Source organism: Pelophylax lessonae (assembly GCF_965119305.1).
Source record: "Pelophylax lessonae genome assembly, chromosome: 2".
Lineage (NCBI taxonomy): Eukaryota > Metazoa > Chordata > Amphibia > Anura > Ranidae > Pelophylax > Pelophylax lessonae.
The window spans coordinates 1660415-1732503 of record NC_138769.1 but is presented as its reverse complement, the minus strand read 5'-3'; the positions used below and the strand labels follow the sequence as shown (position 1 = coordinate 1732503).

General features: G+C 48.7%; 1 protein-coding gene across 3 annotated transcripts; it reads right to left on the bottom strand.

Moving 5' to 3' along the window:
* Positions 1–11543: 11543 nt before the first annotated feature.
* On the bottom strand, positions 11544–59559 carry MAB21L3 (mab-21 like 3). 3 transcript variants are annotated; one of them, XM_082244348.1, is made up of 7 exons: positions 59488–59559; positions 36897–37037; positions 34744–34815; positions 32834–33125; positions 21724–21905; positions 20549–20743; positions 11544–11821 (listed from the first exon to the last, which is right to left on the bottom strand). In XM_082244348.1, exons 1-7 carry the CDS (start codon positions 59542–59544, stop codon positions 11561–11563), a joined length of 1200 nt encoding a protein of 399 aa, XP_082100474.1. In that variant the 5' UTR covers positions 59545–59559; the 3' UTR covers positions 11544–11560. The 3 variants fall into 3 exon arrangements, with proteins under 3 accessions (XP_082100474.1, XP_082100475.1, XP_082100476.1); XM_082244349.1 differs by lacking the exon at positions 34744–34815; XM_082244350.1 differs by lacking the exons at positions 34744–34815; positions 36897–37037.
* Positions 59560–72089: the final 12530 nt, after the last annotated feature.

The window sequence follows — 72089 nt, the reverse complement described above, 5'->3', positions numbered from 1 at the left end:
AAGTACTGTATAGAACCAGGAAAATTATCACATACATTATCAATCTCCTATGATTTACTGATGAACCCAGAGGAGCAATTCAAACCCCCGTGGGTGGGAAAATGGGAGAGAGACTTGGAGTGTGAACTAATTGAGGAGCAGGTACAGAGGATAGTAAGGTTAGCCTTTAAGCCAGCTAGATGTACCAAGACTCAAGAGATGAACTATAAGTTTATGACGAGATGGTACATCACACCCGAGAAATGACATAATTGGTATCCAAGAGAGACCAGTGAATGCTGGAGATGTAAAAAAGAAATAGGCACGCTGATCCATATCCTCTGGACCTGTACAGAAGTAAAACCTTTTTGGGGAAGAGTAAAAGATATAATTCAGAAATTTACGGAAAGCAGAATAGAGGAAAAGCCAGCCTTTTTTTTGTTACATCTATCGGATATCCCGATAAAGAGATATGAAAACTCGATTGTACCATACCTGGTAAATGCGGCTAAGGCATGTATCCCGAGTAACTGGAAAAAAGTACAACCCCCCTCGATAAGAGAATGGGTAAATAGAGTAGAGGAAATAAGGAGAATGGAAGAGTTGATTGCAACTTCTCAGAATAGGAAGGGAAAATACAAGAAAATATGGGATGTGTGGGGTCAGTTTATAGTCTCTGAAGAAGGGAAGCAACTTATAATAGGATAAAAGCAACCCGGAAGAGCTTACTGACTTATTCGGTCATTCGCCGTGGATAAATGAGTAATTTAAGGAAGGGGGGAGAGGGGGAGGGGTTTTTTTTTTTTTTTTTTGGGTGGGAGAGGAGGAGGGAGGGAAGGGGGGGAAAAGAAAGGGAAGGGGAAAAAAAGAGAAGGAATATAAGAGGGTAAAAGTGGAAGATGAAGATTAAATTAAGTGTTAAAAAGTGATGTAAACTCCACATGGAATGTAGATGTATGTTTTTTCTGTTATGAAGATTCCTGAATAAAACTTATATTTGAAAAAAAAAAAAAAAAGATTGCTAAGTGTCAGAAGTAACCATATATAACTATCAAGACTTACAGTATCCCATTTTATAAGACTTGCTTTAAAATTTAAATTTTTTGCAGTAATCATGATTATCTCTAACAGAACCCAATAATTATAAGCAAACAAGAATTTACCTTTTCCATAATTAATGACACGAGTTGCATAAATTCAAACCGTCAATCATAAAGAAAAATATACTTAAAAACAGATATCTGTTATGTGTGAAACCCAAGTTGGAATCTCTAATTCAGTGTAACCCTTTCTGTTCCTGTACTGTGCACATCCCGTGGATTCTGTTTTCCAAAACGCTTGCGCACTCCAATAGTGCTTCTGCCTTACAGACCACTGCAATGATTATGATAGAACATACATAAGTAGACGCTGCCATAATTAAACAAAACACACACACAGGAAAGGACAATACAGAAAAATATAAAATCAAAATTAATTAGTCACTCTATATACAACCAGTTGTAAAAAAAAAAAACTATTATTGTATTCATATAAAACAAAGATGATGCAAGTTGTCAATGGATTCTGTAACCTTCTTTAGTTTTTGGACATTAAACCTTATCTGTCAGGCGGACTGAGACTGCTCAGTACCATCTAGAAACTTAAGCAAAATTAAAGGTCATAATAGGTTACCATTAAATTTCTCACCTAGAAATAATCAAATAGTTAGTAACAAACATCTATCAATCACATGTCATATGGCCATATTGTTTAATGAGAGTGCACTCTATTCTTCCCATATATAATGAGCTCAGAATAATTAATTATTTTAATTTTCACCACGTGGATTTTCATAAAAGGACGTCCATGAAAAGTTGTCAATAATTTACCTTGGTTAAAACTCATTCACAATAACCTTCATAGTGTGTTCATTACATTATATATCAATTATATATCACCAATCATACTGAGTAACGATCACCATCTCTCAAACCCAACTTACAGATCTAGGAACAGATCTGGTTCCTTCTGCGTTAACAAAAACCCATAAGCATTAAAAGACAAAACAAGAGAGACATACATTTTCAGTGAGCATTCATTATTGTCCTATCTTTTCCTTGATACTTGGTCACATATTTAGCATGTTATACAGAACCAGTCTGGTCAACTTACTTCGTTCAAACTACTTCCATTTCAAAAGAATGCACAGTTTTTATCAGTGGGCGGGGCTGTCTCCCTTTCCACGCCCAGTGGGCTGGAATGGAAAGACTAAAGGTTTTAAATAATTATAATAGTAATGGCTGCTTTTTGAAATCTAAAGGGCTTTAGCTTCAGTCAATTATTTTGTCCCTTTGTTTCCAATTAATCTTAAAGTTACACAAGACAAAAAAACAATTTTAACTAGGATTTTATATCTGTCAATATTTAAAACTTCCCTTACTTTCCAAAGCATTTGAACATCACATATTACATTATATTACTCATTTCTCATGTTCAAAACTCTCCTACTTTCACAATCAGACATTTAAAAGAGTGGAATTTCTTCCATCGGTCCTCCATCTCTCCCTCCCTCCTTTTCTAAAGGGAGGGGGAGGATTCTGCAGACGGCTTTCTCCTAACATTAAACTCTCACACACAAGTAGTAAAGCTTGTTACCAATCAGCAATGCTTACATACACATATACCATACACACGTTACCTCTCTGTCTGAATTCAGATAACATTTTACAACAGAAACCTCAAAATGCATTCAATCATCTGCAACAAACAACATTTTCTCATCAGGGACCAAAATATTTACCATGCTCCCTCTTAATAAAAGACTAACTTAACTTTATTACTTTCAAAAAGAACCTTCGGCATCCTTCTCTAAAACAACCGTTCCCAATCCTCCCGCTGTCATGGTTAGACAGAAATCACCTGCTTGACCATTAATTCACATTCTATCTGCAGATTTGTCATAAAGGTTTGGATAAAAAGTGAGTTCATAGCATCATTAGTATCCAATCCAGCTGCCTTCTTCTAGACCTTCATGAATCCCCTTGTTGTAGAAATTCAGCTACCTCTTTTAGCTTGTCTGCTACAAACATTTACCGTGGGGAGAAAAGACTTGTCTATAAACACTCTACTCTATCCCTGTCCCTAGTTCCGCTCACATGTGTTTTCATCATTGCATTCAGGATCCTTGCTTAGACAACAATTTATATTTCCCATTCCTAAACTTTCAAATATTTAACGTGCACGGAAAGGATTTATTATACGGTCAGTCCTTACCCTGACCGGTCACTACATACCTCATGGTCACAACAACCTACCAAGATAGAGTATGCAAGACTAATAGCCAGTCACAAAACATATCTCCTGGTCACTTTGTCCTACCAATATACCTCTTGGTCACAACAACCTACCAAGATACGGATATTTGGTCACCTTTTCCTACCAGAATACAACATATTCTTGTCACTGAACTATCCCAATGGGAAATATAAATTTAGTCACTTACCGAATTCCCTTGTTCTTCCTCACCGGTCTTCCTTGAAACAGACTCCGGACGATTTTTGTCCCTTTGGAGACGACTGGCCTCTTTTAACAGTCAACACAGGACTGGAGGTCTTCTAAGACGATCCTTGGCATCTCACCTCAGATCTTTTGCAGTCGTCCCAGCAGAACTTCTATCGCCCAGCAGTGGTTAACCGGGCGGAAACACCGAAATGTAGGAACAACTCAGATCCGGTGATTTTGGAAAACAAGAGGAATTCGTTTATTTACATGCGCATGGAGATATATACAGAGTTCAGTCACAGCAGCCTGTCTCGTGTATAAAAATCTACCCAGACAATGGGGTTTGCACTTTTTATAGTGATGAATATTTATGAGGTATAGGTGTGTTCTGGGCTGGTCCAAGGTGTAACAGTACATTTCCATCCAATCAATGTCCTCTCTTTCATCCGGCAAAGTAACGGTTACTTCAACTGTCCCATCCTTTAGCTGTTATCTCTCCGGTCAGAGCTGGTTCTGGAAGTTGGTCTTGGAAATGTAAGCATCCTGCTTCCTTATCTCTCAAGGTTTTCTCTGTAGGAACAAGAGACATACAGACTCCCCTTTTATTACAGGAGAGGGGGAAGGGAGGATGGAAACCTTCAACATGAGTACACATAGAATTAAGTTATCCTAAAGCATCACTCTAACTACTGTGCTTTATATAAAGTCTACCTCTACCTACATTTATAGGTTCACACATATATATATATATCTACATCTACATTTAGTGAAAGATTCCTGACTCAGCCCATTCTTCCAACACTATCATACTGGGTTGTTACCCCCCCCGGAGTCCAGAGGAGCTTTTACCTGTCCACAGGACCGCTTAAGGGGGAACCTTTTGGCCTAGGAGGCCACCAAAGCTTGAATGGTCTTAATGTCATACGACATATAAGACCCACTACATCTGGAAAGTGACCCAATTCATTCATTCACTCGGGACAAGGAATCGACACCATAGCCAATCAAGTCACAGCACTTGCACCTTCCAATTGTGAAGAATTACCCTCACTAAGGACATTATTTTGAGCACAAAGTCACCATTAAATACTGGACTGTTTTTTATTATTGAATTTTAATACAGTAACGTATACTGCTGATTGCAACATCAAGGACTATAATGTGAGCACAAAATCACTTTTCACTTTTTATTGTTTTTTTTATTGTGGATTTTATATTTATATGTCATATATCTAGTCATCTATGCATTCTATGATATAGGTCGAACTAATATTGGGAATCTCCATACATATAATTTATTCAAATCTATTTTAAAGATCGGCATTTGATGATGCCATCTAACTAGTTATCCAGCTAGCAAGCGCTGTATTTGGCCTTTTTTCGACAAAGACCATTCTCTTACAATATAGGGAACGGCCACTAGATGACGTCATTGTACCACACATTGTGCTATACAGATGATGTAATATAGGGAATGGCCACTAGATGGCGTCATTGTACCACACATTGTGCTATACAGATGATGTAATATAGGGAACGGCCACTAGATGACATCATTGTACCACACATTGTGCTATAAAGATGATGTAATATAGGGAACGGCCACTAGATGACGTCATTGTACCACACATTGTGATATACAGATGATGTAATATAGGGAACGGCCACTAGATGACGTCATTGTACCACACATTGTGATATACAGATGATGCAATATAGGGAACGGCCACTAGATGACGCCATTGTACCACACATTGTGCTATACAGATGATGTAATATAGGGAACGGCCACTAGATGACGTCATTGTACCACACATTGTGCTATACAGATGATGTAATATAGGGAATGGCCACTAGATGGCGTCATTGTACCACACATTGTGCTATACAGATGATGTAATATAGGGAACGGCCACTAGATGACATCATTGTACCACACATTGTGCTATAAAGATGATGTAATATAGGGAACGGCCACTAGATGACGTCATTGTACCACACATTGTGATATACAGATGATGTAATATAGGGAACGGCCACTAGATGACGTCATTGTACCACACATTGTGATATACAGATGATGCAATATAGGGAACGGCCACTAGATGACGCCATTGTACCACACATTGTGCTATACAGATGATGTAATATAGGGAACGGCCACTAGATGACGTCATTGTACCACACATTGTGCTATACAGATGATGTAATATAGGGAACGGCCACTAGATGACATCATTGTACCACACATTGTGCTATACAGATGATGTAATATAGGGAACGGCCACTAGATGACATCATTGTACCACACATTGTGCTATACAGATGATGTAATATAGGGAACGGCCACTAGATGACGTCATTGTACCACACATTGTGATATACAGATGATGTAATATAGGGAACGGTCACTAGATGATGTCATTGTACCACACATTGTGCTATACCGATGATGTAATATAGGGAACGGCCACTAGATGGCGTCATTGTACCACACATTGTGCTATACAGATGATGTAATATAGGGAACGGCCACTAGATGACATCATTGTACCACACATTGTGCTATACCGATGATGTAATATAGGGAACGGCCACTAGATGGCGTCATTGTACCACACATTGTGCTATACAGATGATGCAATATAGGGAACGGCCACTAGACGACGTCATTGTACCACACATTGTGCTATACCGATGATGCAATATAGGGAACGGCCACTAGATGATGTCATTGTACCACACATTGTGCTATACAGATGATGTAATATAGGGAACGGCCACTAGATGACGTCATTCTACCACACATTGTGCTATACAGATGATGCAATATAGTGGAACGGCCACTAGATGACGTCATTGTACCACACATTGTGCTATACAAATGATGTAATATAGGAAACGGCCACTAGATGGCGTCATTGTACCACACATTGTGCTATACAGATGATGCAATATAGGGAACGGCCACTAGACGACGTCATTGTACCACACATTGTGCTATACAGATGATGCAATATAGGGAACGGCCACTAGACGACGTCATTGTACCACACATTGTGCAATACAGATGATGTAATATAGGGAACGGCCACTAGATGACGTCATTGTACCACACATTGTGATATACCGATGATGTAATATAGGGAGCGGCCACTAGATGACGCCATTGTACCACACATTGTGCTATACAGATGATGTAATATAGGGAATGGCCACTAGATGACGTCATTGTACCACACATTGTGCAATACAGATGATGTAATATAGGGAACGGCCACAAGATGACGTCATTGTACCACACTTTGTGCTATACAGATGATGTAATATAGGGAACGGCCACTAGATGACGCCATTATACCACACATTGTGCTATACAGATGATGTAATATAGGGAACGGCCACTAGATGACGTCATTGTACCACACATTGTGATATACAGATTATGCAATATAGGGAACGGCCACTAGATGACGCCATTGTACCACACATTGTGCTATACAGACGACGTAATATAGGGAACGGCCACTAGATGACGTCATTGTACCACACATTGTGCTATACAGATGGCGTAATATAGGGAACGGCCACTAGATGACGTCATTGTACCACACATTGTGCTATACCGATAATGCAATATAGGGAAAGGCCACTAGATGATGTCATTGTACCACACATTGTGCTATATAGATGATGTAATATAGGGAACGACCACTAGATGACGCCATTGTACCACACATTGTGCTATACAGATGATGCAATATAGGGAACGGCCACTAGATGACACCATTGTACCACACATTGGGCTATACAGATGATGTAATATAGGGAACGGCCACAAGACGACGTCATTGTATCCCACATTGTGCTTTACTGATGATGTAATATAGGGAACGGCCACTAGATGACGTCATTGTACCACACATTGTGCTATACAGATGATGTAATATAGGGAACGGCCACTAGATGACGTCATTGTACCACACATTGGGCTATACAGATGACGTAATATAGGGAATGGCCACTAGATGACGTCATTGTACCACACATTGTGCTATAACGATGATGCAATATAGGGAACGGCCACTAGATGACGTCATTGTACCACACATTGTGCTATACAGATGATGCAATATAGGGAACGGCCACTAGATGACGTCATTCTACCACACATTGTGCTATACAGATGATGTAATATAGGGAACGGCCACTAGATGATGTCATTGTGCCACACATTGTGCTATACAGATGATGTAATATTGGGAACGACCACTAGATGACGTCATTGTACCACACATTGTGCTATACAGATGATGTAATATAGGGAACGGCCACAAGACGACGTCATTGTATCCCACATTGTGCTTTACCGATGATGTAATATAGGGAACGGCCACTAGATGACGTCATAGTACCACACATTGTGCTATACAGATGATGCAATATAGGGAACGGCCACTAGATGACGTCATTCTACCACACATTGTGCTATACAGATGATGTAATATAGGGAACGGCCACTAGATGAGGTAATTGTGCCACACATTGTGCTATACAGATGATGTAATATAGGGAACGACCACTAGATGACGCCATTGTACCACACATTGTGCTATACAGATGATGTAATATAGGGAACGACCCCTAGATGACGCCATTGTACCACACATTGTGCTATACAGATGATGTAATAGAGGGAACGGCCACTAGATGACGTTATTGTGCCATACATTGTGCTATATATATATATAGATGATGCAATAATGAGGAACGGCCACTAGATGATGTCATTGTACCATACATTGTGCTATATATATATATATATATATATATAGATGATGCAATAATGAGGAACGGCCACTAGATGACGTCATTGTACCACACATTGTGCTATACAGATGAAGTGTGTCCCTGGTCTCTATAGACTTTTCCTGAAATGCGTCCCCCATCTCTGGGCATCTCCCGAAGTGTGTTCCCTGTCTCTCAGCGCCCTTCAAAGCACATCCCCAGTATCACATTCCCAGTCTCTGGGCATCTTCCGAAGCATGTTCCTGCCTCTAAGCATCTCCCAAAGTGTGTTCCCAATCTATGGGCATCTCCTGTCTCTCAGTGTCCCCCAAAGCAAATCCCCAGAAGCACATTTCCAGTCTCTGGGCATCTCCTGAAGCATGCCACCACCTCTGAACGTCCACCAAAGATCATGCCCAATCTCTTGGCATCTCCTGAGGCATTACCCTAGTCTTCGTGTGTCTCCCAAGGCCCGTTCTCATCTCTACGCATCTCCCATAGTGCACCCCCAATCTCTGGACATCTCCTGAGATGCGTCCCCAGTCTCTGGGTATCTCCTGAACTGCATCCCCCATCTCTGGGCATCTCCCAAACCATGTCCACCACCTCCTGTCATCTCCCAAAGTTCATCGCCAATCTTGAAATGTCTCCCAAGGTGCGTCCCAAGTCTCTGGGCGTCTCCTGAACTGCCCCCCCCCATCTCTGGGAATCTCCCTAGGTGTGCCCACCACCTTTGGTCATCCCCAATCTCTGAGTGTGTCCCGAGGTCTGCGTGTCCCCAGACTCTGATGCCTTCTGTAGTATTTCTGCCGTCTTTCTTTGACCATGGGATGCTCCCAGGTACATATAACATTTTACAATATAAAGACTTTTTTTTTTAACATAAATGATTTTATTTACAGATTACTGACCTCATTTACATACACTTCTGAAAAGTTTGTAGATACCCTTTAAGGGGAATTCGGGGGATGGGGGGAATATCACTCTAGTGAGGGCTAACATTTTCAGGTTGGTTTCTACGTCTGGGGGGCTGTCGGAGGTCTGAGGTTGGTGAAGGTAATGAACAGATTGGGGTTATATTATACTTTAGAGATCTCTTAGTTTGGTTGAGCTTATTTCTCATATCATGACAATGGCATCAGCAGAAACATGAAGGCAACTATATGAAGAGGCCCCCGTTGGCTTTGTTGAGCAGTCGGTGAGATACAACCCCACCCTGCCATACAGCCTCACCATCCAGGCCAAATCACCAGCAGGTCTGTCCCTGGCCTGGCAGCCATGGGGAAATATCTCTTTATTATGGAAGCCTGGTGTTCAATCTATGGGCCATCATTCCTTGGTCTGGAGACATTGCCGGTTGCCTCCAAAGAGCAGTGCTTCAGATATGACCCTGACCCCATTACAGCCTCACCATCAATGCTAAATTAGCAGCAGGCCTGTCTTTGCCATGGCAGCCAAGGGGAAATATCTCATTATTTAGGAAGGCTGGTGTCCAGTCCATGGGCTATCGTTCCTCTGTCCATAAACATCACCTGTTTGCTCCGTAGAGCAGTCAGTAAAATAGACTCCACCCCACAGATACAGCCTCCCCCTAAATTACCAGCATCCCAACTATCCCAGCCATGGCAGCCATGTGAGAAACATCTCTTTATTAGGGAAGCCCGGTGCCCAGTCCATGGGCCATTGTTCCTCAGTCCAGAGACATCACCTGTTGATCAGTAAGATACACCCATTACAGCCCCACCATCCAGGCTAAATTACCAGCATCCCAACTATCCCAGCCATGGCAGGCATGTGGGAAACATCTCTTTATTAGGGAAGCCCGGTGACAAGTCCATGGGCCATTGTTCCTCAGTTCAGAGACATCACCTGTTGATCAGTAAGATACACCCATTACAGCCCCACCATCCAGGCTAAATTACCAGCATCCCAACTATCCCAGCCATGGCAGCCATGTGGGAAACATCTCTTTATTAGGGAAGCCCGGTGCCCAGTCCATGGGCCATTGTTCCTCAGTCCAGAGACATCACCTGTTGATCAGTAAGATACACCCATTACAGCCCCACCATCCAGGCTAAATTACCAGCATCCCAACTATCCCAGCCATGGCAGCCATGTGGGAAATATCTCTTTATTAGGGAAGCCCGGTGCCCAGTCCATGGGCCATTGTTCCTCAGTCCAGAGACATCACCTGTTGATCAGTAAGATACACCCATTACAGCCCCACCATCCAGGCTAAATTACCAGCATCCCAACTATCCCAGCCATGGCAGCCATGTGGGAAATATCTCTTTATTAGGGAAGCCCGGTGCCCAGTCCATGGGCCATTGTTCCTCAGTCCAGAGACATCACCTGTTGATCAGTAAGATACAACCCTAACCACCCATTACAGCCCTATCATCCAGGCTAAATTACCAGCAGGTTTGTCCCTGTCATGGCAGCCATGGTTCAAATATGTCTTTATTTGGGAAGCCCCGTGTCCAGTCCATGGGCCATTGTTCCTTGGTCCAGAAACAACTCCTCCTTGAAGGGCCATGTTGACTCAGTAGAGCAGTGAGATACGATGGAGAGATATCCCACATACACATACAACTTCAGCATCCTGGTTTATTTAATGATGAAGGAAGAGATACCCCTTTACTAAGGGAGTCTAGTGTAGAGTCCATGGTCCATTGTTCTGGGGTCCATGTTCCTCAATAACGCTTCCCTTAATCAGTCAGAGAGGGGACAAGGACCATATGATGCCATAACTCCAAATTATATGATAATATCCAACCAGTTTGGCGTTCTGAGCAGAGGAGGTCACATGACCGTATTCTCTAGTAAGCAATGTAGTTCCCGATCTGACCATCGGAAGGCATCATAGAGCACATTTTTATTATTTATGGCCAAGTGCCCCACAATCCACAGACTTGAGTTACAGATCCATCCAGAGCCACAGTGCTCCTCTTTTATTTTATACTTCCTCCTACACATATCTGCAGGGGCTGGAAGATAATCCCTCCCGAAAGAATAACCTTGGCACACTCTTGACCATTGCAATCCATCTCAACATTTAATACATAATGGTTCCTCTGTATGCTGAAATGGAGAGCATTTGGACAAACCATCCACTGAGGATCCTAAGAGACCGCTGGAACAGGTTGGGAATGTAGACTGGAGGAGTCCATGGACAATTCAATGTCTACTGCTCCTCTTTACACTGTGTCCTCCATGTACTGGGCTGGAAGGGCCATTTTGGGGGGCTCTTTATATCCTGAGTTGAGGGGGAGGGGCTATCATTGATGTCTTTACTCCGTAGGGGCCTTCTTTAACAAGTAGTAGAGTGGCCCTCAAATGAAGCCATGTTCAGGGAAGGGCTTTGCAGGAAGCGGGCCAGTTTGTCAGCGAGGTTGTCCAACTGGTTGGCATCGGCATTTTTCAGCAGATTCGCCCGTCGGACAAAGTAATGGCGCAGGAAGCGTTGTCTGGAACATTTCAGAAGTCTGCGGACCAGACGAAGGAAACAGGATCCAAAATTCAGCCAGGACTTCGAGGATGGGTTGTGTTCACACTCCCAGAGGAGGATCATCTGCCAAGAACAAAGAGAGATGGTGACACAGATATTGAGTTTGCCTCCACCCACTATATGGAGTCTGCCGCCTCCCACTATTTGGGGTCTGCCCCCACCCACTATATGGAGTCTGTCTCCTCCCACTATATAGTCTGTCTCCACCCACTATATGGAGTTTGCCTCCACCCACTATATGGAGTCTGCCGCCTCCCACTATTTGGAGTCTGCCTCCTCCCACTATATGGGGTCTGCCTCCACCCACTATATGGGGTCTGCCTCCACCCACTATATGGGGTCTGCCTCCACCCACGATATGAAGTCTGCCTTCACCCATCAATATAGAGTCTGTCTCCTCCTACTATATGGAGTCTGTCTCCTCCTACTATATGGAGTCTGCCTCCTCCCTCATGATGGATGGAGTATGTCTCCTCACACAATATAGAGTGTCTCCTTCCACTGTATGGAGTCTGTCTTCTCCCACTATATGGAGTCTGCCTCCACCCATACATATGGAGTCTGCCTCCTCCTACTATATGGAGTCTGCCTCCTCCTTCTATATGGAGTCTGCCTCCTCCCACTATATGGAGTCTGCCTCCTCCCACTATATGGAGTCTGCCTCCTCCCACTATATGGAGTCTGTCTCCTCCCACTATATGGAGTCTGTCTCCTCCCACTATATGGAGTCTGTCTCCTCCTACTATATAGAGTCTTTCTCCTCCTACTATATGGAGTCTGTCTCCTCCTACTATATGGAGTCTGTCTCCTCCTACTATATGGAGTCTGTCTCCTCCTACTATATGGAGTCTGTCTCCTCCCTCATGATGGAGTATGTCTCCTCCCACTATATGGAGTCTGTCTCCTCCCACTATGTGGAGTCTGTCTCCTCCCATTATATGGAGTCTGTCTCCTCCCATTATATAGAGTCTGTCTCCTCCCACTATATGGAGTCTGCCTCCACCCAACAATAGAGTATGTCTCCTCCCTCATGATGGAGTATGTCTCCTCACACAATATAGAGTGTCTTCTCCCACTATATGGAGTCTGCCTCCTCCTACTATATGGAGTCTGTCTCCTCCTACTATATGGAGTCTGTCTCCTCCTACTATATGGAGTCTGTCTCCTCCTACTATATGGAGTCTGTCTCCTCCTACTATATGGAGTCTGTCTCCTCCTACTATATGGAGACTGTCTCCTCCTACTATATGGAGTCTGTCTCCTCCCACTATATGGAGTCTGTCTCCTCCCACTATATGGAGTCTGTCTCCTCCTACTATATGGAGTCTGTCTCCTCCTACTATATGGAGACTGTCTCCTCCTACTATATGGAGTCTGTCTCCTCCCACTATATGGAGTCTGTCTCCTCCTACTATATGGAGTCTGTCTCCTCCCTCTTGATGGAATAGGTCTCCTCCCACTATATAGTCTTTCTCTACCCAACAATATAGAGTTTGTCTCCTCCTACTATATGGAGTCTGTCTCCTCCCCCTTGGTGGAGTATGTCTCCTCCCACTATACAGTGTCTGCCTTCACCCAACAACATTGAGTCTGTCTCCTCCCTCTTGATGGAGTCAGTCCCCTCCTTTTAAAGGAGTCTGTCTCCTTCCACTATATGGAGTCTGTCTCCTCCCACGATATGGAGTCTGTCTCCTCCCACTACAGGGTCACCCACATCACATTTACCGATAGGGTCCCTATAGACATTTGTTATTAAAAAGGACATTATTTTATAGGGTTTGATAAGGAACTCAATGTTTTAGGAGACCAAACCAATAAAGTAAAGCCTGAAGTAAGGAAAAGAAACTTAGGCGGACATGACCGGGTTAAAAGGGGGCTTGGATTTCATGAGGGTTTAAAGTAAATAGTAAGGGGACACCTACTGGATTGGTGGAGTGGAGGGAACAGGTTGGGCTTTAGGGGTCGACCAGTAGGAGGATCCCAGCGAGGTCTTCACTCAGGAGAGACAACATCTGAAGAACTTCTACTTCTAAGGCACCTGGATCCCTCTCTCCTGGGGCCTGGGAAGGCTCACTATGTTGTCAGCCATGGTGCTCTGGAAGGCCTGCTTTTCACCTGCGGGTTGCTGCCACTCGTCAGGTCCAGGCATGGCTGCGGACGCAGGTCTGTCAGCTGGTGGAGGGAGGCAGGCTGCAGGCTTCTGATAGAGCCCACGTGTGTGGAGTCTGACTCTCTTGGGTCTAGGAGCCACATTAGGGACCCTCCAAGTCTCTCTCCTAGACATTGATCTGATCTGCTTAGGTGCGGGAACTGCCCAAGAGGAATCCTTGGCAGAACCTGCAGGGGGTGTGTCCTGTGTTTCCAGCCCCTTTTGTCTCCCCTGCTCAGCACATAGCAGGAACAGCAGGTGGCTCGGCATGGGCCTTGCATGTTACCTTGGGCGGCCGGTGTCCCTACCTTGCATGTGGAGCTCAGAAGAGCAGCTGCTTGGGCAGAATTCAACCAGTGCTTCCAGGCTCAGCACCACGAGCTCTGCGGAGGACTGAACGAGAGAGCGTCGATAATGACATCAAGAAGGGGCAGGTTGCAAGTCCTGCTCCAAAGCTGGCAACAGATTGGTCAGTGCCTCAGGTGAGGGCACTGTGGAAGAGGGAGGAGACATCCCTGTGGAAGGGGGGGGGGTCGATTAGTGACTTTGGAGCGGAGGACCCGTGCTGTCAGCTTTGGATTCAGGACCAGCGGCTGGAAGGGCTAGGTGTCCTGGGCAGTCTGGTGAGTATGCTTTCTCTCCTCTTTCATCTACAGGGGATTTAGTTCAAGCTGCTGGGGGTGTAGGTGGGGGATTGCATGTACTGTGGGGGTTGTAGTATTATTCAGGAAGCCGCATGGGCGAGACATTTGTATCAGTTTGGGCGGTGCCATGTCTTCCGCGGGGTTTAGTATTCCGGCTTCTGCAGGGTATTCCCTGTTGGCCAAAGTTCCCACTCCCATTTCCAGCCACACCCCTGTGGCAGACCCAGCGCCGGGCCACCTGGGGCAGCTAGCTGGTGCCAAATTGGACCACAAACAGTAAGGTGGGTGATAGGATGATCCATTTGGCAGATTCAGTGAGATGTGAAGTGTTCGTGTGCTTCTTGGGGACCCATCTCAAGCAGGAGGTAAAAGATAGGATAGGGAAAGGTAAGTATGTGGAATTTTTCCGTTGCTCCCGCTGGAACAGTTCAACCTGGACCAAGGTAAGTCCGATGGGATCAAGTAGGAAGACAGGGAAATGTAAATATTGGTTGATCCCCGCCATTGCCATCTTAGCCAGTGTTATTCGGGAGAAGAACCCTGAACACTGCCCTACGGGGTTTTTGTTTTTGGGCGCTCGTGGAGAAGCTCACTGGGTTTATAGTGGCTTAGCAGGGTTGCAATACGTCGGGGCGGCGCTGCCTTCTTTACACTGGGATCATAAAAAAAAACACCAATTTTGGATGAAGCTCATGTTGCCAAAGAGTAGCGGCAGAGGCCGGCGGTCTCACTGCCTCTGGACAATTGGCAAGTTATGATGACGGGCAGTGGTGTATTTTGGTTTTGTGCTGCCCTAGGCAAGACTAAAATTGGGCGCCCCTTCCTATGTGAATTTGCCCCACTCCTTCCTTTTTAACGGATGTGACTCCCTCCAAAATTGAAGGACTCCAAGTGCCAGCATGAACCCCTGAGATCTCACGAGATGGGGGGGGGGGGGCGTGAGAGGGGGTGGGAGAGAGAGTGGGGGGTGGGTGAGGAAGAAAGAGAGAGGGGAAATGAGAGAGAGAGAGAGAGAGAGAGGGTGGGTGAGGAAGGGAGGGAGGGAAAGAGGGGGGTGAGAGAGAGAGAGAGAGAGAGAGGATGAGAGAGAGAGAGAGAGAGAGAGGGGGTGGTGAGATAGAGAGATAGAGAGAGAGAGGATGAGAGGGGGATGAAAGGGAGAGAGAGAGAGAGAGAGAGAGAGAGAGAGGATGAGAGAGAGGGGGTGGTGAGATAGAGAGATAGAGAGAGAGAGGATGAGAGGGGGATGAAAGGGAGAGAGAGAGAGAGAGAGAGAGAGAGAGAGAGAGAGAGGATGAGAGAGAGGGGGTGGTGAGATAGAGAGATAGAGAGAGAGAGGATGAGAGGGGGATGAAAGGGAGAGAGAGGATGAGAGAGAGAGAGAGAGGGGGATGAAAGGGAGAGAGAGGATGAGAGAGAGAGAGAGAGAGAGGGGGTGGTGAGATAGAGAGAGAGAGGATGAGAGGGGGGATGAGAGAAGAGGGGTTGATAGGGGGGTGAGAGAGAAAGAGAGAGGGGGGGAGAGAGAGAGAGAGAGGTGAGAGAGAGAGAGGGAGGCGAGTGAGAGAGGAGGGGGGTGAGAGAGAGAGAGAGAAGGGGGGGTGAGAGAGAGAGGTGGGAGAGGCGGCTCTAGCAACCAGTGGCCAAAAGAGTCTCAGGTGGAGGGGGGGGGGTGGCTTTTTTGCTGCCCCCCTGCAAAGTGCCGCCCTAGGCCTGGGCCTTTTCGGCCTAGGCCAAAATACAGCACTGATGATGGGAGTACAGCCTGTGAGTTTGGGATGCCCTGCTTCTTGTGACATGAGTGCTTCGGCTGCGGGGGCTCCTATCTCGTCAGTCAGTGTTCACCAGAAGAAAGGGCTATGTGGGGGAGTCTGTTAGACAATAGGGAGCGGTCTGATGCACGCGGAAAGGATGCTTCCTTTGCTAAGTGGAGATCTGGATCACTGTGCAGCCCTTTCTGTGGGTGAAAGGTTTAGCTGAGGGTTTGGTTAATCCATGTAATATTCTTTCTTTTCCTCCCCTGCACCCCTGCAGGCTCTTGACGTTCAGCAGTTATACCCAGGGGCTGTTTTTGGCTGAGCTGTCAGAAGAAAATGCACTTGAGTCGCATGGATGGTCCATTTTGGGAGCCTCCTTTGGACAGTTTGGAGGTTTCCCCCTTGGGTGTCATCCCCAGGAGGGTATCAAATAAAAATTCCATCATTTGTCTTGCTCGAGAGATGGATCAGTTTTTAAGCGTTTGCCCCTGGGTGGTGTTCTGTGCCGTACGTGTCTTTTGTTGATGGGGGTCGGGCCCCCTAGCTTTAGCAATGGCGGATATTTCATCCACAATTTTGGTATTATCTGTTCATCCAGGGAGTTTCCATTTGTGGGGTCAGATATCAGGGGTCTTAGTTGGTAGCTCAGTCTTTCCCATGAGGTGTGGTTTCTTGTTAAAACGTTAGGTTCCTTTTAGGAATGGCTTGTTCCCCCACTGTATCCGGGACCCTTTCGGTTATCCTTTGTGGGGAAGACTTTCTTTGTATAGGTCCGGCATGTTGCCATTACACGCAGGGGGTGATGATTTGGGTCTTATATCCATGAGGGAGCTGATGGGGGGCATCAAAGTTGATTTTCTGCGTCTTCATTTCTCCTTCCCTGATCCCTTACTGGTGTGGTCAGAACTGGTAGGACGTAATCAATGAAGAATGGCTCGCTCAGTTGATAGTTACATAGGGTGCAGCTAAAAGTCCATTCGGAGTCTGTTTTTCATGGTGTGAAAGGGTGGTTTGGGGGGGTCAGACCCCGGAGAGTTGAAATAGGACACCTAACCGTTATTAGGTATAGATGGTGTTCACATATTTACAGTGTGAATTTATAGGTGGTGTCTGGGGTTGGAGGATGGTGGGAAGAGGGCCCTGAGGGTGTGGTAGACCCCTCAAACATGGGGTGCTGTGTTTGTGCACCTGTGGTGGGGTACAAGGTCCTTGTATGTGCTTTATATGATAAATGTAAATTGGTAGGGACCCGTCTTGGGTACGGCTCCCGGTGATTTGCCGGGGTTGTATCTGCTAATAGTGGCGTTGTCTCCGAGACGGTGTTTTGCGGCTGGAGGCCTGAGTTTGGTTAAGCAGGTAAAAGGGGGGGGGGAGGGGGAAAGAGAGAAAACCACACAAATGAGTGGGGTCTCTCACCCCCTCAAATGTTTTGGGACTTTATAGGCAACTAGCACTTGCTGATCTCAGTGAGAAGAAATGTAACAATCATTTGATAAAAAATATCGTTTTAATTAACACAAACATACAAAGATACAACAATAGACATGTGTTCAGTAAAACATAATCAATACATGCATATAAATCGTAGGACAAACTCCTACACCACTGGAACCCCAATGCCTCTGAAACCAAGGCAATTTATATAAATACATAGTAAGTCATGATAAATTATTATATTTGTAAAATGTAGGGTTCACTCGTAGTAGGTATGGAATCGCGACGCGTTTCGCTTAGTCGCTGCCTCAGACGATTCCTAAAGAGTGGTCTCAAAAACGATCAATTTAAGTTACCCCATCAGTCAGAGTAAGGTGTCCAGTTTAAATGCACACGTGTCTTGTATGGCTCCACCAATATATCTTTTATTGAGCCCCCAAATAGATGACTGATGATCCCAAAACTTGGTCATAGGAATCATCTACTTATTACAAAGGGGTCGGGTTGTCCACGGCTCCCTTCACTTTCAAGCGAATGCCTAGAGAGCATGAAAAAGAAAAGGTTCCGGTCCTGTGTGGAAAACCATCAGCCTCTCCTCGGGAAGCTCACCCTGTCTGACCGTCAGTAATAAGTAGATGATTCCTATGACCAAGTTTTGGGATCATCAGTCATCTATTTGGGGGCTCAATAAAAGACATATTGGTGGAGCCATACAAGACACATGTGCATGTAAACTGGACACCTTACTCTGACTGATGGGGTAACTTAAATTGATCGTTTTTGAGACAACTCTTTAGGAATCGTCTGAGGCAGCGACTAAGCGAAACGCGTCGCTATTCCATATCTACCACGAGTGAACCCTACATTTTACAAATATAATAATTTATCATGACTTACTATGTATTTATATAAATTGCCTTGGTTTCAGAAGCATTGGGGTTCCAGTGGTGTAGGAGTTTGTCCTACGATTTATATGCATGTATTGATTATGTTTTACTGAACGCATGTCTATTGTTGTATCTTTGTATGTTTGTGTTAATTAAAACGATATTTTTTATCAAATGATTGTTACATTTCTTCTCACTGAGATCAGCAAGTGCTAGTTGCCTATAAAGTCCCAAAACATTTGAGGGGGTGAGAGACCCCACTCATTTGTGTGGTTTTCTCTCTTCCCCCCCCCCCCCTTTTTTCGGGATGTGACAATAGCATGCTATAGAGAGAGTGTGTGTCTCACTCATTTTTTTCCCTCATTTTTTTCTTGGTTAAGCAGTAAATGAAGCAGTGGTGCCTACAAGGACTTTGGAGCCCCAAATTTCAGAATGTACTGACGGTTGCTTGTTATTTATACAATTTGGTTTAATAAAAGGCTGCTTTGGCCAATAAACTCCAGGTATGGTGTCTTGTGGTAAAGAAATAAGGGGGAGTGTTAGTCAAGCAGTCAAAGAGACAAAATCATCTTTTATACCCTAGTCAAGAAAGGCCCGGGTAAGGAAAGGAAACCTAGACAAAGGGCGGACATGACAGGGTAATAGGGGGCTTGGAGTAATAGGCGTTTCAGGAGGGTTCAAAGTAAATAGTAAGGGGACATTTACTGGATTGGTGTCCAGGGAACAGGTGGGGCTTTAGGGGTCGACCAGTTGGAGGACCCTGGTGAGGTCTTCACTCAGGAGAGAGACGATGTCGGAACAACTTCCCACCCTCCCCCTTTTTGGTGGTAAAGTTCTTGGGTAGCTTTGGGCTATTTCCCTTGGTGACATGTCATGGCAGCTGGCGGGGTACAAGGTCCTTGTATGTGCTTTATATGATAAATATAAAATTGGTAGGGACCCGTCTTGGGTACGGCTCCCTGTGGTTTGTCTGGGTTGTATCTGCTAATAGTGGTGTTTTCTCCGAGTCGGTGTTTTGTGGCTGGAGGCCTAAGTTTGGTTAAGCAGGTACATGAAGCAGTGGTGCCTACAAGGACTTTGGGGCCCCAAATTTCAGAATGTACTGACTGTTGCTTGTATGATTTGGTGGGGCTTTAGGGGTTGACCAGTAGGAGGACCCTGGTGAGGTCTTCACTCAGGAGAGAGACAATGTCGGAACAACTTCCCGCCCTCCCTCTCTCCCCCTTTTTGGTGGTTAAGTTCTTGGGTAGCTTTGGGCTATTTCCCTTGGTGACATGTCATGGCAGCTGGTGGGGTACAGGGTCCTTGTATGTGCTTTATATATGATAAATGTAAATTGGTAGGGACCGTCTTGGGTACGGCTCCCCGTGGTTTGTCTGGGTTGTATCTGCTAATAGTGGTGTTGTCTCCGAGACGGTGTTTTGTGGCTGGAGGCCTAAGTTTGGTTAAGCAGTACGTGAAGTAGTGGTGCCTACAAGGACTTTGGGGCCCCAAATTTCAGAATGTACTCACGGTTGCTTGTTATTTATACAATTTGGTTTAATAAAAGACTGCTTTGGCCAATAAACTCCAGGTATGGTGTCTTGTGGTAAAGAAATAAGGGGGAGTGTTAGTCAAGCAGTCATAGAGACAAAATCATCTTTTATACCCTAGTCATGAGACCCATGAGAAAAGTACTGATAGCCGGGCACCAATGGCAGAGCACTTCAGTCACTGGGAGAAAGAGTGGGGAGTCTGCCCCTCTGTCCTCAGGATGCCCCATGTTACTGCAAGACCCCTGCCCAACCTCAGGATGTACAAAGAACTACCCCCCAGTTTCCAGGCGTCACGTAGTAAAAATATCCCATGATTGGATGGAACCCACCATAGATACAATATGAAAACCATTCTTTTCCTTTTCTAGAAGAAAATGTTCTCACCTGGAGATGTTGCGATGTGATGACGGGGCGATTTCCAGGACACCACACGTCCTCCTTCAACTGCCGAACAACCCGCAGACATTTCATCCGGCACCCTCCATCCTCGTCCATCCCCTCCAGCAGGAGGCGCTCAGCACGTAGGAAGGACAACTGCCAGTGGTAATTGGTCCGGGCGATGAAGTCAAAGCCAAAGGACTGGAAGATGGAGGAAGGGATCACACGTTAGGTTTTTGGACCTCTAATCTTTGGTGTCACAGCGGATATTTATGACACCGTCTGGGCAGAATGAATAAATGAGATGAAATGTCAAGGGGGAAATTCTCAGAGTTTTTATCATCTCTGATGGGGAACATCTGGTGTGGAGATGGTTGGACAGACAAAACCTTTGCACTGAAGAGAAAATACACCATATTACCAAAAGTATTGGGACGCCTGCCTTTACACACACATGACCTTTAATGGCTTCCCAGTCTTAGTCCGCAGGGTTCAATATTGGGTTGGCCCACCCTTTGCAGCTTAACACCTTCAACTCTTCTGGGAAGGCCGTCCACAAGGTTTAGGATTGGGTCTATGGGAAGGTTGGACCATTCTTCCAGAAGCACATTTGTGAGGTCAGTCATGTTGGAACAGGAAGGGGCCATCCCAAAACTGTTCCCACAAAATTGGGAGCATGAAATTGTCCAAAATTTCTTGGTATGCTGACACCTTAAGAGTTCCCTTCACTGGAACTAAGGGGCCGTGCCCAACCCCTGAAAAACAACCCCACACCGTAATTCCCCCTCCACCAAATGATTTGGACCAATGCACAGAGCAAGGTCCATAAAGACATGGATGAGCGAGTTTGGGGTGGAGGAACTTGACTGTCCTGACCTCAACCCGATAGAACTTCTTTGGGATAAATTAGGGCGGAGACTGCGAGCCAGGCCTTCTCATCCAACATGCCTGACCCCACAAATGCGCTTCTGAAAGAATGGTCAAAGATTCCGGAACCTTGTGGACAGCCTTCCCAGAAGAGTTGAAGCTGTTATAGCTGCAAAGGGTGGGCAAACTCAATATTGAACCCTACGGACTAAGACTGGGATGCCATTAAAGGTCATGTGTGTGTAAAGGCAGGCGTCCCAATACTTTTGACAACATAGTGTATCTCCTGTTTTTGCTTTCATTTGTCCTCGTACCTTAACACATCGCGCCTTGTCTTTGGAGGGCCATCGCTTGAAGAACCGCGGCCAGCGGGCTGACCTGGGCCAACTGCCAGGAACTTCTACCACAGGAACCAACTCCACATCCACCGTCTGAATAGAAGTCTCCACATACACTCTGATGATTGGGCCAATGGACTCTATCACACTCACCTTGTCTGTAGGAGAGATGGCACAAAACATGGAGATTGGTAACTGCTGGGCAAATAAAACAAAAATGAGTGTTACACTCACCTCTCTATGGTTCCAGCATCAGTTCTTCTATCCTTCACCCAGAGTGCTGGCGCTGCGGCCACCAGGAGGCAACTTTCCTGAGTGGTGCCCGCTGAAAGGGCCAGCAAAGTATTGCTCAACATTCAAGCAACACAACACTATGCCCAAGTTAAGTCCCCTGCTGAAGTCCTCTGTGCCTACATCCAGTGACTCCTGTGCACCGTGTCTCCAGTGACCCCTGTGTCCCCAGTGACCCCTGTGTGCTCCTATCTCACCAGTGACCTCTGTGTCCCCAGTGACTCCCATGTGCTCCTATCTCAACAGTGAGTCCTGTGTGCTCCTATCTCACCAGTGACCCCTGTGTCCCCAGTGACTCCCATGTGCTCCTTTGTCTCCAGGAACCCCTGTGTCTCCAGTGACTCCTGTGTGTTCCTATCTCACCAGTGACTCCTGTGTCTCCAGTGACCCCCGTGTGCTCCGGTGTCTCCAGAAACCCCTGTGTCTCCAGTGACTCCTGTGTGCTCCTATCTCACCATTGACTCCTGTGTCTCCAGTGACTCCTGTGCGCTCCTATCTCACCATTGACTCCTGTGTCTCCAGTGACCCCTGTGTGCTCCTATCTCACCAGTGACCCCTGTGTCTCCAGTGACTCCTGTGTGCTCCTATCTCACCATCGACTCCTGTGTCTCCAGTGACCCCTGTGTGCTCCTATCTCACCAGTGACCCCTGTGTGTTCCTATATCACCAGTGACCCCTTTGTGCTCCTATCTCATCGGTGACTCCTGTGTTCCTAGTGACTCCTGTGTGCCCATGTGTCTCCAGTGACCCCTGTGTCTCCAGTGACCCCTGTGTCTCCAGTTAACCCTATGTGCTCCTGTGTCTCCAGTGACCCCTGTGTCTCCAGTAACCCCTGTGTCTCCAGTGAACCCTGTGTGCTCCTGTGTCTCCAGTGACCACTGTGTCTCCAGTAATCCCTGTGTCTCCAGTGACCCGTGTGTGCTCCTGTGTCTCCAGTGACCCCTGTGTCTCCATTAAACCCTGCGTGCTCCTGTGTCTCCAGTGATCCCAGTGTGCTCCTGTGTCTCCAGTGACCCCAGTGTGCTCCTGTGTCTCCAGTGATCCTTGTGTCTCCAGTGATCCTTTTGTCTCCAGTGACCCCTGCATTTCTAGTGACCCCTGTGTGCTCCTATCTCACCAGTGATCCCTATGTCTCCAGTGACCCCTGTGTACTCCTATCTCACCAGTGACTGCTGTGTCCCTAGGAACTCCTGTGTACTCATATCTCACCATTGACTCCTGAGTCTCCAGTGGCCCCTGTGTTCTCCTATCTCACCAGTGACCCCTGTGTACTCCTATCACACCAGTGACCCCTGTGTACTCCTATCACACCAGTGACTCCTGTGTCTCCTGTATCCCCAGTGACTCCTGTGTCTCCTGTATCCCCAGTGACTCCTGTGTCTCCTGTATCCCCAGTGACTCCTGTGTCTCCAGTGACCCCTGTGTGCTCTTGTGTCACCAGTGATTTCAGTGTCTCCAGTGATTACTGTGTGCTCCTGTTGCTCCAGCGACCCCTGTGTCCCCAGGGATCCCCGTTTTTTTCCAGTGTACTCCTATCTCACCAGGTGAATCCTGTGTGCTCCTGCGACCCTTGTGTCTCCAGTGATCCCTGTGACTCTTGTGTGCTCCTATCTCACCAGTGACCCCTGTGTCTCCAGTGACCCCTGTGTGCTTCTATCTCACCAGTGACCCCTGTGTCTCCAGTGACTCCTGTGTCTCAAGTAACCCCTGTGTGCTCCTGTCTCACAAGTGACCCCTGTGTCTCCCGTTACCCCTGTGACCCCTGTGTGCTTCTATCCTGACTGGTGCTCACTTAAAGGGACAAGAAAAGTATTGCTCATCATTCAAGCAACACACCACTATGCCCAAGTCAAGCCTGTGTGCTCCTATCTTACCAGAGACCCCTGTGTCCCCAGTGACCCCTGTGTGCTCCTATCTCACCAGTGACCCCTGTGTCCCTAGTGACTCCCATGTGCTCCTATCTCACCAGTGACTCATGTGTGTTCCTATCTCACCAGTGACGCCTGTGTCTCCAGTGACCCCCGTGTGCTCCGGTGTCTCCAGAAACCCCTGTGTCTCCTGTGACTCCTGTGTGCTCCTATCTCACCATTGACTCCTGTGTCTCCAGTGACTCCTGTGTGCTCCTATCTCACCATTGACTTCTGTGTCTCCAGTGACTCCTGTGTGCTCCTATCTCACCATTGACTCCTGTGTCTCCAGTGACTCCTGTGTGCTCCTGTCTCACCAGTGACTCCTGTGTCTCCAGTGACTCCTGTGTGCTCCTATCTCACCATTGACTTCTGTGTCTCCAGTGACCCATGTGTGCTCCTATCTCACCAGTGACCCCTGTGTGTTCCTATCTCACCAGTGACCCCTTTGTGCTTCTATCTCATCAGTGACTCCTGTGTCCCTAGTGACTCCTGTGTGCCCATGTGTCTCCAGTAACCCCTGTGTCTCCAATTAACCCTGTGTGCCACTGTGTCTCCAGTGACCCCTGTGTCTCCAGTTAACCATATGTGCTCCTGTGTCTCCAGTGACCCCTGTGTCTCCAGTAACCCCTGTGTCTCCAGTTAACCCTGTGTGCTCCTGTGTCTCCAGTGAACCCTGAGTGCTCCTGTGTCTCCAGTGAACCCTGTGTGCTCCTGTGTCTCCAGTGACCCCTGTGTCTCCAGTAATCCCTGTGTCTCCAGTGACCCCTGTGTCTCCATTAAACCCTGCGTGCTCCTGTGTCTCCAGTGATCCCAGTGTGCTCCTGTGTCTCCAGTGACCCCAGTGTGCTCCTGTGTCTCCAGTGATCCTTGTGTCTCCAGTGATCCTTTTGTCTCCAGTGACCCCTGTGTTTCTAGTGACCCCTGTGTGCTCCTATCTCACCAGTGATCCCTATGTCTCCAGTGACCCCTGTGTACTCCTATCTCACCAGTGACTGCTGTGCCCCTAGGAACTCCTGTGTACTCATATCTCACCATTGACTCCTGAGTCTCCAGTGGCCCCTGTGTGCTCCTATCTCACCAGTGACCCCTGTGTACTCCTATCGCACCAGTGACTCCTGTGTCTCCTGTATCTCCAGTGACCCCTGTGTGCTTCTATCTCTCCAGTGACTCCTGTGTCTCCTGTGTCTCCAGTGACCCCTGTGTGCTCCTGTGACCCTTGTGTCTCCAGTGATCCCTGTGACTCTTGTGTGCTCCTATCTCACCAGTGACCCCTGTGACTCCAGTGACCCCTGTGTGCTTCTATCTCACCAGTGACCCCCTGTGTCTCCAGTGACTCCTGTGTCTCCTGTATCTCCAGTGACTCCTGTGTCTCCAGTATCTCCAGTGACTCATGTGTCTCCAGTGACCCATGTGTGCTCCTATCTCACCAGTGACCCCTGTGTGTTCCTATCTCACCAGTGACCCCTTTGTGCTTCTATCTCATCAGTGACTCCTGTGTCCCTAGTGACTCCTGTGTGCCCATGTGTCTCCAGTAACCCCTGTGTCTCCAATTAACCCTGTGTGCCACTGTGTCTCCAGTGACCCCTGTGTCTCCAGTTAACCATATGTGCTCCTGTGTCTCCAGTGACCCCTGTGTCTCCAGTAACCCCTGTGTCTCCAGTTAACCCTGTGTGCTCCTGTGTCTCCAGTGAACCCTGTGTGCTCCTGTGTCTCCAGTGACCCCTGTGTCTCCAGTAATCCCTGTGTCTCCAGTGACCCCTGTGTCTCCATTAAACCCTGCGTGCTCCTGTGTCTCCAGTGATCCCAGTGTGCTCCTGTGTCTCCAGTGACCCCAGTGTGCTCCTGTGTCTCCAGTGATCCTTGTGTCTCCAGTGATCCTTTTGTCTCCAGTGACCCCTGTGTTTCTAGTGACCCCTGTGTGCTCCTATCTCACCAGTGATCCCTATGTCTCCAGTGACCCCTGTGTACTCCTATCTCACCAGTGACTGCTGTGCCCCTAGGAACTCCTGTGTACTCATATCTCACCATTGACTCCTGAGTCTCCAGTGGCCCCTGTGTGCTCCTATCTCACCAGTGACCCCTGTGTACTCCTATCGCACCAGTGACTCCTGTGTCTCCTGTATCTCCAGTGACCCCTGTGTGCTTCTATCTCTCCAGTGACTCCTGTGTCTCCTGTGTCTCCAGTGACCCCTGTGTGCTCCTGTGACCCTTGTGTCTCCAGTGATCCCTGTGACTCTTGTGTGCTCCTATCTCACCAGTGACCCCTGTGACTCCAGTGACCCCTGTGTGCTTCTATCTCACCAGTGACCCCCTGTGTCTCCAGTGACTCCTGTGTCTCCTGTATCTCCAGTGACTCCTGTGTCTCCAGTATCTCCAGTGACTCATGTGTCTCCAGTGACCCCTGTGTGCTCTTGTGTCACCAGTGATTTCAGTGTCTCCAGTGATTACTGTGTGCTCCTGTTTCTCCAGCGACCCCTGTGTCCCCAGGGATCCCTGTGTCTCCAGTGTACTCCTATCTCACCAGGTGAATCCTGTGTGCTCCTGTGACCCTTGTGTCTCCAGTGATCCCTGTGACTCTTGTGTGCTCCTATCTCACCAGTGACCCCTGTGTCTCCAGTGACCCCTGTGTGCTTCTATCTCACCAGTGACCCCCTGTGTCTCCAGTGACTCCTGTGTCTCCTGTATCTCCAGTGACTCCTGTGTCTCCAGTGACCCCTGTGTGCTCTTGTGTCACCAGTGATTTCAGTGTCTCCAGTGATTACTGTGTGCTCCTGTTGCTCCAGCGACCCCTGTGTCCCCAGGGATCCCTGTGTCTCCAGTGTACTCCTATCTCACCAGGTGAATCCTGTGTGCTCCTGTGACCCTTGTGTCTCCAGTGATCCCTGTGACTCTTGTGTGCTCCTATCTCACCAGTGACCCCTGTGACTCCAGTGACCCCTGTGTGCTTCTATCTCACCAGTGACCCCTGTGACTCCAGTGACCCCTGTGTGCTTCTATCTCACCAGTGACCCCTGTGTCTCCAGTGACTCCTGTGTCTCAAGTAACCCCTGTGTGCTCCTGTCTCACAAGTGACCCCTGTGTCTCCCGTTACCCCTGTGACCCCTGTGTGCTTCTATCCTGACTGGTGCTCACTTAAAGGGACAAGAAAAGTATTGCTCATCATTCAAGCAACACACCACTATGCCCAAGTCAAATCCCCTGCTGAAGTCCTCTGTGCCTGCCTCCAGTGACCCCTGTGCACTGCTGTGTCTCTTGTGACTCCTGTGTCTCCAGTGATCCCTGTGTGCTCCTGTCTCATCAGTGCCTCCTGTGTGCTCCTGTGTCACCAGTGATTTTTATGTCTCCTGTGACCCCTGTATCTCCAGTGACTCCTGTAGGCTCCTGTGTCTCCAGTGAGTCCTGTGTGCTCCTATCCCACCAGTAACTCTTGTGTCTCCAGTGACTCCTGTGTCTCCAGTGACCCCTGTGTGTGCCTATCTCATCAGTGACTCCTGTGTGTCCAGTGACTTCTGTGTCTCCAATGACTCCTGTGTCTCCTGTGCCCCTTTCTGCTCCCATCTCACTAGTGACCACTGTGTCTCCAGTGATTCCTGTGTTTTCCTATCTCTCCAGTGACCCCTGTGTCTCCAGTAATCCCTGTGTGCTCCTATCTCACCAGTGACCCCTGTGTCTCCATTGACCCCTGTGTGCTCCTATCTCACCAGTGACCCCTGTGTCCCCATTGACCCTTTGTGCTCTTATCTCACTAGTGACCCCTGTGTGCTCCTATCTTACCAGTGACCCCTGTGTCTCCAGTGACCCCTGTGTGCTCCTATCTCACCAGTGACCCCTGTGTCTCCATTGACCCCTGTGTGCTCCTATCTCACCAGTTACCCCTGTGTATCCAGTGACCCCTGTGTACTCCTATCTCACCAGTTACCCCTGTGTATCCAGTGACCCCTGTGTGCTCCTATCTCACCAGTGACCCCTGTGTCTCCATTGACCCCTGTGTGCTCCTATCTTACCAGTGACCCCTGTGTCTCCAGTGACCCCTGTGTGCTCCTATCTCACCAGTGACCCCTGTGTCTCCATTGACCCCTGTGTGCTCCTATCTCACCAGTTACCCCTGTGTATCCAGTGACCCCTGTGTGCTCCTATCTCACCAGTGACCCCTGTGTCTCCATTGACCCCTGTGTGCTCCTATCTCACCAGTTACCCCTGTGTATCCAGTGACCCCTGTGTACTCCTATCTCACCTGTGACTTCTGTGTCTCCCATGACTCCCCTTTTTCCCATCACCCCTGTTTGCTTCTATCCTGAGTGGTGCTCATTTAAAGGGCCAGCAAAGTATTGCTCAACATTCAAGCAACACACCACTATGCCCAAGTCAAGTCCCCTGCTGAAGTCCTCTGTGCCTGCTTCCAGTGACCCCTGTGCACTGCTGTGTGTCCAGTGACCCCTGAGTTCTCCTATATCAGCAGTGACTCCTATGTGTCCTGTGACTCCTGTTTGCTCCTATCTTACCAGTGACCCCTGTGTGCTCCTATCTCACCAGTGACCCCTGTGTCTCCATTGACCCCTGTGTGCTCCTATCTCACCAGTTACCCCTGTGTATCCAGTGACCCCTGTGTACTCCTATCTCACCTGTGACTTCTGTGTCTCCCATGACTCCTGTGTCTCCCCTTTTTCCCGTTACCCCTGTGTGCTTCTATCCTGAGTGGTGCTCATTTAAAGGGCCAGCAAAGTATTGCTCAACATGCAAGCAACACACCACTATGCCCAAGTCAATACCCTGCTGAAGCCCTCTGTGCCTGCCTCCAGTGACCCCTGTGCACTGCTGTGTGTGCAGTGACCCCTGTGTACTCCTATCTCACCAGTGACTTCTCCAGTGACCCCTGAGTGCTCCTATATCAGCAGTGACTCCTATGTGTCCAGTGACCCCTGTGTGCTCCTATCTCACCAGTGACTTCTGTGTCTCCTGTGTCTCCAATGACCCCTTTCTGCACCCATCTCACTAGTGACCCCTGTGTCTCCATTGACCCCTGTGTGCTCCTATCTCACCAGTGACCCCCGTGTCTCCATTGACCCCTGTGTGCTCCTATCTCTCCAGTGACTCCTGTGTCTCCAGTGACCCCCTGTGTACTCCTATCTCACCTGTGACTTCTGTGTCTCCCCTTTTTCCCATCACCCCTGTGTGCTTCTATCCTGAGCGGTGCTCATTTAAAGGGCCAGCAAAGTATTGCTCAACATTCAAGCAACACACACCTATGCCCAAGTCAAGTCCCCTGCTGAAGTCCTCTGTGCCTGCTTCCAGTGACCCCTGTTCACTGTTGTGTGTCCAGTGACCCCTGAGGGCTCCTATATCAGCAGTGACTCCTATGTGTCCTGTAACTCCTGTTTGCTCCTATCTCACCAGTGACTTCTGTGCCTCAAGTGACTCCTGTGTGCTCCTAAACAGTGACCCCTGTGTCTCCAATGACTCTTGTGTCTCTAATGACCCCTTTGTGCTCCTATCTCACCAGTGACCCCTGTGTCTCTAGTGACCTGTGTGCTCCTATCTCACTATTGACCACTGTGTCTCCAGTGACCCCTGTGTGCTCCTATCTCACCAGTGACCCTGTGTCTCCAGTAACCCCTGTGTGCTCCTATCTCGACCAGTGACCCTGTGTCTCCAGTAACCCCTGTGTGCTCCTATCTCACCAGTGACCCTGTGTCTCCAGTAACCCCTGTGTGCTCCTATCTCGACCAGTGACCCCTGTGTCTCTATTGACCACTGTGTGATCCTATTTCACCAGTGACCCCTGTGTCTCCATTGACCACTGTGTGCTCCTATCTCACCAGTGACCCCTGTGTCTCCAGTGACTCCCGTGTCTCCAGTGACTTCTGTGTGCTCCTATCTCTCCAGTAACCCTTGTGTCTTCAGTGACTCCTGTGTCTCCAGTGACCCCTGAGTGCTCCTATATCACCACTGACTCCTATGTGTCTAGTGACTCCTGTGTGCTCCTATCTAAACAGTGACCCCTGTGTCTCCAATGACCCCTTTGTGCTCCTATCTCTCCAGTGACCCATGTGACTCCTGTGTCTCCAGTGACCCCTGTGACTCCTGTATCTCCAATGACTTCTGTGTGCTCCTATCTCTCGTGTGAGCCCTGCGTGCTCCTATCTCACCACTGACCCCTGTGTGTTCCTATCTCACCAGTGACCCCTGTGTGCTCCTATCTCACCAGTGACCCCTGTGTGCTCCTATCTCACCAGTGACCCCTGTGTGCTCCTATCTCACTAGTGACCCCTGTGTGCTCCTATCTCACCAGTGACCACTGTGTGCTCCTATCTCACCAGTGACTCCTGTGTCTCCGGTGTCTCCAGTGACCCCTGTGTCTCCAATAACTCCTGTGTCTCCAGTGACTCCTGTGTGCTCCTATCTCACCAGTGACCCCTGTGTCTCCAGTGACTCCTGTGTCTCTAGTGACTCCTGTTTCTCCAGTGTCTCCAGTGACCCCTGTGTCTCCAGTGGCTCCTGTGTCTCCAGTAAACCCTGTGTGCTCCTGTCTCACCAGTGACTCGTGTATCTCCAGTGACTCCTGTATCTCTTGTGTACTACTATCTCACCATTGACCTCTGTGTCTCCAGTGATCCCGGTGTACTCTTATCTTACCAGTGACTCTTGTGTCTCCAGTGACTCCTTTGTACTCTTTTCTCACCAGTGACTCCTGTATCTCCAGTGACTCCTGTATCTCTTGTGTACTCCTATCTCACCAGTGACTCCTGTGTCTTCAGTGACTCCCGTGTCCCCAGTGACTCCTGTATTTCCAGTGTACTCCTATCTTACCAGTGACTCCCATGTTTTAAGTGACCCCAGTTCCCTTCTGTGTCTTCAATGAGCCAGGTGACTCCTGTGCGTCGCTCTATGTCCATTGACCCCAGTGACCCCTGTTCACTCCTGTGTCTTCAATGACCCCTGTTCAGTCCTATTTGAAGTGTGGCACTGTGGGCCCCTGTGCCTCCACACAGCCTGCAGTACATCCAGCCACTGGTTGGCCAGCTACACTCCACCTTCAGGTACTCTCTTGGACTATCTTCCTCCTCATGGATATGGATCCCTTTTTGTGTCAATGAGCCAAGTCACCCAGCGAAGAAACCTGACTGAACTGGAAACTCTAATTACTAGGTTCAGATGGGATGAAATCAGAGTGATGATCTACTGACCATGGAAGCCTTGGACACAATCTGAGGTTCCAGTCTCAGGAAATGACCGGCATAGAAACCATTGTATCTTCAGAGATGGTGGAGAAGATGGAGAGGACAGACATACTGCACACAGTGTGAAGATGGAGAAGATGAAAATGGAGAAGATGAAAATGGAGAAGATGAAGAAGATGGAGAAGATGAAGATGGAGAAGATGAAGAGAGGACAGACATACTGCACACAGTGTGAAGATGGAGAAGATGAACATGGAGAAGATGAAGATGGAGAAGATGAAGAGAGGACAGACATACTGCACACAGTGTGAAGATGGAGGAGATGAAGATGGAGAAGATGAAGATGGAGAAGATGAAGAGAGGACAGACATACTGCACACAGTGTGAAGATGGAGGAGATGAAGATGGAGAAGATGAAGATGGAGAAGATGAAGAGAGGACAGACATACTGCACACAGTGTGAAGATGGAGAAGATGAAAATGGAGAAGATGAAGATGGAGAAGATGAAGAAGATGGAGAAGATGAAGATGGAGAGATGAAGAGAGGACAGACATACTGCACACAGTGTGAAGATGGAGAAGATGAAGATGGAGAAGATGAAGAGAGGACAGACATACTGCACACAGTGTGAAGATGGAGAAGATGAAAATGGAGGAGATGAAGATGAAGATGGAGAAGATGAAGAAGATGGAGAAGATGAAGATGGAGAAGATGAAGAGAGGACAGACATACTGCACACAGTGTGAAGATGGAGAAGGTGAAGATGGAGGAGATGAAGATGGAGAAGATGAAGATGGAGGAGATGAAGATGGAGGAGATGAAGATGGAGGAGAAGATGAGAGGACAGACATACTGCACACAGTGTGAAGATGGAGGAGATGAAGACGGAGGAGATGAAGACGGAGGAGATGGAGTAGATGAAGATGGAGAAGATGGAGAAGATGGAGAAGGTGAAGATGAAGATGGAGAAGATGGAGAAGATGAAGAAGGTGAAGACGGAGGAGATGAAGACGGAGGAGATGGAGGAGATGAAGATGGAGAAGATGGAGAAGATGGAGAAGGTGAAGATGAAGATGGAGAAGATGGAGAAGATGAAGAAGGTGAAGACGGAGGAGATGAAGACAGAGGAGATGAAGACAGAGGAGATGAAGACAGAGGAGATGAAGACAGAGGAGATGAAGACGGAGAAGATGAAGAAGATGAAGATGGAGAAGATGAAGAAGGTGAAGACGGAGGAGATGAAGACGGAGAAGATGAAGACAGAGAAGATGAAGACGGAGGAGATGAAGACAGAGGAGATGAAGACAGAGGAGATGAAGACAGAGGAGATGAAGACAGAGGAGGTGAAGGCAGAGGAGATGAAGACAGGGAAGATGAAGACGGAGAAGATGAAGAAGATGAAGATGGAGAAGATGAAGAGAGGACAGACATACTGCACACAGTTTGAAGATGGAGGAGATGAAGATGGAGGAGATGACGATGGAGAAGTTGAAGATGAAGATGGAGAAGATGAAGAGAGGACAGACATACTGCACACAGTTTGAAGATGGAGGAGATGAAGATGGAGAAGTTGAAGATTGAGGAGACGAAGGTGGAGGAGACGAAGGTGAAGGAGATGAAGGTGAAGGAGACGAAGATAGAGGAGAAGAAGAGAGGACAGCCATACTGCACACAGTTTGAAGATGGAGGAGAGACGATCCTCTTACCAGACAGGTGACAGGCTGGAATCGCTCGACGGAGGAGCCCATGGAAGACATTCACCACTCGGGCCGGCACCAAATCACCCTGAATGTTAACATCCCCTTCATGCCACTGGGGGGTGCACTTCTGGAACTGCTCCACTTCCAGCCATTGGTGGAGTTTCTCTGGCTCCATGACGGGGGTGAGGAGGCGGACCCCACTGGGAGTGTAATACCGCCAACGCCGAGAACGTCTATGGCGGAAACCACTGAGGCCCCGAAGGGGAACTGTGACCAGAAGCTGGGAGGGCGCCATCACCTGTCAGGAGGAATACACAGCAATGACACCGCTGAATAACCTGTGATAGTCATCACCATACTGAATATAGAGTGATAGTAGTGAAAGTACTGGTATATAGAGTGATAGTAGTGACAGTACTGGTTATATATAGTGATAGTAGTGAAAGTACTGGTATATAGAGTGATAGTAGTGACAGTACTGGTTATATATAGTGATAGTAGTGACAGTACTGGTTATATATAGTGATAGTAGTGACAGTACTGGATATATATATATAGTGATAGTAGTGACAGTACTAGTTATATATAGTGATAGTAGTGACAGTACTGTTTATATATAGTGATAGTAGTGACAGTACTGGTTATCTATAGCGATAGTAGTGACAGTACTGGTTATCTATAGTGATAGTAGTGACAGTACTGGTTATCTATAGTGATAGTGGTGACAGTACTGGTTATCTATAGTGATAGTAGTGACAGTACTGGTTATCTATAGTGATAGTGGTGACAGTACTGGTTATCTATAGCGATAGTAGTGACAGTACTGGTTATCTATAGTGATAGTAGTGACAGTACTAGTTATATATAGTGATAGTAGTGACAGTACTGGTTATATATAGTGATAGAAGTGACAGTACTGGTTATATATAGGGAGCTAGTAGTGACAGTACTGGTTATATATAGTGATAGTAGTGACAGTACTAGTTATATATAGTGATAGTAGTGACAGTACTAGTTATACGTATATAGTGATAGTACTGGTTATATATAGTGATAGTAGTGACAGTACTGGATATATATAGTGATAGTAGTGACAGTACTAGTTATATATAGTGATAGTAGTGACAGTACTAGTTATATATAGTGATAGTAGTGACAGTACTAGTTATACGTATATAGTGATAGTACTGGTTATATATAGTGATAGTAGTGACAGTACTAGTTATATATAGTGATAGTAGTGACAGTACTAGTTATATATAGTGATAGTAGTGACAGTACTGGTTATATATAGTGATAGTAGTGACAGTACTAGTTATATATAGTGATAGTAGTGACAGTACTGGTTATATATAGTGATAGTAGTGACAGTACTGGTTATATATAGTGATAGTAGTGACAGTACTGGTTATATATAGTGATAGTAGTGACAGTACTGGTTATATATAGTGATAGTAGTGACAGTACTAGTTATATAGAGTGATAGTAGTGACAGTACTGGATATATATAGTGATAGTAGTGACAGTACTGGTTATATATAGTGATAGTAGTGACAGTACTAGTTATATATAGTGATAGTAGTGACAGTACTAGTTATATATAGTGATAGTAGTGACAGTACTGGATCATGTTTGCTTACTTGTTATGAACAGACCAATGAAAATGAAGATTTGGGACATAGAAACGGGGGGATTGGGTGGATTCGGTGGGGGGCTTACAGGAGAGTGAGGAGGAAGTAATGGATGCTGTGATTGAACTGACATATTACAAAGCAGGAAACCTCTTCTCTGTGATAATTGTCCCCCCATCCGGAACACACAGACACGTCCTGATGAGGATTGGGGGGGGGGAGGGGTCAGCATGCAGTGGATCGGGATGACACTAAGGGGTGCACTTTCTATATATTCCTCATTACCTGTATACAGGGGTGCAGTGAGCGGCGCCCCCTCAGCAGCGCCATCCAGTGGGCAAGCAAGTCCGGCTGTTCCTGATTCCACACGCAGCGAAGGAGAGAGAGAAGATGGTGACAATGACAGAAGAGGACCGCCTGTGGCCGATGCCAGTCCCTGGAAATGTCCCGCCCTCCAGGTGAAGTGCTGTGTACCCCCGGGTGTTTAATTATTGGTGGTGAGTTGGTTGGGGGGGGGGGACCTCTCTCCTGTCATGGTCATCATGTGGTCACTGGGACAGAAAGTGAGGAGAGATCTCCCCCTCCCCCTCCGGCTGGAGTTACACTTTAGCACATTGCTCTGGATTATGGAAGACAATCTTATTCCCCCGGAAAAGGATTCCGACTTTGATTTCGGTAAATTTGTCATGTTGGAATCATGAAGTGTTGGTGCCTCAGTAGGGGCCCTCTGCACCAATCCCAGTGAGAGCCACAATATGGCCGTCCTAGTTCTCCTAGAATGACCCTCCCCCATGGTGCTGGATATGTGGTGTAATGGGGTCCCCCTTTAGGCGCTCCCCTATCTGATCCCTCCCCCAAAGTGCCAGACAGGTGATGTAATGGGGTCCCTCTTATGTCCCCCATCTGATCCCTCCCCCAAAGTGCCAGGCAGGTGATATAATGGGGTCTCTCTTATGTCCCCCATCTGATCCCTCCCCCAAAGTGCCAGGCAGGTGATGTAATGGGGTCTCTCTTATGTCCCCTATCTGATCCTTCCCCCAAAGTGCCAGACAGGTGATGTAATGGGGTCCCTCTTATGTCCCCCATCTGATCCCTCCCCCAAAGTGCCAGACAGGTGATGTAATGGGGTCTCTCTTATGTCCCCCATCTGATCCCTCTCCCAAAGTGCCAGGCAGGTGATGTAATGGGGTCTCTCTTATGTCCCCCATCTGATCCCTCCCCCAAAGTGCCAGGCAGATGATGTAATGGGGTCTCTCTTATGTCCCCCATCTGATCCCTCCCCCAAAGTGCCAGGCAGGTGATGTAATGGGGTCCCTCTTATGTCCCCCATCTGATCCCTCCCCCAAAGTGCCAGGCAGGTGATGTAATGGGGTCCCCCTTATGTCCCTCATCTGATCCCTCCCCCAAAGTGCCAGGCAGGTGATGTACTGGGGTCCCTCTTATGTCCCCATCTGATCCCTCCCCCAAAGTGCCAGGCAGGTGATCTAATGGGGTCCCCATTATGTCCCCCATATGATCCCTCCTCAAAAAGTGCCAGACAGGTGATGTAATGGGGTCCCCCTTATGTCCCCCATCTGATCCCCCATAGTGCCAGACAGGTGATATAATGGGGTACCTCCCATATCTGATCACTCCTCTTCAGTACTGGATAGGTGGTGTTTTGGGCCCGTTAAATATACACACACCATCTGAACCCTCCCCCACAGTGGCAGGCAGGTGGTGTAATGGGGCCCCTTATAATGCCCCTCCTTAATAGGACTCCACCCCCAAGGTAGCAGGCAGGCAGTGTATTTAGGCACCTATAATGTCCCTCTTCTATCTGATCCCTCCCCCACAGTACCAAAGAGGGGGTGTCACAGACAGCCACACCTCTTCCTACTGTCAGATCCCAGCTGTTGTTCTAATGCTGTCTAGGAATTAAAAGGTGACAGCTGATTGGATGAACAGAAGGGGAACAGTTCACTTTTTATTTGAAAATTTGAAGTGTGCCTGAAGCTCAAAACCCTTTTCCTCATTTCAGATACAGTGTGGTGGTGGTGGGGGAGGGGAGGGGGATCACCACTCCTGTCTGGAGTCCCCATTGTGGAGAATTCCCTTCACTTCCTTTTGAGAGACACAACAGGAAGTGAGAGGAAATCCCGATCAGCATAACAGGCCTCGTCATTGGGAGATTTCCCCTCTTTTCCCCTTCTGGTCACAACAGTTTGATTCCATATCACTTCCTGTTTCAGTGACACCAGGATAGATAGAGATTAAATCTCTCTAGTGGGGACACAGACAGCAATAAAAACCTGACGGAGGGTCTAACCCTCCCTCACTCCATCCAAAACTAAAAGAAGAAGTTTAGGCTCTGCACACTTTAACCCTCTCTGCCCGTTCAGTCCTGCAGGGCGGCACTGTACGGGGGTTCTGGTCACAGTGACATCGGGGTGTCTCACCTTTAGGTGGTCGCTGTGGATGCCGGAGTTGGAAATGCTCTGAAATCGGGAATCCCAGCAACTGATCTGCGCCGTCAGCGCCAGTATGACGGTCTGCACCTCCTCTACCATGCGGGCCACACAACGGTGCCGGGTGTCCCCCTGTGGGCGGAGATATAGCGGTCAGGATTAAAGGATCGTGGGGGAGGGGGGAACAATTTCAAGGCCACCAAGCACTTCCTGATGAATATTTCCAGAGGAGGGGTAATGTATGGTGACACCACTCCTACTATGGATTTAATCTCAGAGAGGTATGGGAGCGCCCTTTAGAGGCTCCTTGTATGTCAGGCAGTGCAGATACACCCCTGCTGAACATAATTATCCAGAAATGTCTATTGTCAGATCTCTGTCCATAGACAAACACTATGCCACATTTGATCACTAGATGGCGCTAATTATCATAGGGAATCCTGTGAATTTCATCGATTTAAAATGGAAAATACCAAATGTGACTGCTAGATGGTGCTAAGTATCTCAGGACATTCCCAGGATCGATTTCAAATGAAAATATACCACATTTGGCCACTAGATGGCAATAGGCATCAGAAAAATTACTATGATTGATTTAAAAAAAAAAATTATATATATATATATATATATATATATATATATATATATATATTTATTAGGGATCGTCCAATATCATTTTTTCATTGCTGATACCAATATCTTGGTCATCGCGTTTCAGTATGCTTTGTATATATATATATATATATATACACACACACACACACACACACACACACATATATATATTATATATACATATATATACACACACCCATACATACATACATATATACATATATACATACATATATATATATATATATATATATATATATATATATATATATATATATATATATATATATACATACATACATATACATACACACACACACATATATTAATACCACATTTGACCACTAGAAGGTGCTGAATATCACATGACATTCCTGGGATTACTTTCAAATAAAAAAAATATATATGTGGCACACTAGATGGCGCTAAGTATCCCAGGACATTCCTATGATTGATTTAAAATGAAACGGAAAAAAAAAGGATATATATATATATATATATATATATATATATATATATATATATATATATATATATATATATATATGTATATATCACATTTGACCACTAGAAGGCGCTCAGTATCACACGACATTCCTAGGATTACTTTAAAAATGAAAAAAAAAAAAACATTTGGCCACTAGATGGCGCTAAGTATCCCAGGACATTCCAATGAGCAATTAAAAGTGAAAATAAATATCAAATTTTCCCACTAGATGGCGCAAAGTAGGGAATGTGACTGCTAGATGGTGCTAAATATCTCAGGACATTCCCGGGATTCATTTAAAGGATTACAAAGGCAGAAGGTGCATTCTATGCAATAAGATAAAAAAATGTTATGTGTGCCCCTCCCCCCTCACCCGCCTAATACTTACCTGATCCCCTCTCTATCGAGCAATGTTGCAGGTGTGTCTCAGCTGCCCGGGACTCCCCTCTTCATTGGCTAAGACAGCAGTGTGGTGCGATTGGCTCCCAATGCTGTCAATCAAAGTCAGTCAGCCAATTGGGAGAGAGAGGGGGCGGAGCCGGGTCACAGCTCTGTGTCTGAATGGACACAGGCAGCTGTGACTCAGCTCAGGTGCCCCCATAGTAAGCTGCTTACTGTGGGGGCACACAACAGGAGGGAGTGGCCAGGAGCAGCGAAGAGGGACCCCAGAAGAGGAGGAGCCGGGCTGCTCTGTGCAAATCCAACTGCACAGAGGAGGAAGTGTAACGTGTTTGTTTTTTTTTTGTTGTTTTTTGTTTTAAATAAAAGACTTTTACAATCACTTTAAAATAAAATAAAAAATACTGCTCAGAAAAAATATCACATTTGGCCACTAGATGGTGATAAGTATCATAGGCAATTTCTATGAATTTCATAGATTTAAAATGGAAAAATAACACATTTGACTACAATGTGTGTATGGGGGGGGGGGGGTATAATGTGTGGGGGGATCGGACTGCGTGTGGGGGGAGGGTTGTATGATGTGGGGGGGATTGGACAGAGTGTGTTGGATGGAAGGAATCTTTGTCAGAGCATGAAGTCATCCTCGTAGTCGGTGTTTATACTCCTCGTAGTCGGTGTTTATACTCCTCGTAGTCGGTGTTTATACTCCTCGTAGTCGGTGTTTGTACTCCTCGTAGTCGGTATTTATACTCCTCGTAGTCGGTGTTTATACTCCTCGTAGTCGGTTGTAAGATCCAGTTTACTATAAACATTCCTCTGTGTGTAATAACAGAAGCCGGGGATGACCTCCCCTCTCATCATTTCTATTTCCTGGACAGTTCTGGCTCTGGCCGGTCAGAGTTTGGGGAAGGTTAAATTTCTGTCATCTCTGGAGGAAGTGGGAATTCCCCAATTTACAAATTAAATCCTCCCATTACCCCTCCCCCTCCTGTTTTCCAGATAGATTTCCTTCATTCATCACCAGTCATCCCCATTCCTGATCTGGATTCCCAATTCTCAGATAAAATCCTCCCATTTCTGAGTGAACTCCTCCAACTCCCTCCACACTCTCCAACGCCCTCCAGACTCCCCAACTGCCTCCAGACTCCCCAACTCCCTCCACGCTCTCCAGACTCCCCAACTGCCTCCAGACTCCCCAACTCCCTCCAGACTCCCTCCACGCTCTCCAACTCCCTCCAGGCTCCCCAACTCCCTCCACGCTCTCCAACTCCCTCCACGCTCCCCAACTCCCTCCAACTCCCTCAACGCTCCCCAACACCCTCCAGGCTCCCCAACTCCCTCCAGGCTCCCCAAATCCCTCCAACTCCCTCCAGAATCCCCAACTCCCTCCACGCTCTCCAACTCCCTCCACGCTCCCCAACTCCCTCCAACTCCCTCAACGCTCCCAAACACCCTCCAGGCTCCCCAACTCCCTCCAACTCCCTCCAGGCTCCCCAAATCCCTCCAACTCCCTCCAGGCTCTCCAACTCCCTCCAAGCTTTCCAACTCCCTCCAGGCTCCCCAACTCCATCCAACTCCCTCCACGCTCTCCAACTCCCTCCACGCTCCCCAACTCCCTCCAGGCTCTCCAACTCCCTCCAGGCTCCCCAACTCCCTCCACGCTCCCCAACTCCCTCCAGGCTCTCCAACTCCCTCCAGGCTCCCCAACTCCCTCCAGGCTCCCCAACTCCCTCCACACTCTCCAAGGACATGATAGATACAGGAGGGAAGCCATATAAAAAGGAGGGCACCAAAGAGAAAAGGGGGGCCCAAAAACACAGGAGGTCAAAGAAACAGAGAAGCCCATTTACACGGGAGAGAGGCCAAAGACTCAGGAGGAAGGCCATAGACTCAAGAGGAGGTCTATATACACAGGAGGGAGGCCATAGACACAGGAGGGAGGCCATAGACTCAGGAGGAAGCCATAGACTCAGGAGGAAGCCATAGACTCAGGAGGAAGCCATAGACTCAGGAGGAAGCCATAGACTCAGAAGGAAGTCTAAAGCCACAGACGGGAGGCCATAGACTCAGGAGGAAGCCATAGACTCAGGAGGAAGCCATAGACTCAGGAGGAAGCCATAGACTCAGGAGGAAGCCATAGACTCAGAAGGAAGTCTAAAGCCACACACGGGAGGCCATAGACTCAGGAGAAAGTCTATAGACACAGGAGGGAGGCCATAGACTCAAGAGAAGGTCTATAGACATAGGAGGAAGTCCATAGGCTCAGTAGACGGTCTATAGACACAGGAGGGAGGCCATAGACTCAGGAGAAAGTCTTTAGACACAGGAGGGAGGCCATAGACTCAGGAGGAAGTCTATAGACACAGGAGGAAGGCCGTAGACTCAGGGGGAGGTCTATAGACACAGGAGGGAGGCCATAGACTCAGGAGAAGGTCTAAAGACATAGGAGAGAGGCCATAGGCTCAGGAGGAGGTCTATAGACACAGGAGGGAGGCCATAGACTCAGGAGAAGGTCTATAGACATAGGAGAGAGGCCATAGACTCAGGAGGAAGTCTATAGACACAGGAGGAAGGCCATAGACTCAGGAGGAGGTCTATAGACACAGGAGGAAGTCCATAGGCTCAGTAGACGGTCTATAGACACAGGAGGGAGGCCATAGACTCAGGAGGAAGTCTATAGACACAGGAGGAAGGACATAGACTCAGGAGGAGGTCTATAGACACAGGAGGAAGTCCATAGGCTCAGTAGACGGTCTATAGACACAGGAGGGAGGACATAGACTCAGGAGAAGGTCTATAGACACAGGAGGAAGGACATAGGCTCAGGAGGAGGTCTATAGACACAGGAGGAAGTCCATAGGCTCAGGAGGAGGTCTATAGACACAGGAGGAAGGACATAGACTCAGGAGGAGGTCTATAGACACAGGAGGAAGTCCATAGGCTCAGTAGACGGTCTATAGACACAGGAGGGAGGCCATAGACTCAGGAGGAAGTCTATAGACACAGGAGGAAGGACATAGACTCAGGAGAAGGTCTATAGACATAGGAGAGAGGCCATAGGCTCAGGAGAAGGTCTATAGACATAGGAGGAAGGACATAGACTCAGGGGGAGGTCTATAGACACAGGAGGGAGGCCATAGACTCAGGAGAAGGTCTATAGACATAGGAGAGAGGCCATAGGCTCAGGAGGAGGTCTATAGACATAGGAGAGAGGCCATAGACTCAAGAAGAAGTCCATATAGACAGAAGGAGACCCTGAAGTCCAATCCTCTCTCCCACCTCTATGCTCAAAGTGCTCCATAAACAAGGACGCTCAGAGAAATGTATGTCTTTGGGGAGTGGAGGACATGGCCTCTTATCTTGGGGGGGACAATAGTGACCGGGACAAATCTTCACTCACAGACAGGAATCGGTCCCATCTCAATAAAACTTATATTAGGAACGCCATTGTACCGAAAATCACCCCGACCAGCCCCCACTTCTGCGCTCTGTGCCTGACTGGCATTTGAGACGGGAGGGGGCGTGGCTAAGAACATGGAAATATGCAGAAAGTTAATATTTGTACGTAAATTGGGGGTATCACGAGAAATGCTGGGGATTTCCATTGTTTGGTGGCCTCCTATCAGGCTGTGATGACTCTGGAGCTGGGAGAGGGGGATGGAGGGGTCAGAGGTGAAGTCTCATCACTACCAATCACTGCACAGGACTACATCTTCCCTCTGCCGCACTGTTATCAGTATTATCAGAGGTTCCTGTGAACTCTTCTATATCCGGAGGGTTTCGGGGTCGGGAATTTCCAGGCGCCGTGTTTCCGTGTTTGTGACGATTACACTAAACGATCAACGCGGGCGCGGCGTACACACAACACGCGGTGTCCCCCTTTCACCTGTCTGTGTACAGACCAATTACTGCTGTTTTGTGTCAACAAAGTCACTTTAAGGGAATGTGGGAGGTTCTATAAATGGACACAAAGTCAAAACAATCAACAATCGTATGACACAATCCGAACAAAAACCGCGTCATGGCGAATGTGACCGCGGGGGACTAAATTCACTACAACCCAAACACAGACAGGCTGAATGTTCTAAAGGAAGACCAAAGTCTACGCGTTTCGTCTTCCTCAGGAATCTTCCGGTCTCCTAGGCGTATCACAGGATCATATAAATGATAAAAGATGTAACAATCATCACATGCATTGGATACATTCAATCGTTATGTAATCTCACCTGAACAATCCCTCACCTGTACCGCATACGGGGGGGATATATTAGAGGTTGGTTATTATGTAGCACTGTCACTAAAGGGATTGCTGTATGATGACTTCTCGGACCTCCTCTGATTACCATCACACAGTCACTAAGGGTACAAATCACTCATCCCTCCCTACAACCGATAGCTCATTACTCAATAAACAGTCCGGGGATTTGGTTTTTAGTGTTTAATGTGGAACTTGGATGGGGGAAGGGAATAGTGGGATACTCTAACTGGAACTATTAACAACGGATAAGGACAACCCTCACTTGGCCTCACCAGGTTGCTTGTGGAAGCAGCTGCACTGCTTGAACCATACTGCCACATGTATGGAAAGGGTTAAGTCTTCTTGCTCTTTTCTCTCCAGCAACAGACTTGGTGATCTACATTCTCTTCCAGACACTCAGTCGCATCCCCGTTACTGACACCCGTCCACTGACTCTTCTAGCTGCAGGGGTGGCCCCCCTCAGGTCAGGCCCCTTGACACAGATCTGTACTCACTGCACTGCAGAATTAGATTCTTCCAGTGTCTCGCCTTCCAGTCAGCTCCGCAGGACCTCCAGGTTCAGCTCTTCTCTCGTTCTCTCTAGGCCCTCAAGTCGACTACCTGAGGCAGCATGGCACCTCTACAGAGCAGGGGCAGCCGCCCCCTCCCTCAGGGACTCCGCTATCCAGACGAAAGACCCCAAGCACATGTGCTCCTGGCATGTATACAGTATCCCAGCATGCACCAAGGCACTTTCCTCTGCCAAATAACCAGGGCTGTATCATATACCTGTGCACCTATTTGTCAGGTTTCCTCCCACCGTCCAACATGCCTCCCTATTGGACCTATTGGACCAGTGTGAAACTCTCTGCAGACAGAATGAGCTGCACCTGAGCACAATGAGCAGACCTCACTAACAGATCCTGCTCTCTGGTAGGCAGAGAACAATATAGATTTACCTGCAATCCTTCTAGTAAGCAGACAGGATTCAAAACTATACTTTCTCTCTAGCATCTACCTAGGAGGGCGCTACACTCACCCCCCACCAAACCAAGCCATGTCCTCACTAGCACCTACCTAGGAGGGTGCTACACTCACCCCTACCAAACCGAGCCGTGTCCTCACTAGCACCTACCTAGGAGGGTGCAACACTCACCCCCCACCAAACCAAGCCATGTCCTCACTAACACCTACCTAGGAGGGTGCAACACTCACCCCCCACCAAACCGAGCCATGTCCTCACTAGCACCTACCTAGGAGGGTGCTACACTCACCCCTACCAAACCGAGCCGTGTCCTCACTAGCACCTACCTAGGAGGGTGCAACACTCACCCCCCACCAAACCAAGCCATGTCCTCACTAACACCTACCTAGGAGGGTGCTACACTCACCCCCCACCAAACCGAGCCATATCCTCACTAACACCTACCTAGGAGGGTGCTACACTCACCCCCCACCAAACCGAGCCATGTCCTCACTAGCACCTACCTAGGAGGGTGCTACACTCACCCCCCACCAAACCGAGCCATGTCCTCACTAACACCTACCTAGGAGGGTGCTACACTCACCCCCCACCAAACCGAGCCATGTCCTCACTAGCACCTAACTAGGAGGGTGCTACACTCACCCCCCACCAAACCGAGCCATATCCTCACTAACACCTACCTAGGAGGGTGCTACACTCACCCCCCCCCCCAAACCAAGCCATGTCCTCACTAGAGATGTACCGAACTGTTCGCTGGCGGACAGTAGTTCCCGGCGAACTTAGCATGTTCGCGTTCGCCGATGCGGGCGAACATATGCGATGTTCGGTCCGCCCCCTATAATACATCATTGAGGCAAACTTTGACCCTGAACTTCACAGTCAGCAGACACATTTCCAGCCAATCAGCATACCTCCCTCCCACACCCTCCCACCTCCTATAAATAAGCAAGGGCAGCATCCATCTTAGATCATTCTGAAGCAGTGTGTGTAGTGAGAGTAGGGAGAGAGCTGCTGCTGCTGCTGCTGCTGCTGCTGTTAAGCTAGGGACAGTTAGTCAGTGTTCCTGGTCTTGCAGTGTTCTTGGTCCACTACTGCTGTAAGGACAGCACCCCAAAAAGCCCTTCTAAGGGCTGGTATTTGTGTAATTTTTATATATATATATATATATATATATATATATATATATATCTAGTGTCCCCAAAAGCCCTTTTAAGGGCTGGTAATTGAGTTTTTTCTTTTTATATATATATATATATCTATTGTACACTGCAGTTACCTGCCCGCTGTGTGTGAGAGGCCACAGACCTACCACAGACTGTACTGTGTGCACACCACACTCATTTCGGGTGGCACAGGCACAGTACCTTGCATTTTAAAAAATATTTTTTTTTTCCTCTGTCATAATTGCAGTGAGTGCTGTGTCAGGTCCACAGAGTGTACTGTACCCACTGCAGTGCCACTGCCCACCACTGATATATATATACGGTGGCACAGCAGCTTGCAAAGTAAAAATATATATATTTTTTTTATAATTGCAGTTGCCTGGGTGCCAGTGACTGTCAGGTCCACAGAGTGTACTGTGCCCACTGCAGTGCCACTGCATGCCCACCACTGATATATACAGTGGCAGGCATGACTTTTTTTGGATTTGTGTCTGGGGGGGTCTAAAAAGCGTACCTGTGAAGTTTCAGCTCTGTAGCATGCCCAGAACCAGAAAAAAAGATCATATAGGTGTAAAAGGGGTTCCCACCATCCCTGCTCTACTGAAAAATGATCTTTTTTTTCTGGTTCTGGACATGCTACAGAGCTGAAACTTCACAGGTACACTTTTTAGACCCCCTAGACACTAAATCACACAAAAAAGTTCTTAAAAATTGTCATTTTTGATAGAGAGCCAATTATTGGAAAACTTAAAAAAAAAAAACTTAAAAAAAAAAAAAAAATTCTTTGGATTTAGTGTCTGGGGGGTCTAAAATGTGTACCTGTGAAGTTTCAGCTCTGTAGCATGTCCAGAACCAGAAAAAAAATAGAATTAGGGTTAGGGCTAGGGTTAGGGTTAGGGCTAGGGTTAGGGTCAGGGCTAAGGTTAGGGTTATTTTTAGTGCTTAGGGTTAGAGGGTTAGAGTTAGAGGGGTAGGGGTAGGGTTACTAACTCTAAGTATCTCACCGTAACCCTAACCCTATCCCCTAACACTAAACCTAACCCTCTAACCATAACCCTAACCCTCTAACCATAACCCTAACCCTCTAACCATAACCCTAACCCTTAAAGCCCAGTTCCTGTCCCATTTTGGTCAGTTCTGGTCTGTTTGCGGATGTTTGCGGTGCGTTAAACGGGGAGTTTGGTCTGTCACTGTGAAGCGGGCGTAACCCTTACACTACCTGATCGATACAACATCATACCTGATCGTATTCACACACTGGATGTTTTAAAGCACGTTATTCCAAACAATTTAGGAATGTTAGGTGATTTATGCCCTTTATGGAATAAAACCCGACTCTGCGTCAACTACGTAATTTTCCATGGGAGTTTTGCCATGGATCCCCCTCCGGCATGCCACAGTCCAGGTGTTAGTCCCCTTGAAACAACTTTTCCATCACTATTGTGGCCAGAAAGAGTCCCTGTGGGTTTTAAAATTCGCCTGCCTATTAACCACTCTACAACCGCTCACAGTAATACTACTGCGGCAGAGTGGTTCGTTATCGTCCAGCCACGTAGTATTAACGTGACTGGACACTCCCCCTTCTGGGCGGCGCTTGCGCGCCGCCGGAGGCTCGCTCCCGCTGTTTTCATTCACAGCGGGAGTCGGGCCAGGGAAGGAGCAGCGGCGATCGCCGCTGCCCTTACCCGATCGTCGGGGATCGAGTCTGGAGATCCGCCCGCTGTGTGTAAACACAGCGGGCGGATCTCCATAGTGACAGGGAGTGACAGATCGGACTGTTCAGCATAGCTGTGCGATCTGTCCCTGTGTCACTCAGTCACCTCCCCCCACACGTCAGTAAGCACCAGGCATACATTAACCCCTCCCTCTCCAATAAAATTAACCCCTTCCCTGCCAGTGTCATTTTTACAGTAACAGTGCATATTTATAGCACTGATTACTGCAGTAATGTCACTGGTACCCCCAAAAGTGTCAAAAATGTCAGTCAGGGGTCCGGTCTGTCCGCCGCAATGTCGCAGTCCCACAAAAAAAATCGCAGATCGCCGCCATTACGCGTTAAAAAAAAAAACACCAAAAATGACAGAAATCTTTCCCTTTGTTAGTAAACGCAATAACTTTTGCGCAAACCAATCAAAATACGCTTATTGCGATTTTTTTTACCAAACATAGATAGTAGAAAACAAATTGGCCAAAAATTTTTAAAAAAATTGGTTTTTACATCTTTTTTGGGGGGAATTTCATATAAAAAAATGTTAAAAATATTGTTATTTTTTCAAAATAAACGCTCTTTTTTTGTTTATAGCGCAAAAAGTAAAAATCGCACAGGTGATCAAATACCACCAAAAGAAAGCTCTGTTTGTGGGAAAAAAAGGACGTAAATTTCGTTTGGGTACGGCGTCGCACGACCGCGCAATTGTCAGTTGAAGTCGCACAGGGCCGAATCGCAAAAAGTGGCCTGGACGGAAGACAGCAAAATCCTCCGGTGGTAAAGTGGTTAAAGTCTATGGCGGTTCGCAATGTTCGCCGGTTCGCGAACATTCGCTGATGTTTATGTTCGCGACATCACTAGTCCTCACTAGCACCTACCTAGGAGGGTGCTACACTCACCCCCCACCAAACCAAGCCATGTCCTCACTAGCACCTACCTAGGAGGGTGCTACACTCACCCCCCACCAAACCAAGCCATGTCCTCACTAGCACCTAACTAGGAGGGTGCTACACTCACCCCCCACTAAACCAAGCCATGTCCTCACTAGCACCTACCTAGGAGGGTGCTACACTCACCCCCCACCAAACCAAGCCATGTCCTCACTAGCACCTACCTAGGAGGGTGCTACACTCATCCCCCACCAAACCAAGCCATGTCCTCACTAGCACCTAACTAGGAGGGTGCTACACTCACCCCCCACCAAACCGAGCCATGTCCTCACTAGCACCTACCTAGGAGGGTGCTACACTCACCCCCCACTAAACCAAGCCATGTCCTCACTAGCACCTACCTAGGAGGGTGCTACACTCACCCCCCACCAAACCAAGCCATGTCCTCACTAGCACCTACCTAGGAGGGTGCTACACTCACCCCCCGCCAAACCAAGCCATGTCCTCACTAGCACCTACCTAGGAGGGTGCTACACTCACCCCCCGCCAAACCAAGCCATGTCCTCACTAGCACCTAACTAGGAGGGTGCTACACTCACCCCCCACTAAACCAAGCCATGTCCTCACTAGCACCTACCTAGGAGGGTGCTACACTCACCCCCCACCAAACCAAGCCATGTCCTCACTAGCACCTACCTAGGAGGGTGCTACACTCACCCCTTGCCAAACCGAGCTATGTCCTCACTATCACCTACCTAGGAGAGTGCTACACTCACCCCCCACCAAACCAAGCCATGTCCTCACTAGCACCTAACTAGGAGGGTGCTACACTCACCCCCCACTAAACCAAGCCATGTCCTCACTAGCACCTACCTAGGAGGGTGCTACACTCACCCCCCACCAAACCAAGCCATGTCCTCACTAGCACCTACCTAGGAGGGTGCTACACTCATCCCCCACCAAACCAAGCCATGTCCTCACTAGCACCTAACTAGGAGGGTGCTACACTCACCCCCCACCAAACCGAGCCATGTCCTCACTAGCACCTACCTAGGAGGGTGCTACACTCACCCCCCACTAAACCAAGCCATGTCCTCACTAGCACCTACCTAGGAGGGTGCTACACTCACCCCCCACCAAACCAAGCCATGTCCTCACTAGCACCTACCTAGGAGGGTGCTACACTCACCCCCCGCCAAACCAAGCCATGTCCTCACTAGCACCTACCTAGGAGGGTGCTACACTCACCCCCCGCCAAACCAAGCCATGTCCTCACTAGCACCTAACTAGGAGGGTGCTACACTCACCCCCCACTAAACCAAGCCATGTCCTCACTAGCACCTACCTAGGAGGGTGCTACACTCACCCCCCACCAAACCAAGCCATGTCCTCACTAGCACCTACCTAGGAGGGTGCTACACTCACCCCTTGCCAAACCGAGCTATGTCCTCACTATCACCTACCTAGGAGAGTGCTACACTCACCCCCCACCAAACCAAGCCATGTCCTCACTAGCACCTAACTAGGAGGGTGCTACACTCACCCCCCACTAAACCAAGCCATGTCCTCACTAGCACCTACCTAGGAGGGTGCTACACTCACCCCCCACCAAACCAAGCCATGTCCTCACTAGCACCTACCTAGGAGGGTGCTACACTCACCCCCCACCAAACCAAGCCATGTCCTCACTAGCACCTAACTAGGAGGGTGCTACACTCACCCCCCACTAAACCAAGCCATGTCCTCACTAGCACCTACCTAGGAGGGTGCTACACTCACCCCCCACCAAACCAAGCCATGTCCTCACTAGCACCTACCTAGGAGGGTGCTACACTCACCCCCCGCCAAACCAAGCCATGTCCTCACTAGCACCTAACTAGGAGGGTGCTACACTCACCCCCCACCAAACCAAGCCATGTCCTCACTAGCACCTACCTAGGAGGGTGCTACACTCACCCCTTGCCAAACCGAGCTATGTCCTCACTATCACCTACCTAGGAGAGTGCTACACTCACCCCCCACCAAACCAAGCCATGTCCTCACTAGCACCTAACTAGGAGGGTGCTACACTCACCCCCCACTAAACCAAGCCATGTCCTCACTAGCACCTACCTAGGAGGGTGCTACACTCACCCCCCACCAAACCAAGCCATGTCCTCACTAGCACCTACCTAGGAGGGTGCTACACTCACCCCTTGCCAAACCGAGCTATGTCCTCACTATCACCTACCTAGGAGAGTGCTACACTCACCCCCCACTAAACCGAGCCATGTCCTCACTAGCACCTACCTAGGAGGGTGCTACACTCACCCCCCACCAAAACAAGCCATGTCCTCACTAGCACCTACCTAGGAGAGTGCTACACTCATCCCCCACCAAACCAAGCCATGTCCTCACCATCACCTACCTAGGAGGGCGCTACACTCACCCCTTGCCAAACCGAGCCATGTCCTCACTAGCACCTACCTAGGAGGGTGCTACACTCACCCCCCACCAAACCAAGCCATGTCCTCACTAGCACCTACCTAGGAGAGTGCTACACTCACCCCCCACCAAACCAAGCCATGTCCTCACTAGCACCTACCTAGGAGGGTGCTACACTCACCCCCCCACCAAACCAAGCCATGTCCTCACTAGCACCTACCTAGGAGGGTGCTACACTCACCCCCCACCAAACCAAGCCATGTCCTCACTAGCACCTAACTAGGAGGGTGCTACACTCACCCCCCACTAAACCAAGCCATGTCCTCACTAGCACCTACCTAGGAGGGTGCTACACTCACCCCCCACCAAACCAAGCCATGTCCTCACTAGCACCTACCTAGGAGGGTGCTACACTCACCCCCCGCCAAACCAAGCCATGTCCTCACTAGCACCTACCTAGGAGGGTGCTACACTCACCCCCCACCAAACCAAGCCATGTCCTCACTAGCACCTACCTAGGAGGGTGCTACACTCACCCCTTGCCAAACCGAGCTATGTCCTCACTATCACCTACCTAGGAGAGTGCTACACTCACCCCCCACTAAACCGAGCCATGTCCTCACTAGCACCTACCTAGGAGGGTGCTACACTCACCCCCCACCAAAACAAGCCATGTCCTCACTAGCACCTACCTAGGAGAGTGCTACACTCATCCCCCACCAAACCAAGCCATGTCCTCACTATCACCTACCTAGGAGGGTTCTACAATTATAATGTTGTTTTTTTGGTGGTGCTCTGGAGGGGGACATTTTTTTTTGGGGGGGGTGTTATGCTATGATGGAGGATTGGGATAGTATAGAATTTGTGCTCAGAGGGGGAATTTTTTTTAGGGGGGGGGGGGATTCGGTTTTTGAGCCTCTCCTCACGGGAGTCAGGAGGGTTTTTGGGAGGTCCTATAAATGGACACAAAGTCACTTTAAAGGAATGCGGGAGGTTCTGTAAATGGACACAAAGTCCCATTAAGGGAATGTGGGAGGTTCTATTAATGGATACAAAGTCCCTTTAAGGGAATGTGGGAGGTTCTGTAAATGGACACAAAGTCCCATTAAGGGAATGCGGGAGGTTCTATAAATGGACACAAAGTCCCTTTAAGGGAATGTGGGAGGTTCTATTAATGGATACAAAGTCCCATTAAGGGAATGTGGGAGGGTCTATAAATGGACCCATTAAGGGAATGCGGGAGGGTCTATAAATGAACACAAAGTCCCTTTAAGGGAATGTGGGAGGTTCTATTAATGGATACAAAGTCCCTTTAAGGGAATGCGGGACGGTCTATAAATGAACACAAAGTCCCATTAAGGGAATGTGGGAGGGTCTATAAATGGACCCATTAAGGGAATGTGGGAGGGTCTATAAATTGATACAAAGTCCCTTTAAGGGAATGCGGGAGGTTCTATAAATGAACACAAAGTCCCTTTAAGGGAATGTGGGAGGGTCTATAAATGGACACAAAGTCCCTTTAAGGGAATGTGGGAGGGTCTATAAATGGACACAAAGTCCCTTTAAGGGAATGTGGGAGGGTCTATAAATGGACACAAAGTCCCTTTAAGGGAATGTGGGAGGTTCTATTAATGGATACAAAGTCCCATTAAGGGAATGTGGGAGGGTCTATAAATGGACCCATTAAGGGAATGTGGGAGGGTCTATAAATGGATACAAAGTCCCCTTAAGGGAATGTGGGAGGTACTATAAATGGAAGTCAGACCAATCAACCATTGAATGACAATCCAAACAAAAACCGCCAAAAGGCGTTAAAAAGGCATCATGGCGGATGTGATCTACGCGTTTCGCCTTCCTCAGGACTCTTCCGGTCTCCTAGGCATATCACAGGAGCTTATAAATGATAAAAGATGTAACAATCATCACATTCATTGGATACATTCAATCGTTATAATCCACAGCCTCTAATAATTGGCTACGCTGAGCCATTGTTACAATGTAACCAGCCGCCGACCAGCGATGTAGCGGAACGTCCTCGGGTGGGGGAAGGGTTGGGATCTCGGTGCAGCCATGACTATTTTGAAGTTGGTTAAAGATCTGCGGGTCACTTTTTACAGGTGGCCCCTCCCCCCTCCCATCTTTACCGGGCTTTCCTGAGCGATCGGTGAGCCCGGTAAGGAAGCGACCGGTGGGATCTGGTTCCGGGGACGCAGTGAGGGGGAGAGATGTCACTCCTCCCACTGTGTGACGCAGGGCCTGGGACAAGGGGTAGGCAGGAGGAGCAGCTGCCCTGGGCGCTGTGGTATCATGTGAGGTGAGGAAAGGGGATTTGTGTTGGGAGGGGGGATTTGGGGGGGCAGCAGGTGGTAAGAATTGTTCTAGGAGAGGAAATATGGGGAGGTGTGCTGATATGGGGGGGATTTGAGTTAAGGGGGGTGAGGGAAGAGAGTTTGTGCTAGGCGGGGGGGGGGGGATTTTGGGGGTTTGTGCAAGGAGATTACGTTTTTTTTGGGAGGGAGATTTGTGCTAGTAGGGATGTTTTTGTGCTAGGAGAGGGCATTTTCTTGGGGGTGGGAAGTCCTGTGCTGGGAGGGGGGATTTGTAGTGGGGGGAGAGGATTTGTGCTGGGAGGGGGAATTTTTGTGCTATGATGGAGGATTGTGGAAATGTGTGCTGGGAGGGGGGATTTGGAGTGGGGGGAGAGGATTTGTGCTGCAGGGGGATTTTTGTCGGGGGGGGGGGTTGTGCTATGACGGAGGATTAGGGGAGGGGGGATTTGGAGTGGGGGTAGAGGATTTGTGCTTGGAAGGGGAATTTGTTTTGGGGGGGCTTGTGTTAAAAAGGAGGGGGGGGGGTTGTGCTAGGAGGGGAACTTTATTTGGGAGGAGGATTTGTGCTACTAGAGATGTTTTTGTACTGGGAGAGAGCATTTTCTTGGGGGTGGGGATTTGTGCTACGATTGAGGATTAGAGGAAGGGGGAACTTGTGCTGGGGGGAGGGGTTTTTTGCTGGGAGGGCTATTTTTTTAGGGGGGATTGTTGCCCCCCCCCATATATATGATGTACAGGTGAAGGATAGTCCAGGTGAGATTATGTAACAATTTCATGTATCCAATGAATGTGATGATTGTTACGTCTTTTATCATTTATAAGATCCTGTGATACACCTAGGAGACCGGAAGAGCCCTGAGGAAGCGAAACGCGTAGATTCTGTCCTTCCTTTAGAATATTCAGCCTGTCTGTATTTGGGTTGTAGTGAATTTGGTCTCTGATATGAAGGGGTCATATCCACCATGGAGGGGTTTTACTGCCTTTCGGCGGTTTTTATTCAGATTTTGCCCTAAAATTGGCGATTGTTTCCATTTATATGACTCTCGGAGGCGCATCGAACGTCCTGCATTGTGTTGGGGATTTTGGATATCGTTTCAGAGGTGACGCCCCCTGTCGTATTCTGGAACTTGGCCCGGCACTCTCCCCCCTGGCAGTCTTATGGAGAATGTTTAGTGTAAATCTTCCCAAAACCGAGCGCTCAACGAGGTTCAAAAATCTACAACATGAGAATGGAGCAGAAATATGAGACTGTCTGAGCTGCACCACCAAGGAGATGCTCAGTGTATAACATGGCTACTCTTTATTGGCAGAGATGAGCCAATCAGCAACCCCCCATCTAAATCCTACCCCCCCCCCTGAATGTCCACCAAGAGAGGGTCAGCCGTAGGAGACCATGTGCCTGCTATGGGGCCTGGAGCTGTCTGACCATGTGCCTGCTATGGGGCCCGGAGCTGTCTGACCATGTGCCTACTATGGGGCCCAGAGCTGTCTGACCGTGTGCCTACTATGGGGCCCGGAGCTGTCTGACCATGTGCCTAATATGGGGCCCGGAGCTGTCTAACTATGTGCCTGCTATGGGGCTCGGAGCTGTCTGACCATGTGCCTGCTATGGGGCCCGGAGCTGTCTGACCATGTGCCTACTATGGGGCCCGGAGCTGTCTGACCGTGTGCCTACTATGGGGCCCGGAGCTGTCTGACCGCGTGCCTACTATGGGGCCCGGAGCTGTCTGACCGCGTGCCTACTATGGGGCCCGGAGCTGTCTGACTATGTGCCTACTATGGGGCCCGGAGCTGTCTGACCGCGTGCCTACTATGGGGCCCGGAGCTGTCTGACTATGTGCCTACTATGGGGCCCGGAGCTGTCTGACCGCGTGCCTACTATGGGGCCCGGAGCTGTCTGACTATGTGCCTACTATGGGGCCCGGAGCTGTCTGACCATGTGCCTACTATGGGGCCCGGAGCTGTCTGACCGCGTGCCTACTATGGGGCCCGGAGCTGTCTGACCGCGTGCCTACTATGGGGCCCGGAGCTGTCTGACCGCGTGCCTACTATGGGGCCCGGAGCTGTCTGACCGCGTGCCTACTATGGGGCCCGGAGCTGTCTGACCGCGTGCCTACTATGGGGCCCGGAGCTGTCTGACCATGTCCCTACTATGGGGCCCGGAGCTGTCTGACCATGTGCCTACTATGGGGCCCAGAGCTGTCTGACCATGTGCCTACTATGGGGCCCAGAGCTGTCTGACCATATGCCTACTATGGGGCCTGGAGCTGTCTGACCGCGTGCCTACTATGGGGCCCGGAGCTGTCTGACCATGTGCCTGCTATGGGGCCCGGAGCTGTCTGACCATGTGCCTACTATGGGGCCCGGAGCTGTCTGACCATGTGCCTGCTATGGGGCCCGGAGCTGTCTGACCGTGTGCCTACTATGGGGCCCGGAGCTGTCTGACCATGTGCCTGCTGTGGGGCCCAGACAGTAACTGCATCCAATCATATCTTATTAAGATCCCATCAGGTTCTATCAGATCCTATTATATCCATTCAGATCTCATCAGATCCAATCAGGTCCTATCATAATCCAATAAGATCCTATCAGGTCCTATCAAATCCAATCAGATCCCATCAGATCATATCAAGTCCAATCAGATCCAGGGAGATCCTATCAGATCCAATGAAATACAATCAGATTCTATCAGGTCCTATCAAATCCAGTCAGATCCAATTAAATTCAAACAGATCCAGTAAGATCCTATCAGATTCAATCAATTCAAAACAGATCCTATCAAATCCAATCAGATCCCATCAGATCCCATCATATCCCATTAGATCCAATCAGATCATATCAGATCCCATCAGGTCCAATCAGATGCAGTAAGATCCTATCAGATCCAATCAGATGCAGTAAGATCCTATCAGATCCAATCAAATCGAATCCTATCAAATCCTATCAGGTCCAATCATATCCAGTAAGATCCTATCAGATCGAATCAGATCCAGTAAGATCCTATCAGATCCAATGAAATACAATCATATCCTATCAGATTCAATGAAATGCGGTCGCTGTCACGGTTTTCTGACAATTGTTCGGTAGATCCCTCCACACTGCTCACCATGGATGGGGGAATCGATTGATTTTCTCCCACAGGCTGAATGAGAGAAAATAAAAATCAATCGGATTCCTCCTCTGTAATTCCATTGTCCGGATTTCCTGCAGGACTCGGATAGATCCTCGCATCTTCCTGGGATCTCCACACTTCTCATACATTATTATTCCTATTCCTCCTCTGTGTGTCGGGATCTCTTCTTCTAACAGATTACACGGTGTGATCCCTATTCTCCGTATTTACTATCATCATCCGCAGTGTGGAGGGAATCCAGTCTGATTTCTGTCTGAGTGATGATCGATCCTTCTCCCGGATCGTTCCCTTCCCCCACTCCTCAGAAATCCAATATCAGGCCGGGTTTCCCCTAAAAAGATTTCCATATTTTGTCTCTCAGCCCTGATGAAGGGAGGCTGAGACCCCGAAACACGTCAGAGTTCTCTTCTCATGTGCAAGAAACTTCTCTATATACACCAAATATACACATATATACTCTATACACACATATATACTTTATATACTCTATTTACACATATATACTTTATATATATATATATATATATATATACATATACATACACACACTCTATATACACCATATATATATATATATATATGTTCATATATAAACCATATATATACTCATATATAAACCATATATATATATACATATACACACACATCATATATACTCTATATACACACCATATATACTCTATATAAACCATATATACTCTATGTACACCACATATATACTCTATACACACCATAAATACAGTATCTGACAAAAGTAAGTACACCCCTCCCATGTGACAACACTGAAGAAATGAGACTTTGCTACAATGTAAAGTAGTGAGTGTACAGCTTGTATAACAGTGTAAATTTACTGTCCCCTCAAAATAACTCAACACACAGCCATTAATGTCTAAACCGCTGGCAACAAAAGTGAGTACACCCCTAAGTGACAATCTCCAAATTGGGCCCAATTAGCCATTTTCCCTCCCCGGTGTCATGTGACTCGTTAGTGTTACAAGGTCTCAGGTGTGAATGGGGAGCAGGTGTGTTACATTTGGTGTTATCGCTCTCACTCTCTCATACTGGTCACTGGAAGTTCAACATGGCTCCTCATGGCAAAGAACTCTCTGAGGATCTGAAATAAAGAATTGTTGCTCTACATAAAGATGGCCTAGGCTATAAGAAGATTGCCAAGACCCTGAAACTGAGCTGCAGCACGGTGGCCAAGACCATACAGCGGTTTACCAGGACAGGTTCCGCTCAGAACAGGCCTCGCCATGGTCCACCAAAGAAGTTGAGTGCCGTGCTCAGCGTCATATCCAGAGGTTGTCTTTGGGAAATAGACGTATGAGTGCTGCCAGCATTGCTGCAGAGGTTGAAGGGGTGGGGGAGGGGTCAGCCTGTCAGTGCTCAGACCATACGCCACACACTGCATCAAATTGGTCTGCATGGCTGTCATCCCAGAAGGAAGCCTCTTCTAAAGATGATGGACAAGAAATCTCACAAACAGTTTGCTGAAGACAAGCAGACTAAGGACATGGATTACTGGAACCATCTCCTGTGCTCTGATGCAGTGGCGTAGCGTGGTTTGTCAGCACCCGGGGCAAGGCAAGTAATTTGTGCCCCCTAACCCGTGGGATTTTAGCACTCGAGTCTCTGAAACCCTTACCCCCTAAGCACATGTATTGTTTGTTATGAAAATACTGATGTAATTACTAATTAAAGTAAAATGCATCTAAATACAGGTTTGAATGACTAGCGTGCTCCCCTTCAATGCAGAATGACCAGCGTGCTCCCCTTCAATGCAGAATGACCAGCGTGCTCCCCTTCAATGCAGAATGACCAGCGTGCTCCCCTTCAATGCAGAATGACCAGCGTGCCCCCTTTCAATGCAGAATGACCAGTGTGCCCCCTTTCAATGCAGAATGACCAGCGTGCTCCCCTTCAATGCAGAATGACCAGTGTGCCCCCTTTCAATGCAGAATGACCAGCGTGCCCCCTTTCAATGCAGAATGACCAGCGTGCTCCCCTTCAATGCAGAATGACCAGCGTGCCCCCTTTCAATGCAGAATGACCAGCGTGCCCCCTTTCAATGCAGAATGACCAGCGTGCCCCCTTTCAATGCAGAATGACCAGCGTGCCCCCTTTCAATGCAGAATGACCAGCGTGCTCCCCTTCAATGCAGAATGACCAGTGTGCCCCCTTTCAATGCAGAATGACCAGCGTGCTCCCCTTCAATGCAGAATGACCAGCGTGCCCCCTTTCAATGCAGAATGACCAGCGTGCTCCCCTTCAATGCAGAATGACCAGTGTGCCCCCTTTCAATGCAGAATGACCAGCGTGCCCCCTTTCAATGCAGAATGACCAGCGTGCTCCCCTTCAATGCAGAATGACCAGCGTGCTCCCCTTCAATGCAGAATGACCAGCGTGCCCCCTTTCAATGCAGAATGACCAGCGTGCCCCCTTTCAATGCAGAATGACCTGCGTGCCCCCTTTCAATGCAGAATGACCAGCGTGCCCCCTTTCAATGCAGAATGACCAGCGTGCTCCCCTTCAATGCAGAGAGATCATCGTGCCCCCTTTCAATGCAGACAGACCAGCGTGCCCCCTTCAATGTAGAGAGACTTACCTGCAGCGGCGGCTTCTCCTCAGTTCCCCGCGTCTTCTCGAGTCCTCCCGCCTCCTCCTCGGCCAATGGCATGCATTCGCCTTTTGGCCAATCAGGAAGCGGGTCTGGGACCCGCTTCCTCATTGGCCAGGAGGATCCGTGTGACAATAGCAAATTTTCATTCGCTAATGTCACACAATGGAGGGGCTCGGGGCGCACTGCTCTGCGCCCCGGGTCCACCCTTTTTTGAAGCCTATTAGAGCCTCTGGCTCTAATCAGGTGATTCAAAAAAAACCCCACTCTGTGACAGCACAAGGCTGCTGACTTACTTGCTGTGAAATTGAGCGCTGCCCTCCCCCAGCATGGATGGTGTAAGCTGTGTCTGAGCAGAGACCAGTTCTATGCCCCACTGGAGACTCTCCTCTTCCAGCCAGCCCTGACGGAACTGTCTCAGCTCCCCCCAACTGCCCCTGCTGGCCAGGTGGGGAAACCAGATTCAGCTGGTGAGTAGAGTACCTGGAGCGGAGCTTCAGCCTGGAATGGGGGTCAGGAGAAGGCCTGGGAAGAGAGAGAGTGGGAGGGGGGGCTGAGTCGCTGCACCATGGGCCTCTGGTTTGTACTTGCTCCCTGGGCTGAAAGTTGCCAGTCAGCCCCTGCTTGGCTTGCAACGCCATCCCACCCTACACCAATGGACAGGTGAGGCACAGTCCAACCCCACCCCGCCATTTTCAGCCATAGGGCGGCCGCACTGGACATCTCCCAGCCTAAAGATGGAGGCAGCCGCAGACAGTGTGTGAACTGTGTATGTCAGAGTCAGACAGACAGAGTGACACTGCAGATGCGCCCCCCCAGATGTTGCACCCGGTGCGGCCGGCCCCCCCTGCACCCCCCCACGCTACGCCACTGGTCTGATGAGACCAAGATAAACTTATTTGGTGTCAGATGGTGTCAGGCGTGTGTGGGGGCAACCAGGTGAGGAGTACAAAGACAAGTGTGTCTTCCTACAGTCAGGCATGGTGGTGGGAGTGTCATGGTCTGGGGCTGCATGAGTGCTGCCGGCACTGGGGAGCTACAGATCATTGAGGGAACCATGAATGCCAACATGTACTGTGACATACTGAAGCAGAGCATGATCCCCTCCCTTCAGAGACTGGGGGGCAGGGCAATATTCCAACATAACGACCCCAAACACCTCCAAGATGACCACTGCCTTGCTAAAGAAGCTGAGGGTAAAGGTGATGGACTGGCCAAGCGTCTCCAGACCTAAACCCTATTGATCATCTGTGGGACATCCTCAAACAGAAGGTGGAGGAGGGGAAGGTCTCTAACATCCACCAGCTCTGTGATGTCATCATGGGGGAGGGGAAGAGGACTCCAGTGACAACCTGTGAAGCTCTGGTGACCTCCATGCCCAAGAGGGTTAAGGCAGTGCTGGAAAATAATGGTGGCCACACAAAATATTGACACTTTGGGCCCAATTTGGACATTGTCACTTAGGGGTGTACTCACTTTTGTCAGATACTGCATATATACACACATACATTACATATATACTGCATATATACACACATACATTACATATATACTGCATATAGGGACAGACAGACGGAGGTGTGAGTACCGTGTTGTGGAGGAAGTTGTTGAGGTCCTCCTCGGTGATCCTCGTCTTCTTCTCCATCTCCCCTCCGGGGTCCTCTCTTTCCTCTCTGTAGAGCCAGAAGAACCCAACACCTCCGATACCAGAGTGACAATCACTCTGCCAACTCTACTGCCTGTACCACACCCACCCTGCCAACACACCCCCACCGCCAACATACCACACAACTCTACGCCTACTCTACAACTACCCCCGCAGCTCTACAACTACCACCACAGCTCTACAACTACCACCACAGCTCTACAACTACCCCACAGCTCTACAACTACCCCCCACAGCTCTACAACTACCCTACAGATCTACAACTACCCCCCACCGCCAACATACCACACAACTCTACGCCTACTCTACAACTACCCCCGCAGCTCTACAACTACCCCCCGCAGCTCTACAACTACCACCACAGCTATACAACTACCACCACCGCTCTACAACTACCCCCCACAGCTCTACAACTACCCTACAGATCTACAACTACCCCCCACCGCCAACATACCACACAACTCTACACCTACTCTACAACTACCCCCGCAGCTCTACATCTCCCCTCACAGCTCTACAACTACCCCCCGCAGCTCTACAACTACCGCCACAGCTCTACAACTACCCCCCAGAGCTCTACAACTACCCCCCAGAGCTCTGCAACTACCCCCACAGCTCTACAACTACCCCCGCAGCTCTACAACTACCCCCCGCAGCTCTACAACCACCCCCACAGCGCTACAACTACCCCCCACAGCTCTACAACTACACCCAAAGCTCTACAACTACCCCCCGCAGCTCTACAACTACCCCCGCAGCTCTACAACTACCACCACAGCTCTACAACTACCCCCACATCTCTACAATTACCCCCACGGCTCTACAACTACCCCCGCAGCTCTACAACTACCCCCGCAGCTCTACAACTACCACCACAGCTCTACAACCACCACCAAAGCTCTACAACTACCCCCACATCTCTACAATTACCCCCACGGCTCTACAACTACCACCACAGCTCTATAACTACCACCACAGCTCTACAACTACCCCACAGCTCTACAACTACTACCTGCAGCTCTACAACCACCACCACAGCTCTACAACTACCCCCGCAGCTCTACAACTACCACCAGAGCTCTACAACCACCACCAAAGCTCTACAACTACCCCACATCTCTACAATTACCCCCACGGCTCTACAACTACCACCACATTAATACAACTACCATTTCAGCTCTACAACTGTCTTCAAGACGTATTCCTACTCAAACAGTTCTTTAACTGCCCTGCCAGCTCTGCTTCTACCCCAGCAAGTTCACTACTACCCTATCAGCTCTATACCTACTATACCTACCATACAGCTCTATACCTACCCTACTCTACAACTTACACTGCTCCCCCCACTAGCTCTGACCTACCTGCTCCTGCAAGCTCTCCTATCAGCCCTACCTCTACTCTACCAACTCCGGCCAACCTACCAGCTTCACTATGACTACCCCACCAGCTCTATAACTATCCTACCAGCCTAGAGACTTCCATCCTCCTTCTCAGCTCTATGACTCCCCTATGAGCTCTGTATGATGATTGGTCGGAGAGCGGTGGTCCAGGTGGTGGAGGTTGGAAGTTGTTCCTCGTCTGGTGTCCTCAGTGTGTATGAGGACCGGACTCTCCCAGACAATCAATGTCACTGGCTCTCCCCTCCCCCTCCTCCTCCGCTCCGCTCTCCTCCAACAATCTTTACTGTAAACACTCAACAATTGTCACCATCACACCCAACATCCTCCTCCGCCTCATAGACATCAGTCACATGACCAGCCACTCACTGCTATCATCTCATGTGTGACCCCAAATACACCGCTCAGAGGAGGACATAGGGATCATAGGAGAGCATAGGGATCATAGGAGAGCATAGGGATCACAGGAGAGCATAGGGATCACAGGAGAGCATAGGGATCACAGGAGAGCATAGGGATCATAGGAGAGCATAGGGATCACAGGAGAGCATAGGGATCACAGGAGAGCATAGGGATCACAGGAGAGCATAGGGATCATAGGAGAGCATAGGGATCACAGGAGAGCATAGGGATCACAGGAGAGCATAGGGATCACAGGAGAGTATAGGGATGGCAGGACAGCATAGGGATGGCAGGACAGCATAGGGATCGCAGGACAGCATAGGGATCGCAGGAGAGCATAGGGATCCCAGGAGAGCATAGGGATCATAGGAGAGCATAGGGATCACAGGGGAGCATAGGGATCACAGGGGGATCATAGGAGAGCATAGGGATCACAGGAGAGCATAGGGATCACAGAAGAACATAGGGACCATTGGATGGCATAGGGATCATAGGAGGACATGGGAGAGCATTGGGGTCACAGGAGAGCATATAGTTCATAGGAAAGCATAGGGATTACAGGAGAGCATAGGAATCATAGGAAGACATAGGAGAACATAGGGATCACAGGAGAGCATAGGGATCACAGGGGAGCATAGGGATCACAGGGGAGCATAGGGATCACAGGGGAGCATAGGGATCACAGGAGAGCATAGGGATCACAGGAGAGCATAGGGATCATAAGCAAGCAAAGGGATCACAGGGGGACATAGAGATCATAGGAGAACATAGGGATTATAGGAGGACATAGAGAGCAGAGGAGAGCATAGAGAGCATAGGGATCATAGGACAGCACAGGGATCACAGGGGACAAAGAGATCAGAGGAGAGCATAGAGATCATAGGAGAGGATAGAGATTATAGGAGAGCATAGAGATCAGAGGAGAGCATAGGGATCATAGGACAGCACAGGGTTCACAGGGGACAAAGAGATCAGAGGAGAGCATAGAGATTATAGGAGAGGATAGAGATTATAGGAGAGGATAGAGATTATAGGAGAGCATAGAGATCAGAGGAGAGCATAGAGATCAGAGGAGAGCATAGAGATCAGAGGGGGCCATAGAGATCAGAGGGGGCCATAGAGATCAGAGGGGGCCATAGAGATCAGAGGAGGCCATAGAGATCAGAGGAGGCCATAGAGATCAGAGGAGGCCATAGAGATCAGAGGAGGCCATAGAGATCAGAGGAGGCCATAGAGATCAGAGGAGGCCATAGAGATCAGAGGGGGCCATAGAGATCAGAGGGGGCCATAGAGATCAGAGGGGGCCATAGAGATCAGAGGGGGCCATAGAGATCAGAGGAGAGCATAGAGATCAGAGGGGGCCATAGAGATCAGAGGGGGCCATAGAGATCAGAGGGGGCCATAGAGATCAGAGGGGGCCATAGAGATCAGAGGGGGCCATAGAGATCAGAGGGGGCCATAGAGATCAGAGGAGGCCATAGAGATCAGAGGAGGCCATAGAGATCAGAGGAGGCCATAGAGATCAGAGGAGGCCATAGAGATCAGAGGAGGCCATAGAGATCAGAGGGGGCCATAGAGATCAGAGGGGGCCATAGAGATCAGAGGGGGCCATAGAGATCAGAGGGGGCCATAGAGATCAGAGGAGAGCATAGAGATCAGAGGAGAGCATAGAGATCAGAGGAGAGCATAGAGATCAGAGGAGAGCATAGAGATCAGAGGGGGCCATAGAGATCAGAGGAGGCCATAGAGATCAGAGGGGGCCATAGAGATCATAGGTAGAAGTTTGGAGAATCCACACTATTTATAGTAGAAATATAGAAAAAACGTATTTTTAGGTAGGGGGGGGGGGTTATGACCCCTGTTTTTTTTTTTTTTTGCTATCTGTGTCCTATTGGTGAGATTTCCCTTCACTTCCTGTCCCATCGCCAAACAGGAAGTGAGAGGAAATCCCTCCAGAGTGAGGGAATCCTTGGTTGTCACCAGAACTCGTGTCCTCATTGGAAGAGGTTGTTATGGAGGATGGTGGTGGGTTTGGGTCGGGTTAGGTCCCCAGGTTGTGGAATGGTATTCAGTCCTCACCAAGGTCACCAGCTCTACAACTACCCCACAGAGCTACAACAACTACCCCATTGCTCTACAACTACCCCACAGCTCCACAACTACCCCACAGAGCTACAACAACTACCCCACAGCTCCACAACTACCACCACAGCTCTACAACTACCACCACAGCTCTACAACTACCCCACAGCTCTACAACTACCCCACAGCTCTACAACTACCCCACAGCTCTACAACTACCTCACAGATCTACAACTACCCCACAGATCTACAACGACTACCCCACAGCTCTACAACGACTACCCCACAGCTCCACAACTACCCCACAGCTCCACAACTACCCCACAGCTCTACAACTACCCCACAGCTCTACAACTACCACCACAGCTCTACAACTACCACCACAGCTCTACAACTACCCCACAGCTCTACAACTACCTCACAGATCTACAACTACCCCACAGCTCTACAACTACCACCACAGCTCTACAACTACCCCACAGCTCTAAAACTACCCCACAGCTCTACAACTACCACCACAGCTCTACAACTACCCCACAGCTCTAAAACTACCCCACAGCTCTACAACTACCACCACAGCTCTACAACTACCCCACAGCTCTAAAACTACCCCACAGCTCTACAACTACCACCACAGCTCTACAACTACCCCACAGATCTACAACTACCCCACAGCTCTACAACGACTACCCCACAGCTCCATATCTACCCCACAGCTTTACAACTACCTGATAGCTCCATATCTACCCCATAGTTCCATAACTACCCTAACACCTTTACACCCACAGGAAGTGTGTGGCGGAGTTCTCCTTTATATTATGTATATAGAGGAATGCCCTCTTCTTTCTGGCTCCAGCCTGGTCCAAGGTGCCCCTTCCATTTACTGCCACCCCTCCCCCGTGTTATTATTGATGGGGATTTCTGGGTCATCCTCCGCCTGAAGCATACCGATCGATGTGTAACTCCAATCATCAGGATAAAGTGCTGCCTCCGGGGGGGGGGGGGGGAAGCCATTTCCTGCTGCACACCCCACTTCTACCCCATGATTCTTCATTGTTACCCAGAAAGGAAAAACTGGATTTTTTTCTTACCATAAAATCCTTTTCTCTGATGTTCATTGTTGGACACAGCTCCTGATCTTCTTAACCCTTGGGTTATACTGCCCCCTACAGGAGTAGGACACTAGACAGGAAAATGTTACCACACCTATGGGGCAGTTCCCGGGGGTTATACTCCCACACTCTGCTATAGGCACTCATTTTCATTGCAAGCAGTGTCAGAAGAAAAAATAACCCAACTCAATAGAGGGGCGGGGGCTGGGTCCATCAATGAACATCAGAGAAAGGGATATTATGGTAATTTTCTCTTTCGTTCATTGAGTGCCAAACCCACATCCAGAGAGTGCAAGACAACCCCCCTAAGATGTTTAGGCTTAGGACACAGGCAGTGGCGGCTGGTGCTCAAAATTTTTTTGGGGGGGGGGCGCAAACAGAAAAATGTAATAGGCATTTCTTTGTGGCAAAAAAACGCTGTAAAAAATTGCATGACTTTGAGGTCGCAAAAGTGTGAAAGGGGCCTTCAGTAAATAAGGTATAGCGTGACCCCCTTTCAATGCACAGTGACCAGTGTGCCCCCTTTCAATGCACAGTGACCAGCGTGCCCCCTTTCAATGCACAGTGACCAGCGTGCCCCCTATCAATGCAGTGACCAGCGTACATGCCGCCTTTCAATGCACAGTGACCAGTGTGCCCCCTTTCACAGCAGAGAGACCAGCGTGCCGCCTTTCAATGCACAGTGACCAGTGTGCCCCCTTTCAATGCACAGTGACCAGCGTGCCCCCTTTTACAGCAGAGAGACCAGCGTGCCCCCTTTCAATGCACAGTGACCAGCGTACCCCCTTTCAATGCACAGTGACCAGTGTGCCCCCCATTCAATGCACAGTGAGCAGCGTGCCCCCTTTCAATGCAGTGACCAGTGTGCCCCCTTTCAATGCAGTGACCAGCGTACATGCCCCCTTTCAATGCAGTGACCAGCATACATCCCCCTTTCAATGCAGTGACCAGCATACATCCCCCTTTCAATGCAGTGAGCAGCGTACATGCCCCCTTGCAATGCAGTGAGCAGCGTACATGCCCCCTTTTAATGCAGTGACCAGCGTACATGCCCCTTTTCAATGCAGTGAGCAGCATACATGCCCCCTTTCAATGCAGTGACCAGCGTACATGCCCCCAATGCAGTGACCAGCGTACATGCCCCCAATGCAGTGACCAGCGTACATGCCCCCAATGCAGTGACCAGCGTACATGCCCCCAATGCAGTGACCAGCGTACATGCCCCCAATGCAGAGATCAGCGTGCATGCCCCCAATGCAGTGACCAGCAATACATGCCCTCAATGCAGAGATCAGCGTGCATGCCCCCCAATGCAGTGACCAGCGTACATGCCCCCAATGCAGAGATCAGCGTGCGTGCCCCCAATGCAGTGACCAGCAATACATGCCCCCAATGCAGAGATCAGCGTGCGTGCCCCCAATGCAGTGACCAGCAATACATGCCCTCAATGCAGAGATCAGCGTGCATGCCCCCCAATGCAGTGACCAGCGTACATGCCCCCAATGCAGAGATCAGCGTGCGTGCCCCCAGTGCAGTGACCAGCAATACATGCCCCCAATGCAGAGCTCAGCGTGCGTGCCCCATTACTTACCTGGAGCAGCAGCGGCGGCGGGCGGCTTCTCCTCAGTGTCCCGGCGTTGGCTTCTCCTCAGTCCCAGCAGCGCATCTCCTCGGGTCCTCCCGCTCCCGCCTCCTCCTCAGCCAATGGCATGGGGTTTGCCTTGCGGCCAATCAGGAAGCGCGTATCGGACGCGCTTCCTGATTGGCCAGGAGGAGGATCGGTGTGGCAATAGCAAATTTTTGCTCTGCGCCCCGGCTCCACCCTTTGAGTCGCCCTATTATAGCCTCTGGCTCTAATCAGGTGATGCCAAAATAAAAAAAAAAAAACCCCATTAAGCTCCATGCGTCCGGCGCCCCTGCATGCAGATTAGTGGGCCGGACGCATGGATGGGGGGGCGGCACCCCTGCGCCCTCAATACACCGGCCGCCACTGGACACAGGGAAGGCAACACAATGTCTTCATTCAGATGGAAACCAGAAACAACCTTAGGAAGGAAAGACTGACAAGGGTGAAGCACCACTTTATCTCTGTGAGCCACCAGGTAAGGTGAAGGACAAGACAACGCCGCCAGCTGCCACCCCCTGTATGCAGAAGTAAAAGCTACCAAGAAGGCTACCTTCTGGGACTATGTAAGCAGAGGAAGCTCGTAAATATTTTTGATAGGCGGTTACTGGAGAACCGACAGCACCAAATTGAGATCCCACTGAAGCAACGGAGACCGAACTGGGGAAGCCAAGTGGCGAACCCCCTGAATAAAGGTGCAAACCAAAGAATGCGTAGCCAAAGGACGGTAAAAGAAGACCTAAAACCTGGCCCTTGACGGTACCCAAGGCCAGGCGCTGCTCAACGCCTCGTTGGAGAAATGCCAAAATCCGAGCCACCGAAAGGGAACGGGGATGACCCCCAAGAGACTCATACCACGCAATGTACGTCTTCCAGGCACGATGATAAATCTTCCCAGGAGGTAGATTTTCTAGCCTTTAACAGTGTGGGAATCACCGATTCAGACACCCCTTATCCTTCAGCACCTGGCTTTCAACAGCCAAGCCGTAAAGCAGGATGGAAGATTGCCCCTTGGGCCAATAGATCTTCTCTGAGAGGAAGTCTCCAAGGGGCATCAACGACTGACCATACCAGATCGGCGTGCCAAGACCAGCGAGGTCAGTCTGGAGCCACTAGGATGACCGGATCCCTTCTGCCTCGATCCTTCACAGAAGACTCAGCAGAAGTTTTAGCGGGGGAAAGGCGTATATCAGATTATACTGGCCCCAAGGAGCAACCAGTGCGTCTGTGGCATTGACCAGAGGATCCCGAGACCTTGCCTCAATGCTATGTACCTTCCTGTTGAGACGAGAGGCCAACAGGTCCACCATGGAAATTCCCCACCGGAGACACAGCTGAACCTTGGAATGTCGGCTACCTCCCGAGCCGCCAGGACACTTCTTGTGCCCCCTTGGTGATTGACATGCGCCACGGCCGTGGCATTGTCCCATGGAATCCTTACTGGGCACCCCTAAAGGCCAATCGTCCAATGAGCCAGACAAATCTTATCGCTCCAAGTTCCAGTATATTGATTGGTAGTCTTGACTCTTCCAGAGTCCAGACCCCTTGAGCACACCCGTACGCAAAACGCCTCCCCACCCAGACAGGCTGGCAAGGGTGGAGACCACCATCCAGTACAGGGGAAGGAAGGATTTGCCCTGTCGAAGCGCCGGAGATGGAAGCCACCATATCAGGGACTCTCTCGTATACCGGCTTAACAGGATTAGATTGTCTAGAGACTGTGGATTCTTGTCCCACTTGGCAAGAATCTCTCTTTGCAGAGGTCTCGTGTGGAACTGTGCAAACGGAACCACCGTGAAGGTAGACACTATCAGGCACAGCACACGCATGAAAGTCCTGAAAGATGACCGACTGCTGGACAACAGGAGCCAAATCGCATCCTGCAGCTTTTGGAGTTTTTTCCCCTGGAAGAAACAGCCCAGCGAAAGCCAAGTCCAGAGTCAGCCCCAGATAGTCCAACTTGGTGGATGGAACCAGAGCAGATTTTTGGAAGTTCTCAATTTCCAACCGAACTCCTGCAGAGTCCGTACGGTAATTTCCAGGTTGTCCTCTAGAGCAATCGGAGACTCTGCTCGCAGAAGAGCGTCCCGGTACCCCAGTACCACAATCCCCCACTGCCGCTACAATGCCAACACCGAGGCCAACACTTTTCTGAATACCCGAGGTGAGACGAGACCAAAGGGTAATGCCATGGATTGATAATGCTCCTCGCCCACGGCAAAGCGGAGGAAACGCTGATGAATATATATATTGGGGTGTACTCATTTATACTGAGCGCTGTATATTGGGGTGTACTCATTTATACTGAGCGCTGTATATTGGGGTGTACTCATTTATGCTGAGCGCTGTTTATTGGGGTGTACTCATTTATACTGAGCGCTGTATATTGGGGTGTACTCATTTATACTGAGCGCTGTATATTGGGGTGTACTCATTTATACTGAGCGCTGTATATTGGGGTGTATTCATTTATACTGAGTGCTGTATATTGGGGTGTACTCATTTATACTGAGCGCTGTATATTGGGGTGTACTCATTTATACTGAGCGCTGTATATTGGGGTGTACTCATTTATACTGAGCGCTGTATATTGGGGTGTACTCATTTATACTGAGTGCTGTATATTGGGGTGTACTCATTTATACTGAGCGCTGTATATTGGGGTGTACTCATTTATACCGAGTGCTGTATATTGGGTGTACTCATTTATGCTGAGCGCTGTTTATTGGGGTGTACTCATTTATGCTGAGCGCTGTATATTGGGGTGTATTCATTTATATTGAGTGCTGTATATTGGGGTGTATTCATTTATACTGAGTGCTGTATATTGGGGTGTACTCATTTATACTGAGCGCTGTATATTGGGGTGTACTCATTTATAGTGAGCGCTGTATATTGGGGTGTACTCATTTATAATGAGTGCTGTATATTGGGGTGTACTCATTTATACGGAGCGCTGTATATTGGGGTGTACTCATTTATACTGAGCGCTGTATATTGAGGTGTACTCATTTATGCTGAGCGCGGTTTATTGGGGTGTACTCATTTATACTGATCACTGTATTTTGGGGTGTTCTCATTTATTCTGAGCCTCTGTATATTGGGGTGTACTCATTTATGCTGAGCGCTGTATATTGGGGTGTACTCATTTATACTAAACCTCTGTCTATTGGGGTGTATTCATTTATGCTGAGCGCTGTATATTGGGGTGTACATTTATACTGAGCGCTGTATATTGGGGTGTATTCATGTGTACTGAGCACTGTATATTGGGGGTGTACTCACGTATACTGAGCACTGTATATTGGGGTGTGTAACAACACCCCATGTACGAAAGGGGTTACAGTCATCTAGGATAATCCGCTCCCGAACACCAGGACAGCTATCGACCACTCCAATCCGCCATACATGAAGCCCATACAAATAATCCCTCCCCCCCCCCCAAGTACGAGACAAGGGACACACTCTGCTGCTGGGAAGGGACCGCCACCTTTTCACCCTGGGCCTCCAGAACTACCACAGGTGTAGGGCAGAGGTCTTGGACCCTCTGTGCAGTTGTCAGCGCTTCTGCTGTAGAAGTTTCTTGTAACTCCACAGATGTTGCTCTTGGTGTTGGACAGAACTCAGTGATATAAGTCCCTGATGCCAGTGGTTCTGCTGGCAAATAAACTGCAATGCCAGTGGCCTGGCACACACCTTCCTGGGTCACCAATTGTTGCATCCATAGGTCAGCAGCGCTAGGCCGGGATGGCTGCTCATCTGCTGTAGGCTCGCTGGGAGGTTCCTCCTCAGCAGAAAAGTCTAATAAATCCCCAGTCTCTGGAATTGCTGAAAGTCCAGGACATGGACTGGTGGCACTCGGGCCCAGTGCCAACACTTTTGTAGGTGATTTATAATCCAAATCATCCTCCGATGGAAAGTCCATTAAATTTGTAATCTGTGGTTGGGGAATGAAGATGGCTTCCTCTTCTCCCATACCTTTATCCTGCTGCTGGACAGACACATTCCTCCATCCAAACTCATCCTGTGCAGAAACAGGTTCATCCAGGGGAGTCAACACTTGCTGCATCTTCCATCAAACCTCCGTATTTAAAGCTGGGGTTGCAGGTGAGCAAAGCACACTATTACTGTGCCACATTGCCGAATCTTCAGCCAGGATTTCCAGACAGTCAGCTGGTACTTCTGGATTTTCCCAGGCAAGGGGAGCCCAGCCCTGGCGCTGAACAGAGTCAAGCAGCCATCTGTAGGAGATCTCCAGCTCCCATTCCTGATTGGCTAGAAACTCCAAATCTTCCAGTACCCAGTCTATATCCATGACATCATCTCTTCTCTATAATCCGCAATTTCCTCCAAACGCCATTCCGAATCGCTCCCAAAGTCAGGGTCCTTGGACAGCCTCTCTAATAACAGCCCCAGGCCATCGTAGCCAAAGCCTTCCATTGAGCTGTCATCGCCAAAGCCTTCCGTTGGGCTGTCGCCCGCTTTCCATGGGCACACTTGGGTTATATACCAATGGAGTGCTCTGTAGTCCTCATCCAACCTTATCTCCGCCTGGACCAGCCTGCTTAACTCAGCTTTCCATTCCTCATGCGGTTGTCTCCCCAAAAACGCCATTCGCACTTCGTACTGTGACCAGTACCTTTCCTGGTAGGAGGGGAGTATTTTTCCCTGGCGTCGCTGCTCACGGGCAAGCGCTTCTTTCCAGAGTTCCCAGCGAATTGAATTACCCAAACGTAGTAGGACCTGCTCTGACCCTGGTTCCCTGCGATCTACTGGTATCTCTCGCAACCTCCTTTTGAATTCCGCTTCCATGGCTTGTGTCCTCTTGCAGCTGTCCTTCTGGGCTGTGGAAGGCATCCCGCCACTTGCCACCAGTGTAACAACACCCCAAGTATTAAAGGGGTTACAGTTGTCTAGGATAATCCGCTCCCGAACACCAGGACAGCTATCGACCACTCCAATCCGCCATACATGAAGCCCATACAAATAATCCCCCCCCCCCCTCCCAAGTACGAGACAAGGCTCTGTATTGAGGTCAAATGAGAATAACTCTTCTTCTCTTTTATTGAAAGAGACACAGCATTTATATACACTTTGAGAATACCACATGAACAATGACTGTGTAATTACATCCCTTAGTAGACAGCCAGGTGAGCTCGTCAACATACTTATCAATAGCCTCAGACCCAATTAACATACTGTCCTATTTTAGACAAAAGCACTTAATCAGTAGACATTCTTTAGGAGGGGCTGCTGGAAACAACCCCCCCCCCTCTTTCTGCAGCTAATACACATTGATTAGCAGACATGGTGTCTCTCATAGTTCCTGGATGCCCAAATTTAGGAGTTGCACTTCCTGTGCCTTACAGTGTAGATCTCCATATTTCCTGAGAAATATTGGTAATGCATATTACTGTCCCTTTTGAAGTAGTCCAAACCATATTCTCAGTGTACACCACCCTCCCGTTCACCCTACATCCATAAAAGATGCAGGGTGACTTAAACACAAGGCTGGACATGGTGCCTCCCAACCTCTTCAAAGGAATTTGGGGTCCACAACCCCCATGCCCAAAGTGACTCCTGTCACAGGGTGTATTTATTTATACTGAGCGCTGTACCTTAGATGTGGTGGCTGCTTTAGTTTTGTGTTTCCTTATTATTTTCACTGGTGATCCTGCCAGTAACTCTTCCCATCCTATGGTGACAGCACTCACTGTACTGGATCTATGGAGGGGCAGTGTTGTCACTGTAGGACAGGACTACACAACACCTCCCTCAATCCCCTTCTCTATATCATAGGGGGAGGTGTTCGATAGTACACAGAGATACCTGGGAACAGTAGAACTGATAAGAGTGCAGCACTGGAAGAGATCGCTGGATTTCTGGCAGGATCAATGGGTATTAGTG

What these genes read in the sequence shown, in the direction of transcription:
- MAB21L3 (XM_082244348.1), bottom strand. Translation starts at nt 59,544, where the DNA reads ATGGAGAAGAAGACGAGGATCACCGAGGAGGACCTCAACAACTTCCTC. An exon ending in CACTGCACCCCTGTATACAG is followed by an intron (nt 33,126 to 34,743) that starts GTAATGAGGAAT and finishes TCCTCCTGACAG; the next exon opens with GTGATGGCGCCCTCCCAGCT. An exon ending in TCCAGCCTGTCACCTGTCTG is followed by an intron (nt 21,906 to 32,833) that starts GTAAGAGGATCG and finishes TCTCTCCTACAG; the next exon opens with ACAAGGTGAGTGTGATAGAG.